General features: G+C 42.7%; 2 protein-coding genes across 4 annotated transcripts; one reads left to right on the top strand and one right to left on the bottom strand.

Moving 5' to 3' along the window:
- Positions 1-17,955: 17,955 nt before the first annotated feature.
- On the top strand, positions 17,956-48,338 carry ASH2L (ASH2 like, histone lysine methyltransferase complex subunit; the record flags this gene model as incomplete). 3 transcript variants are annotated; one of them, XM_084232844.1, is made up of 16 exons in its annotated part: positions 17,956-18,182; positions 18,806-18,872; positions 18,994-19,139; positions 20,006-20,094; positions 20,379-20,473; positions 25,217-25,312; positions 25,912-26,007; positions 27,706-27,785; positions 29,867-29,992; positions 33,400-33,617; positions 40,110-40,277; positions 40,837-41,030; positions 45,641-45,733; positions 47,219-47,317; positions 48,072-48,131; positions 48,231-48,338. In XM_084232844.1, the coding sequence occupies 16 exons, from the start codon at positions 17,977-17,979 to the stop codon at positions 48,336-48,338; spliced, it is 1,941 nt and encodes a 646-aa protein (XP_084088970.1). The 3 variants fall into 3 exon arrangements, with proteins under 3 accessions (XP_084088970.1, XP_084088968.1, XP_084088969.1); XM_084232842.1 differs by having other exon boundaries at positions 17,977-18,182; positions 27,706-27,781; positions 29,899-29,992; XM_084232843.1 differs by lacking the exons at positions 17,956-18,182; positions 18,806-18,872; positions 47,219-47,317 and having other exon boundaries at positions 19,021-19,139; positions 27,706-27,781; positions 29,899-29,992.
- A 3,562-nt stretch (positions 48,339-51,900) lies between these two features.
- STAR (steroidogenic acute regulatory protein) lies at positions 51,901-56,794 on the bottom strand (the record flags this gene model as incomplete). The annotated part of the gene is made up of 7 exons (XM_084232463.1): positions 56,681-56,794; positions 55,512-55,625; positions 55,076-55,203; positions 53,547-53,705; positions 53,218-53,402; positions 52,514-52,607; positions 51,901-52,014 (listed from the first exon to the last, which is right to left on the bottom strand). The coding sequence occupies exons 1-7, from the start codon at positions 56,742-56,744 to the stop codon at positions 51,901-51,903; spliced, it is 858 nt and encodes a 285-aa protein (XP_084088589.1). The 5' UTR covers positions 56,745-56,794.
- Positions 56,795-59,770: the final 2,976 nt, after the last annotated feature.

The following is a 59,770-nucleotide window of genomic DNA, read 5'->3' as shown; positions in this document are numbered from 1 at the left end:
TGGGGAGCATCAGGCCTTAGTGGCCAAGTGCCCTGCCTGACCATTTCTGTAAATAAGTTAAACGTTTCTTTTTTTTTTTTAATAGAGGCATGCTTTATTTATTTATTTATTTGTTTGTTTGTTTTGTTTATACATGCACTGGGTACAGTCAGAAGCGTGGGAGGGTGAGAGAATTCACCAGAGCCAGAGCGGGGAGCAGAGCAGGCAGAAGGACCGAAGTACACTGCTGAGGGGAGCAGCTGGCGGCAGGAGAGGTCTGCGCGCCATGTGGGACCCTCCTCAGGTGGCCGGGGAGCAGCCGGGGATCGAACCAGCGCCGCAGAGGCTGCGGGCAGCTTCGCAACCCAGCGCTCAACCGCTGCGCCACCGGGGAAGCCCTCAAGTCTGCAGTTTAAAAGACAGTAAATAATTGGCTTCTCTGGTAGTTCAGGGTCCACAAAAAGAAAATTTTTCACAAGTCATACATTTTTACCTCCAAGCAAAAGCATACTCCAGAAAACCCAGATATTGAGCCTCTCTGGTGGTGCAAGGGGTTAATTCGCAGCGCTATGAAGCTATCCGCAGCCATTGCAGTACAGCAGTTTAATCCCAGCTGGCCAGGAAGCTGACCCACATGGCACAGCCTGCTGCTCCCCTCAGCTGTGTATCTCAGTAGATCCTCCTGTTCCCCACTCTGTCTCTGTTGAATCCTCTCACCACCTGCACCTCTGGCCTATACCCCAGTTCTTGTATGCATAAATAAATCTTAAAAAAAAAAACCAGGTATTTTTTGAGCATCAGTTGATGGTTGCTGTGGAGTGGCAATGCTCAGTGACACTGTGTAAGTCTCATTGGCTCCAGCCCCACATCTGAAAGCTTTTGCAGAGATACTCTAGGAAATCATCATATTTTGTCCTGTCCACCCTTTGATATCACCAAAGCACTGTTTTTATAATTGGGGACCCAATGATAACAGACAGGTGCCACGTGCTGTGAACCAGGAAATAAGTGTCACAGGGTATGGTGTGTGCCTCCAAGTGGCTTACAGTCTGATCTGGAGATGCAAGACACTAGGAATAGTGAAAGGGTACCCAGGAATGTCATAAAGCAATGCGAGATTGTGCAGTGTGTCAGGCAGTGTTAAGGGAATCAGGTCTGAGAAGACCTCACAGGGGAGGAGGGACCTGATGGGACTGGTGACATTTTAATTCGGGGAGGGTGTTCCAGGGTCATGAATGTTTAGGTACAGGGGTTAGGACAGCAGTGTGGCTGGAGGAGTATCAAAGCTGTTGGGTTTTCCATACTTAACATGAAGTCCAAACAGGTCAGTCAGGATGGCAATAGGCTCTACTGAGGAAGGAGGCTTGATGAGGTGAAAGGAGGAGAGACGTGTCATGGAGGTTTTATATCTGGATGACCCAAAAGAGAGATCAGAAAGGAAATGCAGGATAGGAGTTGTGCAGAGTAAACAGAGAAGGCCAAAAACGGAACCCTGGGGAATGTTCCCAGTGAGTGCAGGGACCTAGCTTCCAGTGATTTTCCAACCTCCACATTGCTGTTGGCACAGCTGCGGGCATCCTTCCAACTCCCAGGTAGCCGGACAGGTAAGGATTAGGCCATCTTTCTTTCTCTTGGCACCTTTGAGTGTGACATTCATCTCTGACATGACTCAAGGAAAGGCCCAAGGACGTGGCCAACCTAGATGTCCCATGAAAACCAGTATTTCAGGAAGGGCAGAGTTCATCAACAGACCCAGCCAGTGATCTTTTCCAACTAAAACCAACCTCATTCTGATTTAAAGAGCATTTGCTAGACCTTGAGGCATTTTAAGGCAAACATCTGAGAAAAAAATCAAATAATCCAAGAAGACATGATTAGGTGCAAATAAAAGGAGTGATAGAACAGTAGCAGCTAAAGATTGTGAATGATACGTAAACTGTAGGGAGAGCTGCAGGAGCCAAGGCACGGTGTCTGGATGTTATGTTAGGCTGAAGTGCTCTGGGTAACACAAGTTAAATTTAGACAGTGAAGGATTACATTATTGAAAAAACAGAAAAAGGATTGACTGAATGCCTTCTGTATGTCTGGAGCTTTAGTTCAATCTTATTTTCAGTCCCCCCAAAACAAAAGTATGTGTTTTTATTCCCATCTTACACATGTCTGGAGCTAGTGCATGTCAGAATTAGCTTCCAACTTCTGTCAGTACAGTTCTGAAATCAATTATTTTTTTAAAATTTTATTTATTCATGCATACAAGAGCTGGGGTGTAAGACAGTGGTGCAGGGGGTGGGGTGGTGGTGAGAGGATTCACCAGAGACAGAGTAGGGAGCAGAACAGGCAGGTTGACTGAAATACACTCCTGAGAGGAGTAGCCAGTGAGACAGGAGAGATCTGCTGTGCCATGTGGCTCCCTGGCCAGGGATTGAATTTGTGCTGCAGTGGCTGTGGACAGCTTCATAGTGCTGAGACTTAACCCCTTGTGCCACCAGGGAGGTCCCTCAGAATCCATTCTTTACAATACCACATTGGTTATAACTCGGGTTTGAGCTATTTCAATAATGAGATAGGCAAATATAATAGCAATTTGATTGAAGCATTAGAACAGGGCAGTGACAGATTGATGTTAAGGTAAATCAGGTAAGGGAACTAGAGCCAGGAAGTCATTCAGATGTTCTGTGGATGGGTTAGAAATAGTGGAGTTGTGGGGGTGAAAGCAAAGGAGTAAAAGAAGATTGATTGCAGTCTCAGTTATTCTAGGATTATTTACTGAGTGTCTGCTGTGTGCCTAAGTGCAGGGAGTGTTCTAGCAAACAGAGATAGAGCAATGGACTAAATAAAGCCCTGCCTCCCAGGGAACTGACCTGGAGAGGTAACATACCTTCTGGGATTCAGACCAGGTGTGATTCTTGCTTTGTGCATTCAGCTTTCATTGCTGAAATAATTCTGGTGCAGAAGTTACCATGGCCAACCCTCCTTGCTTCCTAGGTGGAGGACATGTGACCCTAACTGTGGAATAATTAAATCTGTAATTAAACCTGGGGGTGGATCTCTCCTACCTCTAAATTCTGTTCAGAGGCCATGGCCTACCTAGGAGGCCAGTTTTTATTTCTTTTTTAAAATCATCTTTTTTTTTAAAAAAAGATTGATTTATTTATGCATACAAGAACTGGGGTGTAGGCCAGAGGTGCAGGGTGAGGGTGTGTGTGAGAGGATTCCCCAGAGACAGAGTGGGGAGCAGAACCGGTGAATTGACTGAAATACACTGCTGAGGGAAGCAACGGGTGAGACAGGAGAGGTCTGCTGCACCATATGTGGGTCAGCTCCCTGGGCAGAGATGAACTCAAGCTGCAATGGCTGGTGATAGCCTGACAGCAGTATGTCTTTAACCCCTGCGCCATCTCAGAGAGGCCCAGGAAGTCAGTCTCCCCACCCCCACCCTACCGCACCCCCCCCCCCCCGGCCTATCCCACCCTCCGCCTACCCCCCCACCCCCACCCTACCCCACCCCCCCCCCGCCTACCCCACCCCCACCCCACCCCCCGCCCCGCAACCTGCCCCCACTCCGCCCTCACTGGTAACAACACATTTATTTATGTACTCTGTTGTGTGACCGAGAGGTGCTTTTTCACTTTCAAAAAATTTAATTATAACAATTAAAATTCCAGAGGGTAAGCTAGTTATTTATTGCTGCTCAGTTTTTAAAGGAAGTCTGAACCTTCATTTATTCCTTACTGGGCTTCTCAAGAGGATAGAGCCAAGTTTAGTTTCTACTTGCAACTTAATGCTGCCCCCTCCTGGAAGAATTTGCTAAAACAAAGAAGGAGGCATGCTTGCAAGAGTTAGTCATTCCATGCCCTTAGGCGAAGAACAGTGAGAGGCTACCTATATTCTAGGTCCAAGCCCACTTCTCCACCGTATCTTTTCCAAACTGATGCAACTGAACCCTTCTCAGAGGAATACTGAGGGAGAAGCTTCCAGGGCAAGGAGAGGGCAGAAGCAGAAAAACATTCCTGCACTGCTTGGAGATAATTATAACCCTGTCTCCTTCCTCCAGCCAAACCACCATGCATGTGGTCATACTGCCCTCTGACCTCTCACCAGCAGTGCCCAGGTGGCTCTACCTAGGAACACAGTTTACTCCTGTAGCTCTTCTCAACTAAAACTTCCATTAAGCTCCACTTAAACTTTTTTTTTTAAGATTTATTTTATTTATTTATACAAGCACTGGGTACAGTCAGAAGCGCTGGAGGGTGAGAGAATTCACCAGAGCCAGAGCGGGGAACAGAACAGGCAGACTGACGAAATACACTGCTGAGGGGAGCAGCAGGTGAGGCAGAAGAGGTCTGTTGCACCATGTGGGACCCTCGCCTGGCGGCCGCGGATCAAACCAACACTGCAGAGGCTGCGGGCAGCTTCGCAGCCTAGTGCTCAACTGCTGCTCCACCAGAGGAGGCCCTCCACTTAAACTTTTTGTAAGTCACTGCATTCTAATGCAATACACCTTCCTAAAGGACATCCAGGACTCTGAACCATTACAAACTCCTTAGCCTCCATAGGAAATTCAGATTTGTGTTGTAATCGTGGATATAAGTTTAGTTGCCACTCAAGCAATCCCTCCACTACTGGGACAGTTTCAGCTTCTGAACCGTTCAAGAACCAGCCAAGAAGCCCATCCATAGCTGTTCCTACCTTTGGGAACTGAGCCTCAAATCCAAGAAGGAACATTTATAACGTACTAGAAGGGTCTGATGCCCTACATAATGGCTTTGACCCCTAAATGATGCTTAAGCTGCTGAACTTTGCCATGCTCTACTCAACTCACCAACAAACTCTACTATTAGTAGTACTGGTCTGATTTGAGAAAAAAGCACGACTTTCTCTTTTATTGCTTAGATGGCTTCTAAACTAGCTCAGCATTTTGTGGTGCTAGGGGCCATCCCACTGCCTAGGGACATAAAATATTTGGGGGTGGAGGGAGGCTTGTAGTGCATGTGCCCTTTGTTTCACTACCTTTACCTATTCAGCCCTAGGGTTGGGAGATTTCAAACCACAGAGGAACAGGTGGCACCACCATTCTTTGCTGTAGTCAAGATATAATTGGAGATGCTGCCTGGTGGTAGGTAGATAATCCCACTGACAGCAGGAAGTTCTATTTAGCACTGTCACCTTTAACCACTGCTTCCAACTTCCCAGAGAGTACAGCCTTTTCTTCCTTACCTTGCTCTTGATGGCTTCCTTCATGTTCCTCCAGGGTGGAGGATGAGCATCCCAAACAGGAGGACTTCATCTGCCCACAGGAGAACCTCTGGTACCGACCTGTCCAACAGCTGGTCTCTATGGGTGGCCCTACACAGGCTGATATGTGACCAGATGGGTATCTGGATCCCGGGTGGGTGCCAAGGGTTTCCTCTGTTAGGCCTGTATCACCAAAATAATTAATTCAATCCCTGAGTAAATAATTGCATTAAAGTTTATAATTCAGGGCCTCCCCGGTGGCGCAGCGGTTGAGCGCTGGGTTGCGAAGCTGCCTGCGGCCTCTGCAGCGCCGGTTCGATCCCCGGCTGCTCCCCGGCCACCGGAGGAGGGTCCCACATGGCGCGCAGACCTCTCCTGCCGCCCGCTGCTCCCCTCAGCAGTGTACTTCAGTCCTTCTGCCTGCTCTGCTCCCCGCTCTGGCTCTGGTGAATTCTCTCACCCTCCCGCGCTTCTGACTGTACCCAGTACATGTATAAACAAAACAAACAAACAAATAAAGAAAGAAAAACATGCCTCTATAAAAAAAAAAATAAAGTTTATAATTCAGTTAGACCCTTTCTTTGTCAAGGAAGGGACAGAAAGGAGGTCATGACGTTGTTTCTTCACAGGAGTCCATCTACCCCCAATGAGGTGAGCTCAGTGCTCAGATACCCCCTAATAATAGTCTCCTCTGATAACTGCTGTCCTTGGCCTTTCTCAAATATCTGCATTACTTTCATGATACAGCTTCATTCATGCTCTGAACTCCATCACTATGTCTTATGTCCTGCAATTCGAACACAACAACCATCTACCACATCCTGGTCAGAACAAGGGATGACTGGAATAATGAAAAAAATTATTTATTAATGAATACAACAACTGGGGTACAGGCCAGAGGTGTGGGGGGTGAGAGGATTCACCACAGACAGAGTGGGGAACAGAACAGGCAGATTGACTAAAATACACTGCTGAGGGGAGCAATGGGCGAGTCAGGAGAGGTCTGCTCCTCCGTGTAGGTCACCTCCCTGGCTGGGAATTGAACTCACGCTGCAGTGGCTGTGGATAGCTTCATAGTGCTGCATCTTAACCTCTTGTGCCACCAGGGAGGCCCCTTGACCTCATGATTTGAAGGACAAGTTATTTTAAGGGTAGGTTTTTATTTTTTATTTCACTAGATTAAAATCTTCGTGTGGGAAAGTCTGTCTGGCCGTTCGAGGTGAAGAGCGAGTTGAGTCTATACCCTGTATCAAGCCCAAGTTCCATGTCTACTGCATCCTTTTGCAGGCCACCAGCCAACTATGGGCTGCAGGCATCAAGCAGTAGCAAGAAAAACATATTTTTGGTACCAATACAGTACATCTGAAGGGCTAACATTTTAATTTTTGCCAGTATAATGGGTCTCAAGTTGGCAGTATAATCTTAACCCAAGTTGGCAAGGAATCTATCTTTTTTTTTTTAAAGATTTATTTATTTTTATACAAGAGCTGGGGTACAGGCCAGAGGCGCGGGAGGGTGAGAGGATTCACCAGAGTGGGGAACAGAACAGTCATGATGCCGGTGTGTGTAACAACTGCCGCCTCTTTACCAGGAGTTCTTGTCTCCGCTTTACCACAAGTTCTTGTCTTGAGAAACAGTAGAAAGGAATTCACAGACCTTTTGAAGTAAGTAAGCAGAGAGAGACAAATCTTGTCTTTGAAAGAAGAGTTTATTTAGGAAGAAAAGAGACAAAGAAGAAAGACTCCCAGGTATAAGGTACCTGGGAGGGGCCAAGATGAGCCGGTAGGGGATATTACGTTGGCAATATATACTTTTTCTCCCTCTTTATGTTTAAATTTCACTCTCTCTCTCCCTGATTGGTTAACTCCCAGAGGGTCTCACACTTACTAAGTGGGGGAATTTCACATTCCTTATCTAACAGCTTTCCCTTTCCCCATTTGTCATGCTTGTCACTTTATCTTTATGGCCTAGTCCTCCGGGTGAGCATCTCTACATTGAAGTTAAACAGCTGCCCTTCTAAGTTGTCCATAAATTAAACCACTCTCCATTTCTCTAGTCTCCACCTCCCTTTCTCACCTGAAGAAAACCAGGACCATCGGTAACAGTATTAATATTGTCAGTGGTCCTGGGATGTTTGTTTTTCCTAATGGAGTTGGTTACATTCCCTTGGTTGTCCTTATCTCTGAAGCCTCCCTAAATTCTTCAGAGGTCCCCTCCTGCACTGTCCCTGAAACTGCCTAATAACCCTAGCTTGCCCTGTGTCTCAGTCAGATGACAGAAATACACTGCTGAGGGGAGCAGGGGATGCGACAGGAGAGGTCTGCAGCACCACCATGTGGGATTCCTGCAGGCCGGCCAGGATCGAACTGCACAGTTGAGGCTGCAGACAGCTTCACAGCACGGTGCTTAACCCACTGCGCCACCAGGGAGGCCCCTATCTATCTTTTTTATAATCCAATATAAAATTCTCTTGAATGTTCTTATGTTGTCAGTGGTACGGCTTAATTATGAAGTGCCTCTCTCTCCCAGAGAGTTTGCATTTAAGTCTTTGGGGATGGGGATTCAGGTGTCAGGGTATAGGCAGTGGGTCCTTGGTGCTATCTATCCACTTAGGCATCAACAGAGCGTCCTATTCTCCTTTCCCTCCTTTCTCCTTTCCCATTAATATTCAATAATGGGCTCACCAAATCATTCAATTTGTGACCCTTCAGCTCCAACAATTCCTTCTGGCTAGGTTAGGAGACACAGGAGTCACTCTGCTTCACGAGGGAAGGAAATTTCTGCCAGGATAAATCCCAGTCTATCCATATTTACCACAATCATGGCCTCTTTCTCATCTCTTAAATTCTTTGTTTGAGAGTAAAACCATTTATCCCAAATATTTTTAGTTGTGTCCTGTCTGTTTCTCTAAGGAACATCATAGAATACACAATTTCTCTTTCACCCAGCCCTAGGCTCCTAGAGTTAATAAAGTATATTAGAACCATTGGGAAGCTTTTTATATTCTATCAGTATCTGGGCCCCTCCTTACCAAGCCTGATAGTTTTGGCCCAGGGGCATTGTCTTCTTTTCTTTTAAGTTCTCCAAGTGATTCTAATGTATATCCAAGGTGAAGCACTTTGTGGGAGGGGACAGGCAGACTAAAGGGGGAAAAGGAAAGACAGTAATCCCCTATTGTTATAGGACAGGGAGAGGGGCAGCCCAAACCCCCGCAAACCTGCCTATTGTAAATGGGTTCTGCCATCCGCCGCATCAACACAAAACATAGGAGACTTTAATGGGAAGGAACTTTAATAAAACTAGGAAACAATACAGGTAAGGCAAAGAGTCTAGTTTCTAAATGAAGCACCCAAAGTTACCCATCCCCTCGTGGGTAAAAGTCCATCCATATGGGATCGGCCCAGAGCAAAGCCCCAAAGCCTGCTACAAGTCTAAAGCATCTTCCAGTGGGGACCCACAGCAAAGGGTCACAAACAACCGGACAAGCCCGGAAGGAAAAGAGCAAAATCAACATCAAGATAAAAGCTGCCATGGTCACCTCTCCATGGGTCTCACCCACATCTGTGTCACCCAGTCCACGACCAAAAGACAAGCGCAGCTTCTTCACGTGTCTCTAGGCTCCATGCGCCTCCTCCAGGTCTCCTGGCTCCATCCTGCTTCCTTCCTCAGTCTCTTCTTCAGCTTCTCCTCTTCCTGCTCAGCTCCACCCTCCCTTGGGTGGGGCAGGGAACCTCCCCCTTTCCTGGGGACCACCCTGTTACACTATTATTTCAGAATCATTAATTATTCTGCTATATTAGGTAAAAGCTAAGTAGGGTTCTTCCTGGAAACTACACACAAAGTAACATTATTGAAAGGGGAGGTTTTAGAAGCTAGTGGGATGATGATTTTGAATTAGAAGTGCTCTACTATCTGCTACTCAAAGTTTGATCCTTAGCTTAGCAACCTAGGAATCATCTGGAAGTTTGTTAGAAATGCAAAAATCTCAGACCCCACCTCCAGCTAAAAGGCATCTGGAAAGGTGTGCTCTGTGGCACTATTTTGCTAAAGAAGGAGGGGGAAGGTGTGGCTTTTTAAGTTGCAGGGCTTTCTGGAAAGTTCATCTCTCAGGGGACAGCAAAAAAATATTCATGCAAGAAGAGAGCAGCTGCTGACAGAGAGGCAACATAGACATGACTTTAGGTAAGTTTCTGGTGTGAGAAATAATTGAGCAACAATTAGAATCCAGTTGACATCTGTCTCTGTTTTCTTTTTAAATAAGGAATTATTTGGCTTATTCAGGGTCTGGAACATTTTTTTCCTGCCCAAAGATTATAGAAGTAGGTTTGTTTACTTCAACCACTGGTCTGGGGAACTTGGTGTGACTTAGCCCATTTATGTGTAAAGCTTTTTAAAATGTGTTTAATATTTCCTCATTGATTTTTTTTTTTTAATAGAGGCATGTTTTTATTTATTTATTTATTTATTTGTTTGTTTGTTTTGTTTTTATACATGCACTGGGTACAGTCAGAAGCGCGGGAGGGTGAGAGAATTCACCAGAGCCAGAGCGGGGAGCAGAGCAGGCAGAAGGACTGAAGTACACTGCTGAGAGGGGCAGCGGGCGGCAGGAGAGTTCTACGCGCCATGTGGGACCCTCACCCAGCGGTCGGGGAGCAGCCGGGGATTGAACCGGCGCCGCAGAGGCCGCAGGCAGCTTTGCAACCCAGCGCTCAACCGCTGCGCCGCAGGGGAGGCACTCCTCATTGATTTTAATTCTGATTAAATCTGATTTACCACGTGCACTGAAAGGAGGAGGTGTGGTGAATTAGGGGTAATGTTATGGGGAAAAGGATGTCCTAAAGCTAATTCCATACAGGCTTTGTGGACTCCACCCCCACCCTAGGCCAAAGCCAAAGACACTGGGAACTCCAAATCCCATCACCACCAAAGAGAAGGTGGCTGGGACCTGAGGGTGGGGTTAAGCAGTCAGGTTGGTATAAAGCCAGACACGTGGGCTTTGCAGGGATCCCCCATTTTGGCTCTTCGTCAGCTCGCAGCGTCTGGCCAGCTCAGAGAGTGCCATTGGGTTTCCAGGTCGGCGGATCGGGTAGGACGCATTAAAGACTTTATTTCCCTATTTTCTCCCTGAGTTGTACATTTTCCTTATTTCCTTTTCCCTTGTAAATAAACCTTTTATTAACCTTTTGTGTGTGCCTGTAGTGGAGTATTAATAAGTCCCTTTTAAGCGCGCGGGTGAGGAACTGTTGTAGAGCAACCCCGATACAAAACGGGGTGCCTGACTGTGGGTCCTCACCCGCGCGCTTAAAAGGACTTATCAATGCTTTACTGCAGGCACACGCGAAAGGTTAATAAAGGTTTATTTACAAGGGAAGGGGAAATGAGGAAATGTACAACTCAGGGAGAAAAGTGGGAGACAAAGTTTTAAATGAGTCCTACCCGATCCGCTGATCAGGAATCCCAAATGGCGCTCTGAGAGCTGGCCGCGAGCCAGGAGCTGTATAGCCAGCAGGCAAGCGATAGCGAGCCCCTAAGGCCCACGTGTTTTGTTTTTATATCCAACCTGGCTGCCCAACTCCACCCTCAGGTCCCAGCCACCCTCCCTTTGGTGGTGACGGGATTTGTCTTTCCCAATGTCCTGATGGCTTTAGTTTGGAGTGGGGTCCACAAAGCCTGTATGGGATTAGCTCAGGACATCCTTTCCCCCTAACAGACCCACAGCCAGGCAACCCGCTCAATATCAGGGCTGCCCTATAACAGTAAGAGTAAGAAGCAGTCATTACAGTCACTTCACTCAGGAATACCAATTGTGAGCATTCTAAATACTATGTTTTAAGAATAAGAGAGGGCCTCCCCGGTGGCGCAGCGGTTGAGCACTGGGTTGCAAAGCTGCCCGCGGCCGCTGCGGCGCCGGTTCAATCCCCGGCTGCTCCCCGACCGCTGGGTGAGGGTCCCACATGGCGCGCAGACCTCTCCTGCCGCCCGCTGCTCCCCTCAGCAGTGTGCTACGGTCCTTCTGCCTGCTCTGCTCCCCGCTCTGGCTCTGGTGAGTTCTCTCACCCTCCCGCGCTTCTGACTGTACCAGTGAATGTATAAATAAATAAATAAATCTTTAAAAAAAAAAAAAAAAGAATAAGCCTGCGCCTTGAACTGTAACAGGGTGGTCCCCAGGAAAGGGGGGGGTTCCCTGCCCCACCCAAGAGAGGGTGGAGCTGAGAAGGGATAGGAGAAGCGGCAGAAGAGACTGAGGAAGGAAGCAGGATGGAGCCAGGAGACCTGGAGGAGGCGCATGGAGCCTAGAGACACGTGAAGAAACTGCGCTTGTCTTTTGGTCGTGGACTGGGTGACACGGATGTGGGTGAGACCCATGGGGAGGTGACAATGGCAGCTTTTATCTTGATGTTGATTTTGCTCTTTTCCTTCCGGGCTTGTCTGGTAGTTTCTGACCCTTTTCTGTGGGTCCCCACTGGAAGATGCTTTAGACTTGTGGCAGGCTTTGGGGACTTGCTCTGGGCCAATCCCATTTGGATGGACTTTTACCCACGAGGGGACGGGTAACTTTGGGTGCTTCATTTAGAAACTAGACTCTTTGCCTTTCCTGTATTGTTTCCTAGTTTTATTAAAGTTCCTTCCCATTAAAGTCTCCTATGTTTTGTGTTGATGCGGCGGATGGCAGAACCCATTTAGAATAGGCAGGTTTGCGGGGTTTGGGCTGCCCCTCTCCCTGTCCTATAACAAAACCAGTCAGCTTTCTGGCCAGGTGGGGGAGTTCTCTGCTGGGGACAGAAAAAGGAATTTCTAAAAATGAGTTTTCTCTGACTATCCTTGCTCAAAACCTCCAAATCTGGTGCGCTCAATGATTTTAATCCATCTTACTTTTGAGAAGGTGCTGTTTGGTGTATACTTTGCTTTACAATCCCAGAAATTGGGTCTGGTTCTGTAACAGGGTGGTCCCCAGGAAAGGGGGGGGTTCCAGGTTCCCTGCCCCCCCCCAAAAGGAGGGTGGAGCTGAGAGAGAGAAGAGGTTGCAGAGGAGACTGAGGAAGGAAGAAAGCAGGATGGAGAGCAAGGAGACCTAAAGGAGGCGCATGGATCCTGGAGACACTTGAAGGAACTGCGCTTGCCTTTTGGTTGTGGACTGGGTGACACAGATGTGGGTGAGACCCATGGGGAGGTGACAATAGCAGCTTTTATCTTGATGTTGATTTTGCTCTTTTCCTTCCGGGCTTGTCTGGTTGTTTCTGACCCTTTTCTGTGGGTCCCCACTGGAAGATGCCTTAGACTTGTGGCAGGCTTTGGGGACTTGCTCTGGGCCAATCCCACTTGGATGGAGTTTTACCCATGAGGGGACGGGTAACTTTGGGTGCTTCATTTAGAAACTAGATTCTTTGCCTTTTCTGTCTTGTTTCCTAATTGTGTTAAAGTTCCTTCCCATTAAAGTGTCATATGTTTTGTGTTGATGCGGTGGATGGCAGAACCCATTTAGAATAGGCAGTTTTGCAGGGTGTGGGCTGCCCCTCTCCCTGCCCTGTAACAGTTCCACTTTGGCCTTGCCCACTTATGCCCACAAGTTAGCTGGCTGTGAGAATGAGAGAGGAAATAACTTAGAATACGGAATCTTAGAATACTGAATCTCAAAAATTCTCTAACTTCAACCTTTCATCATCTCAGTTCTCACTTTCTTGTCTGAACTTCTGGAAGCTGAGTTTCCTCCATTTTTTTCTTCTCTCATGCTCTTTTTATCTGACTGCTTCCTCACTATCGCCTGTGATTGCTTTTTTCCTAGTCTTTAGTCTACCTATCTGGCAAAACTGAAAACTCAGACAAATATTTCCATTCAGCTTTGGTATTTTACTTATGTAGCTCAGTGCTGTTGGAAGAAAGCATGAAAGATGTAAATTAGAGCCACAACAGATGGTGCAATCTTAGCTCAGCCAAGCCCCCACTGGCTACCAGCATTTTCCCTGTTCCCCTTAATATACCTAGAAAAAATATTCTGATTCCATCCTTCTTCCTTCTGATGCCGGAATTGTGAGGCCTAGTCTCCCAGCCAGGAACAGATCCCAGGCTGCAGGGGCAGCGCTGAGTCCCAGCCACTAGACCCCCACAGGTTGGTGTCTCAGGAAGCCGTAGCAGGAACTTCGCAGACTCTCAGGCAAGCAAGCGAGAAGAGGCAGGTTTGTTTAGAGAAAAGTTTATTGAGGAGAAAAGGAACAGAAATAAAGTGGGACTCCCAGGCCATGAAACCAGGCCAGGGAGGGGCAAGGAAGCCAAAGTGGAGTCGTGTCCCAGGGAATATAGACCTTCTTTCCCTAAAGCTCCACCAGTCTCTCTGTGATTGGTTAGTTCTCCGCCGTTTCACTTAATTTGCTACTGAGCAGGGGATCTTCACATTCCTTATCTAACAGCTTTCTCTTTCCCCATTTGTTACTTCTTTATCTTTATGGCCCAGTCCTCGGATGAGCATCTCTGCATTGAAGTTAAACAGCTGCCCTTATAGGTTGTCCATAAATTAAACCATTCTCTATTTCTCCAATCTCTGCCTCCCTTTACCACCTGAAGGAAACCAAGGCCAGCGTTAACAATGTTGACGTTGGTCCTGGGATGTTTGTTTTTCCAGGTGGAATTAGTTACACTTCTCTTGCTGCCCTTATCTCTGAAGCCTTCCTCAATTCTCCGAGGTCCCCTCCTGTAGTGTCCCTAAAACTGCCTAATTCCTGGCTTGCCCTGTGTCTCACTTCTGGTCTCAGGAAATGAATAGGTTCCCTCCCTGCCATCAAGTCTAACTTCTCCATCTTTGCCAGGGGACTCAGACCTTCCATCCACTTTCAATCACCATCTCTAATATTTTTAACCTCTGGCTCCCTAGTGATGAATGAAATTGTTTAATCAGCCTAGTCCCCAACCCCGATGAATCCCTTCCATTTCTTATACACTTATTCTGTCCTTCAGAGCCAAACGTTTGTTTAGGTACTATTTCACATAAAAACAAGGATTTGACAAATGTGGACATCTTGTCATAGTGAATCAGATTTTTCCTTTGTAGAAATAAAATACCTTAGGAAAGAACTGGAAAGATTTGACCACACAGCTATGTCTACTGTCATTCCTCCAATTCCCAATCCATTGCAATGTGGATTCTGCCACTATTCTACTGAAATCACTCATGACTTTCATTTATTTATTTATTTTTTAAAGATTTATTTATTTATGCATATAAGAACTGGGGTACAGGCAGAGGTACGGGGGATGAGAAGATTCAAGAGAGACAGTGGAGAACAGAATGGGAAGACTGATTGAAATACACTGCTGAGGGGAGCAGTGGGCAAGACAGGAGAGGTCTGCTATGCCATGTGGGTAGCTTGCTGGCCGTCCCTACGTTGAACTCGTGCTATAGAGACTGCAGTGAGCTTCACAGTGCTGTGTGTAACCCCTTACACCACCAAGGAGGCCTTGACTTTCATTTAAAATGTAGGTGTTGCTCAGGATTCAGTTTCCAGACTACATGGCCTTTTGAAAACAATTCTACACTAGAGTTTTTCAAATCACTAAGCAGTTCAATTTAGTGCATCACTACTGGCAATAAAAAAAACAACTACATATAGGCCTCCCTGGTGGCGCAGCGGTTGAGCGCTGGGTTGAGAAGCTGCCCGCAGCCTCTGCTGCGCTGGTTCGATCCCCGGCTGTTCCCCTGCCACCGGAGGAGGGTCCCACATGACGCGCAGACATCTCCTGCCGCCCGCTGCTCCCCTCAGCAGTGTACTTCGGTCCTTCTGCCTGCTCTGCTCCCTGCTCTGGCTCTGGTGAATTCTCTCACCCTCCCACGCTTCTGACTGTACCCAGTGCATGTATTAAAAACAAACAAACAAACAAACAAAAAAAACAACTACATATATACACACACACACACGTATGTATATTTATACGTAATTCAAAGTGTTGATTGTTTAAGAAACTTACTTCAATTGAAAACCATGCTGCAGTGTGCCTACCAGGTCACATTGCAAAATGTATTATGTGAGGTATGGTCATGAAATTTGAAACACATTGTTCTAAGTTAGTGATCTTCAAAATACTCTATTATTGTAAGTTTAATAAGTTGCAGAGGATTTCAGGTGGATTGTAAATATTTGCATTGTGACATAAAATTTTTAAAAAATTTCCACGGCAGTGATTTGATGCCTGCCGCATACTCAAAAAAATTGTGAACAAGTTTTCTTTAATAGTTGAAAATTTTATACCATCCCATTTTCTTTTTAAATCCAGAACTCTATTGTACTTCTTACAAAATAAAATATGTTTATGTATGTTTTTATATTAAAAAGTCTGTAATACTTCTCTAAGATGCATAAAGGTTGAAATTAGCTTTAAAATATTTCTGTGACCATAAGCCTCCAATATAAAAATTTTCTTCTTGAGAGCACTATCAATACAGTTATTAGTATACAGTTGATGAAGTAAATACATTTTTATAGTAAATATAAAAATTAAAGTTTTTATTGATGATGTAACTCTTAATGAGGATGAGAATTATTTCAATTAATTCATATCTCCATGACCATCATTATTGTTAGGATAAAACAGGTTTAGCATCAAATCTGTTACTATTTTTCATTTTTATAAATGCAAGAGATGACAATCTTTTTTCATATAGAGAAGCAGATTCCTATCTAGGATTCATTGAATTAGTGGAATTCAATTCTTTGAATGCCTTCAAGTTCCATGCCAAATTACATAGTGGTCTACCACCAATTAGTTTTTTTAAACTTTAAGTTTTCAATTTTTAGTTTTACAAAAGAATCGCAAAGAATTCTTATGTGCCCCTAATTCAGCTTCCCCTATGTTAACATCTCACATAAGCATAGTACATTGACTAAAACTAAGACATTGCTATGATGCTATTAAATTTAACTATACTATTTAGATTTCACTAGTTTTTCCACTTGCTGTCCCAGGATCCAAGGTAGCACATTGCCTTTAGTTGTCATGGATCATTGGTCTCCTGCTCCCTGACAATTTCTCAGTCTTTCCTTGTCTTTCATGATGATAGTTTTGAAGAGTACTTGGTCAGGTATTTACTAAAATGCTTCTCATTTTGTATTTGGCGGATGTCATCTCTTGCTTACACTGAAATTATGGATTTGGGAGAACATTACATGAGACGAAGTAGCCCTCATGATGCATCGTATCAGGGAGTTCATGATAAAAACATTACTGGTAGTGGTAATTTTAGTCACTGGGTTAAAGTGATGCCTGCTACTCTCTCCACTGTAAAAATCACTTTTTTTTTTAAAATCACTTTTTCCTTTTCCACATTTTATTGTTTACAATATGCAGGTCACTAACTCCATCTTACACACTCCATGGTTGGGAGGATTTTTTTCTCTACCTCCTGAAGGAAGGAATATCCCATCTGTTTTTAAAGTTTCACCCCTATTTTCAGCACGTATCACCAACAATTTTCAATAATCTACCAACTGGTAATTCAATTAAATCTTAAATTTTGTTGAAAACAAGTTGGGAACGAACTGAGAAATCAAAATATCTATATATTCCCAACTTTTCTGATGTGCAGATTTGGACATCTTCAGGCAAATACATCACTGATTAGATTCGGGATTGGAGAGAGGTATGCCTTTCTTTCCTTAGGCAATTTATTACAAATTGGGATGTAAACCGATTTTCTGGAAACTATCCTGGCCTGAATATTTCTAGGGGTTTGTATTCTCGTTTGAAGACCATGGTTCTAAAATAATGTACATATTCCAGTACTACCGATGCTGTTGTTGATTCCTCACGTTCTTACCTTTACTCCATACCTGTTGCCTTCACCGAGCACTAAACTTCTCTTAGGGTCTCCCAACTCCCTACCTTTTGGCCTTCATCTCCCTCCTTTCACAATATTAAGGCGCCTGCAGCTTCTAGAATACATGTTGCTTCTTACCTCTTCTGTCGGATGCTTCATTCTCATCTCCTCCTGGCCCTCACTGTCCTAGCTGGGGCTCTGGATTCAGACATTCTAAGCTCCCATCTTTTTTTTTTTTATTTAAAATTTATTTATGCATACAAGAGCTGGGGTACAGGCCAGAGATGGGGGGATGGGGTGAGAGGATTCACCAGAGACAGAATGGGGAACAGAACAGAGAGACTGCGATACACTGCTGAGGGGAGCTGCGTGCAAGGCAGGAGAGGTCTGCCACGCCATGTGGGTAGCTCCCTGGCTAGCCGGGGATAGAACTCGTGCTGCAGAGGCTGCGGATTGCTTCATAGTGCGGTGCTTAACCCCTTGCACCACCAGGGGGGCCCTCTAAGCTCCCATCTTTAGAGGCCGTCATCACAGACCATCAAACTACTTGGGAAGTAGTTTGGGGGAAGCTTTTAATGGTGAGGACTGTGTTTGCAAAGCACACCGGGTCCACACTCAGAGCCCGTTAGGCAACCTTTCAAGGGCCTTTATCTGTGCGGTGATTTCCAGTCTCGGCCAAGGAAACGCACACTATCTTTGAAACGAAGTGGGTCCTAAACAAAATCCAACTTGCAGCCGCGCCTCCTCGTCTACACCAAGTTCTGCCTGTGGCATTTGAACCCGGAGCCCCAACCCACTTCCGCCCGCCCCCCTATCCTTAAAGTGGTCCTGGAGCACAGCCTCATCGCGCCAGCGATGTGGGCCCACAAAAGGCCTTTACTGTTTGAAGATTACCCTCCGCTCGGCAACTCTCGCGAGGGGCGAGACTATTGTCGCGAGAAGTCTGGGAGGCTGCAGCGATGGCGGCGGCGGGAACCGGGCCGGGACCGGGACCGGGACCGGGACAGGGGGTGGGTGCAGGATCTGCCCCAGCAGCAGCCGCAAATGCAGCGTCTGGGGAAGAAGGGGAGACAAAGCCGGTGGTAGCCGTAGCAGCCGCTCCGGCTGGAGAGGGCACGGCTGCTGCTCCAGCAGCTGAGCCCAATTCCGGAGAGGCCGAAGGCGGGTAAGACGTCCTGCTGCCCGAGGAGGACTTGGGGAGGGAGGCCCGCCCCTCTCAGAATCCTGCGGCTTCCCAGCACCCCCTCGCCTGCCCTTCCGAATCTAGACCCCCGTAGCAACGGCTCCTCTTGCTGGTTCCGGACCTGCCTGCTCCGGACGGTTGTCCCGCCTGACGTCCCCTCTGAGCTGTAACCCAGATTGCGCCCCTTTCCTCACCTGTCCAGTCTGTGAGAGCCAAGGTGGTTATCTCTGGCCCTTGTACCTCAGCGGAGGACTGGTAGCTCCCTCTTCTAGCAGGAATCTTTCAGATACCTCAGAAGAGTCTTGTCCCACTTTGCATTGCCAGATTGGAAGAAGTGACAGCCCCTATGAAAGTAGGGTAGGAGAGTTGCCTCTCTCCGAACCTCCCCAAGACCAAGTGCGTCCGTGTAGACTTGTCTGTAAACCTGTCTGTCATGGCCCACTCTTCCTAGCCCTGAGCATCCAGACTGAGAACAGGCTTAACTGAAAAAGCGCTAGGTGTGTCAGGTTCCCCTGTACAGTACTTTGATATTCATCTTTGGAAATAGGTGTTTTGAATTTCGTCTCAAAAATTTTCATTAAAGGAGTGCTTTCTTTATCTTATAGGGAGGCCAACTTGGTTGATGTAAGTGGTGGTTTGGAGACAGAATCTGCTAATGGAAAAGATACACTAGTACGTATTTGTTTTTGAATGTTTGCAAGTCACACTATTTTGTTTTGTTTTAAGTTTTTAAGCAAATCAGAAATACAGCGGAGTCAACTAACTTGATTCTCCGGTTGCTCTGTGGACACAGGAAGGTGCTGGGGATACTTCAGAGGTGATGGATACCCAAGCGGGCTCTGTGGATGAAGAGAATGGCCGGCAGTTGGGAGAGGTAGAGCTGCAGTGTGGGATATGTACAAAATGGTTCACTGCAGATACCTTTGGCATAGATACCTCGTGAGTATTTTGTGTAGTCTTTGTAAGAGTCAATATGTAAAATAGATCTCAACATGATCAGCAGGTGAGAAGTTAGTTTGAGGCAAGTATAAATGCCTCATATTTTCTGTCTCTGTCTCCTGTTACTTGTTCAGCAAGCAGTAGGAATTGGAATCATTTAATTAATTTATTTTAAAGATTTATTTTATTTATTTATGCATAAAAGAGCTGGGCTACAGACCAGAGGTGCAGGGGGTGAGGGGAGTCACCAGAGACAGAGTGGGGAGCAGAACATATGCTGAACATATGCTGAGGGGAGCATATTTGGGTGAGACAGAATAGGTCTGCTGTGCCATGTGGGTTGGCTCGCTTGAGCTACCAAGGAGGCTCCTGGAATCATTTTAATCGGAAATTGTTTTAGTGCTCTGAGCCTGTTATCTACCGCCAGAAGGCACAGATAGGTATTACCCATTATTTTAAGCTTACAAATAGTGGGGAGACATAACCTTGCAATTATAAGGCATTATTAAACATATTTGAAAATATATGAAGCTTGTATTGGGTGTCACGGATTTTGGGGGAGTGCTTGGTGTATGTGGTAGAAAAGTCTATTGTCAAAAATTTGACAGAAACTTTTAATAAACTATCCTGGTTAAGGCACCAGTGAGAACCTACCAGATGCTGAATTAACCACTGTGATGTATAAATTATTTTTATGACAGACAAATCCAGGTATTTGTGAAAATATAAGGTTGGTTTAGTGATAAGTTTTAAGAATATATTAATATTTTAATCTAACTAATTGAGGGGGAAGGATCCCTGTTGATTTACTTCTCATAAAGAAGTATGTGTTCAGAACATTAAATTGCAGATTGTCTGTTCTACAGGTCCTGTCTACCTTTCATGACCAACTACAGTTTTCACTGCAATGTATGCCACCATAGTGGAAATACCTATTTCCTGCGGAAGCAAGCAAGTAAGAACAAATTAGACTATTGCAAAAAATGGTTGTCTTCCACTTAGCTGGAAAGGAAAGGGGAATCAGGCTTCCCAGAATCAGATTTTTGCCTGGTAGCTGATAAAGTCACATTGGGGTTTAGCTCTGACTAATTGCTACTATTGTCCAGTTTAGATCAAATGATGACTCTACTTTTTGTGCTATAGTTGTTCGTTTGTGGGTCATCTAATTAAGTATTTTTTTGGTATTAGGCATATAGGACTATAGGTAGGTAACCTGTTCTTCCCTTTTGTTTTTGATAGACTTGAAAGAAATGTGCCTTAGTGCTTTGGCCAACCTAACATGGCAGTCCCGAACACAGGATGAACATCCAAAAACCATGTTCTCCAAAGATAAGGTAGAGATGGAATTAATGTAATTGTGATTGTATTCTTTTATTTCTTTTATTTTTTTTAAGATTTATTTATTTATACAAGAACCAGGGTACAGGCCAGATGTGCAGGAGGTTGAGAGAATTCACCAGAGACAGAGTGGGGAGCAGAACAGGCAGACTGACTGAAATATGCTGCTGAGGGGAGCAACAGGTGAGACAGGAGAGGTCTGCCACGCCATGTGAGTATCTCACCAGCTGGCTGGGATCAAAATTGCACTGCAGGGCCTCCCTGGTGGTGCAGGTGGTTGAACGCTGCACTGTAAAGCTGTCTGCAGGCTCTGTAGCACGGGTTCGATCCCGACCATCCAGTGAGAACCCCACATGGTGAACCATACCTCTCCTGTTTTGCCCGCTGCTCCCCTCAGCAGTGTATTTCGTCAGTCTACCTTTCTGTTCCCCGCTCTGTCTCTGGTGAATCCTTTCACCCTCCCGCGCATATGGCCTGTACCCCGTTCTTGTATAAATAAATAAATCTTTAAAAAAAAAAAACTGCACTGCAGAGGCTGTGGACAACTTCATGTGCAGCACTCAACACCTGCACCACCAGGGAGGCCCTCTTTTTTTTTTCATTTTAAAAGATTTATTTATTTATGCATGCAATAATTGGGGTATAGACCAGAGGTGTCCCCAGGGAGTGAGAAGATTCACCAGAGAGAGTGGGGAGCAGAACAGGCAGATCAACTGAAATACACTGCTGAGGGAAGCAGCAGGTGAGCCAGGAGAGGTCTGCTGCGCCATGTGGATCAGCTCCCTGGCTGGCTGGGGATCAAACTCGTGCTGTAGTGCATGGCGATAGTTTGATAGTGCTGTTTCTTTTAACCCCTGTACTACCAGGGAGGCCCTGTGATTGCATTCTTCAAGTGCTTTCCCCCCAGTTTTGATGGATATGTGACTATAGAGTCAGTGCTTATTTTGATCTTATCTCATGTGATATATACTGATTTCTTACTCTGTATACATTATGTCACTTGAGTTAGCTATCATTAGAATTAATCCTTAAATAGTTTTGGTGGAGAAAGCCAACAGTTGTGTGCCCTATAATGAATAGGCAGATCTGGAGTTGAACCTTGCCACGTTAGTTTAACTATTTTGATCTGCCTGTGTTAGATTTTGTCAGAAGGGAAGGAGGTCTGTTTATACATGTCTTTCATTATCAAGAATTATCATTATTAAACTGGAAAACCACAGGACTAAAAGTATGGACTGAAAATTAGATAACTTGCTCTCCAATGAGTCTTTTCTGTGGTTCATGGTAAGAAATATAAAAATTAAGTAAATTTTAAAACAGTGATGTCTCCATTGTGACCTAGTGTACATTCCTATCTATCTGCTTTCATTTAAAGATGAAGCAAATATTTCACCAAGTAGTGTTTACTCTCAGGTCTTTTCCCTTTACTTAGTGATACCTTATACTGTAGTCAATGCTAGTTTTGCCCCACAGAATTGATTTTATAACCTACTAAGTGATTGTGACCTATAATTTGAAATAGGCTATACAATGAGACAGATAATTCAGGGTCAACCCTTTCTACTAAACAAAGCCTGGACTTAATCTTGTAAACTGGAGGAGTTAGCAAAGGGTCCCCCTTCCCTTTTTTTTCTTATACTTTAAAAGTACTTCAAATAAAAGCATGCTGTGACTAATTTTTTAATTTTTTAAATTATTTTAATATTAGAAGCCATCTTTTTTTTTTTTTTTTTTAAGTTTATTTTTTAGCATAGAAGAATGACGTGTAGGCCAGAGGTATGTGGGAGTAAGAGGGTTCGCCAGAGACAGAATGGGGAGCAGAACAGACAGATTTACTGAAATACATATATAAGGGGAGCAGCAGGCAGGATGGGAGAGGTCTGCTGCACCATATGCACGTTAACTCCCTGGTGGGGGATCATTCTCAGGCCATGGCATGATAGTGCTGAGACTTAACCCCTAGTCCACCAGGGAGGCCCTGTGACTACATTTTTAAAAGTTTTTTTCCCGTAAATTACTGTTTTCATTTTTTCAAACATATGGAAAATTAAAATAGTATGATGAACATTTGTTTACTTTTTACTTAGATTGCAAGCTGTTAAAATTTTGCTACTTTTGCTTTATCCCCTATATTTATATTTCCCCCAAAATTGTCTGAGGCTAAACTGCATATGTTATGCTTTACCCAATATTTTCTCATTACCACAATATGTTGATCACACTGAAAAAATTTAATGTTGAAGCAATACAACTATTTGGGATTTTTTTGGGTATACAGTATATATTTATATTTTCTCAATATTATTGTTGCCTAAATATCTTCACAGCTTTTCCTCCATCCAGCCATAATCAAGGATCACACATTACATTTAGTTGAATTGTCTGTTTTGCCTGTAATTTAGAATTGTTCCTTTATTTTATGTTGTTTTTTTGGTCTGCTATACGTTTAAAAATTTGAAGAGCCTTGATAATTGTTTAGCATGATGCTTCTTAATTTGCCTTCATCTGATTGGTTCCTTATAAATAGGTTCAGGTTAAACATTTCTGGTAAGAGTATCTTGTAGTTAATGCATGGGGTTTTTTGATAGCATCTTGAAAAGAATAATAAGGCATCAAGAGGTATAAACTACTGGTTTGCTTTATTGTTGATCCTAAATTTGACTACTTGGTTAGAGAGGAATTAGCTTCCAGATTTTTCCATTGTAGAGACCTTTTTCCTTTATAATTATTAAGTAAATCATGGGGTGAAACTGTGAATATCTTGTCTTCCTGAACCTTTTCAAATAGTGATTTTAGCAACCATTTATTATACCTGAATCATTTGATAGAGTGGTTATTGTAAAACAGAATACATTTATTGGGTGCAATTCTTATGTAAAATGTTTTCCCTTCCCACCATCCTTTTCTTTTTAAATTATCACTGTGAATTTATGGATTTTTAGTGTCCATTATTGGATTTCTGAGTTTCTGAAACTCAGATTGTTCCAGATCAACCCAGTATAGCCCTGTCAGGCTAACTCTTGAAACCTTTTGGTATATCCCTATTAGTTTTTTTGCTTACTTTCTGGGACAAGAAATTATTCCAGGCTTTTTTTTTTTTTTAAAGATTTATTTATTTATTTATACAAGCACTGGGCATAGTCAGAAGCACGGGAGGGTGAGAGAATTCACTAGAGCCAGAGCGGGGAGCAGAAAAGGCAGAAGGACCAAGGTACACTGCTGAGGGGAGCAGTGGGTGGCTGGAGAGGTCTGTGCGCCATGTGGGACCCTCGCCTGGCGGTTGGGGATTGAACTGGTGCTGCAGAGACTGCGGACAGCTTCACAGTGCTGTGCTCAACCCGCTGTGCCACCAGGGAGGCCCAAGATTTGGTTTTCATGGAACTAACTCTGGTGGAAGATGTTAGTTGTAGGGCTGTAGAAGATGTCTGGAGTGGGGAAAAGTTGATGCCAGAAGATCAAACTCAGACATTGTTTTAGTCATTTAAGGCAGAAATGATGAGGACCACAGTCAAAAAAGTGGAATAGAACGAAAGCTGATTGGTGAGAAATTTCTGAAAATTTAGAATTCATTTGGTAGCCATTCAAATGTGAAGGTTGTGGGAGGATAATCAAGGATGACTCTGTAGTGTGTCTGCCTTATGATTCTGGATGATAGGTAATTTTAAGTATTAAGAACAAGAATAGAGGGCCTCCCCGGTGGCGCAGCGGTTGAGTGCTGGGTTGCGAAGCTGCCCGCGGCCTCTGTGGCGCCGGTTCGATCCCCGGCTGCTCCCCGGCCACCACAGGAGGGTCCCACGTGGCGCGCAGACCTCTCCTGCCGCCCGCTGCTCCCCTCAGCAGTGTACTTCGGTCCTTCTGCCTGCTCTGCTCCCCGCTCTGGCTCTGGTGGATTCTCTCACCCTCCCGCGCTTCTGACTGTACCCAGTGCTTGTATAAAGAAATGTTAAAAAAAAAAAAAAAAAAAAAAGAACAAGAATAGAATTCTGCAGAGCAGATTTGTAAGATACAGAATTCAGTTTTAGTCTCAGGAAGTTTGAGGGCCTTTGGGTTGTCCAAATGGAGACATCTCAAGTAGGTAGAAACAGGAGCTTAGGAGAGAGAATAACTTGAGAACCATCTTTCACATGGCAACCAAAAGAATGGGGTGGGTCTTTTCCCTTCAACTGTATTGTAAGCCCTGTGTATCTAAGATTTTATGTACATGTTTGAAATTCCCCACAATCTACTTGTTGTTTGCGTGCATTTATAAGCATGCCTAGGAGATACTGCAGCTTCAGTCCCAGACCAGTGGAACATTGCAAAAAGCAAATATTACAATAAAGAATCATGTAAATTTTTTTGGTTTCCTGGTGCATATAAAAATTATGCTTAACTAGACTGCAGTCTATTACGGGTGCAATAGCATTGTGTCTAGAAAATAGCACAAATATCTTAATTAGAAAAATAGCAAATGCTAAAAAATACTAAATATCTGAGGTGTTAGAAAAATGGACTGGTAGACTTGCTTGATGCAGAGTTGCCACAGCCTTCGTTTGTAAAATGTGCAGTATCTGCAAAATACAATGAAACAATACACAATAAAATGAGGTACAATTATATATTTGTTCAGTAATTAGAAGACAATAGATTTTTCTCTTGATTCTGACAAAGTTCTCTGAAAATGCTGCAGTTTCCTTTCCTGTGAGCATAGCTTTGAAAGCAACTATAAAATTCTTAATATATTTTGTTTTAAAAATTAGGATATCATACCATTTATTGATAAATATTGGGAGTGCATGACGACCAGACAGAGACCTGGAAAAATGACTTGGCCAAATAACATTGTTAAAACAATGGTAAGTAGACAAAAATCGAATACAAGTGACATTAGAAGACCAGTTTTCTTTGTAAGAATTAATTTCTGTGTAGTCTCTCTGAAAATAATGTAATGACGAAGAAAATGAGAACAACTTAGTATTAAATCTTGGAGCGTGTATAGTATCACTAATTGTACATTTTAATAATTTTCACACACAAAATCAGTATGGTGCACCTTGGTCTTAATGAACATCATCCAGGGTCGTATATATATGACACTGAAAACTTTGCAAGTATAATTTTATATTGAAATCAGAGACAGTTTTTGTCTGATTCTAAAGAAAAAGCAAACACTTATTCTGAACACTATTGTCATTAACATTAAAGGAAACACCTGGGGAGAAATCATTGGCAAGCTGTTAATAGTGCTCATCTCTGAGGTGAAGGTGAAGGATTTTGGTTCTCTTCTTTTTTAAGTTTTTCTGTTTGAATTTTTTGATGTTTATGTATTTTTTAATCAGAAGAAAAAACAATATTATCTTTTTGGAGATTATACCTAGGATTTGATTGTGGAGTTGGTGATTGATCATTTAAATATAAAATTTTCAGTAATACTAAAATCACTGTTTTCTTCTAGAGTAAAGAAAGAGATGTTTTCTTGGTAAAGGAACACCCTGATCCTGGGAGTAAGGACCCAGAAGAAGATTACCCCAAATTTGGACTTTTGGATCAAGTACGTTAATGAATTTTATGTTCCCCTTTTGGTTTTAAGTCACTTTGGAGACTCATGTTTTGTTTACATTTGTATATTTGCCACATGTAACACTGCCGTTACATGTCCATGACTTGATGGGTTCCAAATAAACAATTACTGTCGGGTGTGGAAAGAAAGAACCACTTTAACCCAGGAGACTAATGTTTTAAGTTCTGGCCCTTTCCCAGGATATTAGGACTTCACGATTTTTAACTTCAACCATTTTGCTGACCTGTCACTATCACTCCTCTTATTCACAGCTAGTCATGTCTGCTTGGATTATTTCTTTTTTAACTTTTGTCTCTTTACTTGTTAACACATATGTATTGTTTCATATTATTTGTAATTTTCCTTTCATTTTAAATTTTGCTTTTGATAATACTCATTGTTGTGAAGGATTCTTGTTGTATATCTAGGAAAAAGAAATTTTTCATTCTTAATTCATTGGCAGCACTCACATTTAACATGTCAGGATTTCAGATCTTTTATTTTAAAGATTTATTTTTGTTTATGCATACAAGAACTGGGGTTTAGACTAGAGGTGTGGGGTATGAAAGAATTCACCAGAGACAAAGTGGGGAGCAGAACATCGGATCTACTGAAATATACTGCTGAGGGGAGTGGCAGGTGAGACAGGAGAGGTCTGCTGTGCCATGTGGGTTAGCTCCCTGTCTGGGCATCGAACTCAGGCTGTAGTGGCTGGCAGTAGCTTGATAGTGCTAAGATTTGGGAGGCCTGATTTCAGGTCTTTCAATTGTGTCTTAAAATGTTTGATTTCTTACATTGGAAAAAGTCAAGATTTCACAAAGAAATACAGATTCCTATACTTTTTGTAAAATGAAAAGATCTGGGCCTCCTTGGTGGCCTAGGGGTTAAGTCTCAGCGCTATCACTGATATGGCCTGAGTTCGATCCCTAGCCAGGGAGCTAACACACATGGTGCAGCAGACTTCCCTAACTCGCCTGCTGTCTCTGGTGAATACTCTTCCCTCCCCCCTCACACCTCTGGCCTACACCCCAGTTCTACACACACACACAAAAGAAATGAAAGGATCTGATTCCATTAAGCTAAGATTCCCATAGGAAGCTAAGGAAATGGAGTTTAGGCACTCCAGTTTACAGTTGTCCCTGTTAGCCCCCCACTCACTGTGGCTTGCCATTCATGTCATTCCTAAACCACTTTATTTATTTATTTATTTATTTATAAATAAAGATTTATTTATTTTTATATGAGAGCTGGGGTACAGGCCAGAGGCGTGGAAGGGTGAGAGGATTCACCAGAGACAGAGTGGGGAGCAGAACAGGCAGAGGACAGAAATACACTGCTGAGGGGAGCAGCGGGCAAGACAGGAGAGGTCTACCTTGCCACATCAGATTCTCACAGCTGGCTGGGATCGAACCCGCACTGCAGAGGCTGCGGACAGCTTCACAGCGCTGCGCTCAACCTGCTGTGCCACCGGAGAGGACCTCTAAACCACTTTAATCTTACACTTAGCCTACCTCACACATGTTACTTGCTGATCTCTGAAGCATCCAAGTTTGGGACCCCTGCAAGTGCAGGCGCTTTAGGATTGTAAGTTTCAGTTCCCACTCTATTAGAATTTTTCCTGATTTTGAGCATTGCCCAATTGACTTGATATTATATCTTCCCTTTTTAATTGGATATTTTTCTCTCCAGGATCTTAGTAACATTGGTCCTGCTTATGATAACCAAAAACAAAGCAGTGCTGTTTCTACCAGTGGGAATCTAAATGGTGAGTGTTTTAATTTCTTATTAATGGAATAGTTATAAGCTATTGAATCTAAATAAATATTCCTATTCTTAACTGGATATTTACAAAGATGCTTTAAAGTAGGAAACAAAATTTTCAGGAGCTAGCCAAGAATTTGACAGATGATAGTGGACATGAACTTTTTTCACTTTAAACCACAGTGTTCGGTCTTAAGTGAAACAAATTTAGCATAAAACAAGGCATAATTTAAAGGTCAGATTTAATGTTTGTATTAGAATCCCCAGCTGTGTCCTCACACTTAATTTAGATTAAGTTGCTTTCCACTTTCTTAATTCAGCTTCATTATTTAACAAAACTTCTTAGGTCCAACTTCTAATTTTTCGTGCCCTGAACTTTCAGCTTCACATAGTAGCATCTCTGCATGTTCTTCTATTGGTAACTATCTAATAGCAGGCATGCCCCTCATTACTAATGGTAATCTAATGAAGAGTTGAAGTCTGTGGATGGTAGCTAACTATTCATCTGATACATGACATTATTAACTTGTCTTTTGGAGAGGTAGCTTCCTAAATAATCATTTCCACTGTTATTTATATTCTAAGATGGGGTGGAAATAACTAAGTGTATTGTTTTATCTTTTTACACCACTTTTCCCTTTTATTGTTAAAATTTGACCAATACATGGTGCCACTTCTGTTCTTACAGGTGGAGCCTCTTTTGGAGGTGAATTCCTCCTGTCTCCTTTCAGCCTCTCAGACTTAAGTATTTTGTGGTTTGGAAAATGCTTTTTGCTGAGTTGTGGTAGAAGCTAAAACTAAATTAAAATTTTAAAGCATTGTGAAAATGGTGGCAATAGCACTTAATATGAAACAGTAGTTTCAGTTTAATGGTAGTAATTAAAAGCTTGTATGTTGTCATATTCTGCCTAACATGACCAGCAGTTCACTTGGTATTGCTCGTTTTGTTCAAGAAAACCTAAAAGTTCTCTTGAAATGATTAAAATGAAAACAACAATAAAAGATATTTTGTGGTATTTTGAGTAAGGTAACTCAAACTAGAGATATTAATGTTGCAATGATAAACTTTTATGAGACTAATACCTGGTGTGTTCATACAAGGAAGTTCTGCGTAAATCTGGTCCTGTATATGCAGAATATGACCTGCCTTCCATGTCTTGATCCTTTTTATTGCAGCAGAACTGCTGGTAATTTCCAAGCTTGCCCCAATAAAAGACAGTACTCTCTGGAGTTGTTTACATAAAGGTGTTTTCCTGCAGTTCAGGGACATTTTCTTCTGGAAGAGAGAAATACATACTAATTGAGAATAATGACAGAACTGGACAAAAATTGCAAAGTACCTGTCTCAGAAATACACAAGGTAGTGTTCCTTGTGGCCTTGTATATAGTTAATTTTTTTTTTTTTTGGTATTAAATGTGTAAATTATCTATTGGTATTTACTCATACAAACCAGGTTTGTCTAACCTGAATTTTATGCATTGGTTCAACCTTAATTCATTGTGAAATTGTTCACCCCAAGTCTTTTTTACTTGTGTCTTAAATAACCATGGTGACTACCTAGCAGCACTGGAGAGAAACACCTTTTTGGTACTCCTGTTTTTGTTTTCTATGTTTGATGTACTTTTGTCTTGTTGGATAGTCAAGTTAAGTGCTTTAGCAGATATGTGCCTTTATCATGTTTATGGACTATGTTGTATAGTTTAAGCAAAGTGAGCATTCACTTATAGCAAGGATATTCTCTATGGATGTGTGTATTGATTTGGATGGAAAAATACTTATCCATGCAATCATTTTTAGCCATGGGTATTTGGAATCTGAATGAGTGAAAAATGCATTTGTGTCACATCCTCAAAAAGTACACTAGTACTTGCAGCTCACTGAGGAAGGAAGTTGAAAATGCAACACAGGTATCATTGGTACTAGGTTCATGAGCTTACTGCCAGAACCCAGCATTCTGGGCGGTGAGACACTCAACATATTCATTCAGAACCAGGATGAAATACAATATGCTTTTGAGCAGGAAATCCTCCTGTGGTGTTACACAAATGCACGTTGGGAGTGTTAGTCCCGCTGGTGTTTCTGTCACAGCTCATCTAAAGTGATCTGCCTTTTTTTCAAAGGGGGAATTGCAGCAGGAAGCAGTGGAAAGGGAAGAGGAGCTAAGCGCAAACAGCAGGATGGAGGGACCACAGGGACCACCAAGAAGGCCCGGAGGTGGGCACAACACCCACCCCACTCACCACTGTTTGAGCATTCTTTGGTGCTGAAAAGGCCCATTAGAGGAAAAAGAGCTGTACAGTCGTATCACTTTATCCGTGATTTCATTTACTGTGGGTTTTGTTTGGGGTTCTTGGGTCCCTCTGAGAAGGAATTCAGTGGAGTCTCCATTCAGCAGCACATGGCAAGACACCTGCAGTCTTAAAAGACAAGAGCAAGTTTTTTTTTTTTTTTTTAAGATTTATTTATTTATACAAGCACTGGGGTACAGGCCAGAGGCGAGGGAGGTTAGAGAATTCACCAGAGACAGAGCAGGGAGCAGAACAGGCAGAAGGACCGAAGTACACTGCTGAGGGGAGCAGTGGGTGACAGGAGAGGTCTGCCTTGCCATGTGGGAATCTCCCTGGCTGGCTGGGAATCCGAACCTGCGCTGCAGAAGCTGTGGACAGCTTCACAGCGCTGCGCTCAACCCGCCGCGCCAACAGGGAGGCCCAAGACAATAGCAAGTTTTGCCAGAGCATAGTGTGTCCTTTATATATCGTTCTTTCATGGGATTTATCCCTTGTGAATTTTTGTTTTGTCTTGTAGAATTTATGGCTTCAGGGAGTCAGGTTGGGCTTGTTTTCTATAAGAGTGGTAATCCTGGGCCTCCCTGGGGGCACAGCGGTTGAGCACTGGGTTGCGAAGCTGCCCGCAGCCTCTGCAGTGCTGGTTTGATCCCCAGCTGCTCCCCGGCCACTGGAGGAGGGTCCCACATGGCACGCAGACCTCTCCTGCTGCCCGCTGCTCCCTTCAGCAGTGTGCTTCGGTCCTTCTGCCTGCTCTCTGCTCCCGGCTCTGGCTCTGGTGAATTCTCTCACCCTCCCGCACTTCTGACTGTACCCAGTGCTTGTATAAATAAACAAATAAATAAATAAAGCAAGAGCAAGCTTAGTGTTTTTAAAAAAAAAAAAAAAAGTGGTAATCTTGCCACGCCTGGTTTTTGACCTTATGAAAACTTCCATGCTAAATTTTCTGTTCTAAGTTTGCATTAATTTCAGTTACTTGAGGTCAGCAAGGGTCTGAAAATATGTACACTATTTCTTGCAGTAAGATATTACAGTTCATTGTTATAATTGTTCTGTTTTATTGTTGTTACTTTCTTACTGTATCTAATTTAGAGATTAAACTTTAGGTATATAGGTAGATTAAAACAGCTTATGTAGTGTTCAGTATTGTCTATGGTTTCAGGTATCCAGTGGGGGTCTTGGAATGTATCCCCTGCAGATAAGGGGAACACTATATTTCCCAGTGACTTGGATATCTAACGTTAAAAAGCCTGTCCAGGGCCTCCCCTGGTGGTACAGCGGTTGAGTGCTGGGCTGCGAGGCTGCCCGCAACCTCTGCAGCACTTGTTTTGTTCCCCGGCCACCAGCGAGGGTCCCACAAAAAAAAAAAAAAAAAAAGCCTGTCCAAGAGTGATCAAAGGGCAAAAGGAGACGGGGTGAACAGGAATGGGAGGTCCACATCACATCGGACTTTGTGTCCAAGAAAAAAGGCAGTTTTTTCTAGTGTGATAAGAAGCCTTTAATACATTTTGAGGGGACTAGTCATATGATTTGACCTATGTTGTAAAAGGACCATGCTGTTGAAAATAGGCAAGAGAGGGCAAGATAAGCAGAAAGTGCAGTGGGAGACCACTGAGGTAAGGCAGAGATGACCAGGGCATTGGCAGAGGTGGTGGGAAGAAGTGGTCTGATTCCCACCCACTTAGATAGGAGCCAACAGGATTTGCTGCTTGATTTGGGTGTGATCTAGTAAAGAGTGTCAAGGATGACTCAAATACAGTCATAAGCAACTGAAGGACAGATTTGCCATTAACTCAGATAGGAAAGACAGAGGGAGGAAGAGAGACTGGGAGGACAGAAGGCATCCAGACATTCAAGAAGAGATGCTGAGTATGTAGCTGCATGTTTAAGCCTGGAATTTAGAAGGGAGGTCTAGACTGAACTAGAGAAGCTTGGGAGTCAGAAATTAAAACTCATGAGGCCAGATGAAAGAGATCACCAAGATACTGAGGGACTGGTCTACACTCCATGATTCAAAATTCACCGGGGCCAAGAGAGACTCGCAATTCTAGATATTTCAGATTTAGGGATGTATAATGTGACATAGTATAAACATCCCCACTGAGGCTTTGGGAAGAAATACTTTTGTGGCAAAAAAAACCCAAATAGTACTTTTAAGGTGAGATAAAAACTACAGAACAGCCTTGTGTTATTTCAAGTCAGGTTTTGCCGCCTGAGTTGAGGTGAAGTCTAGGTCTCACTGTCAAATGAGTTATGGAAAAACTTTATTTTCTCAAATGTTTGGATTTGGGCGTTAATAGATAAATGAATTTTGGACTGGTAAATAAGAAGACAGAGATGAGGAAGAACCAAGATGGGGGATGGGGAGAGCTTGTCTACTTTTGCTCCAATCTTTAACACTTTCAGGGGTAAAATTACCCGAGGCCAGGTCTCCTATTTTGCAAACTTGTTACTACAAAAACAACCCAGAGCATTGTCCTTTGGCCAAGGTTCTTTAAGGCATCTTGAGAAAGGAGGGGAGGAAATCAGAGTGAGGCCTATATTGAGTGTTAGCTTTTCTACTTAACCTTTCTGCCTTCCCCTCTCGTACTTCTTTTTTTTTTTTTTTTTTTTTAAAGAGGCATGTATATTTATTTATTTATTTTTTTGTTTGTTTGTACATGCACTGGGTACAGTCAGAAGCGCGGGAGGGTGAGAGAATTCACCAGAGCCAGAGCGGGGAGCAGAGCAGGCAGAAGGACCGAAGTGCACTGCTGAGGGGAGCAGCGGGCGGCAGGAGAGGTCTGCGCGCCATGTGGGACCCTCCTGTGGTGGCCGGGGAGCAGCCGGGGATCGAACCGGCGCTACAGAGGCTGCGGGCAGCTTCGCAACCCAGCGCTCAACCGCTGCGCCACTGGGGAGGCCCCCCTCTCGTACTTCTTCCCTTCTTTGTTCAATACTGAGGTGTTGAAATTCAGGCTATGTCTTGTTTAGACTGACAACAGTAGTTAAGTGATCATAACTCTGAGTTTCTGCTCATTAATTTATAATAATAAAAATACTAATGGAAATCCTCCCTGTTCCTCTTCTCTCTTTCTCCCCTGTGATGTGCTGACTCAGATTCATACAGACTAGAGTGATTTAAATAAAACCTTTACAAATAAGGCTAATTCTCTGCATTTTCCTGTTTTCCGTACAGAGTACATAGTGATCTATTTGTATAATGAATACTGTTTGTGAAGTTGCCTGTGTTCTAACTGAAATCTAATAAATCAGAACCCTTTTTTTAATAACAGAATTGAAGAATTGAACTAGAGAGTGCTTTAATTTCTTAATTTTTTTTTTTCCTTTCTGCAGTGACCCTTTGTTTTCTGCTCAGCGCCTTCCCCCTCATGGCTACCCTTTGGAACACCCATTTAACAAAGATGGCTATCGATATATTCTAGCTGAGCCTGACCCCCATGCCCCTGACCCTGAGAAGCTTGAACTTGACTGCTGGGCAGGAAAACCAATTCCTGGAGACCTATACAGAGCCTGCTTGTATGAACGGGTTTTGTTAGCCCTACATGATCGAGGTATGTAAGCTATTAGTGTTCATATTCGACTCAGTTTTTGAATTACTGTCATCGTTTTTGTTCCTGGTAGAATTAGATATACATGTCAGTCTGCTATAATCATTATCATTTATGTATGTGTGTTTTATAAAACTTTCTATTTTGAATTATTTTTGAACTTATTAAAGTGGCAAAAATAATACATATATTTAAATAATCCATATATCCCTTGTCAGGCTTCTCCTAATGTTAACAATTTATTATACAATTATCAAGACCAGGAAATTAAGATTGGTAAATATTGTTGGTAAGACTGAAAACCTTATTTAAATTTCACCAAATTTTCCACGAATGTCTTTTTTCTAGGCTCTCATGTTGCATTTAGTTATTTCTCCTAGTCTCTTGCAGTCTTTAGTAGTTCTTTACTCATTACCTGTCATGCACAATGATGGTGTTCTTTTGGATACTCTGTCATCATTATTGTGTGTGTGTGTGTGTTTTGGGAGAATTTGTGAAGGGTATGTGAAACATACCAATTCTGGGATGTGATTCCTAGAATTAAAGTTGCACGGGAAGGTTTACTCAGTGTCATCCTCTTTATTCCCTCTACCCCATTCTCATCCCCTTCTCTTCCCCACGAATATCATACAAGGGACCATTCTCTTTAGTTTCTAGTTTATTCTTTGTGTGTTTCTTCAGCACAATGAACAGATACATGCGTATTTTTTCCTTATCTTTGCTCTTTGCACATGAAGGGCAGCATGCTGTAGATAGGCTTTTTGCATTTTGCGTCATACAGTCACTCCATACCAGCTCAGAGAGATCATCCTTATTGTATTCCTTTTGTTAGTTATTGCCAAATTTCCCTCCAGAAAGCTTGTACTGACTTGCATTTCTACCAGCAGTCTAGAGTATTTGTTTCCCCATAGCATTACAAACTGAATTTGTTGGACATTATTTTAATTTTTGCCAGTCTTATAGGTGAGAAATGAGATATCTCAGTATTGTGTTTGAGTTTGAACAGTTTTTCATGTTAAAGAGTCATATCTCTTCTGAATGATCTGCTTGTGGTTTTTTTCTCCCATTTTTTCCAACAGGATTTTAGCCCTTTGTTCCTTTATCTGTTAGAAATACTAGCATTTTGTCTTTGGCATATGTTGTGGCTACTTCTCCCAATTTGTCAGTTTGACTGTGTTCGACTTTCTTTGGTCATGCACAATTATAACATGAAAAATTTATTCAATTACTAACAAAATATCATTCCTTACCCTTTAGAACATGAAAGTGAATTTAAATAAGGTTACCACTTTTAGATATCTATACCTCATAAATTTTTGTTTTTTCTGTAATAGTAATGCAAATCCCAGAAAGCTTATTATTTCAGCTATAAATACTGAAGTATTTACCTCTAATAAGGATTTTTAAAGCATAACTACCATGCCATTGTCACACCTTACTAAAGTGAGTAGTAATTCTCTAATTAATACCTGGTCCATATCCATATTAATTTATCCAGTCTTAGACTTACAAAAAAGTAGTTAAGAAAAGTACAAAACTGGGGCCTCCCTGATGGTGCAAGGGGTTAAGTCACACTGTAAAGCTATCTGCAGCCACTGCATCATGAGTTCGATCCACAGCCAGGGAGGTGACCCACGTGGCACAGCAGACCTCTCTTGTCTCACGCATTGCTCCCCTCAGCAGTGTATTTCAGTAGATGTGCCTGTTCTGCTCCCCGCTGTGTCTCTTGTGACTCATCTCACACACACACCCCCTCACCCCCCCCCCCCCCCCCGTACCTTTGGCCTGCACCCCGGCTCTTGATGCATAAATAAATAAATCTTTTTTTTAAAAAAAGTGCAAAACATTTTCTAGGCCATTTGAGAATAAGTTGCTGTGATGCATTTTCACCTTTTGAACTTTTATTATGTGTATTTTTAAAAAGATTTATTTACTTATGCATATAAGAGCTGGAGTGCAGGCCATAGGTATTGAGGGGCGGGTGAGAGGATTCACCAGAGACAGAGTGGGGAGCAGAACAGGCAGATCAACTGAAATACACGGCTGAGGGGAGCAGTGGGCAGAGACAGGAGAGAAAGGTCTGTTGCACCATGTGGGTCACCTCCCTGGCTGGGGATCAACTCGTGCTGCAGTGGCTGCAGATAGCTTCATAGTGCTGATGCTTAACCCCTTGCGCCACCAGGGAGGCCTCATTAAGTGTATTTTTTAAAAACAAGGAGATTCTTGTGTTAGCTGTCTAGTGCTACCTACCATATCACCATAAAACTGATTCTAAAACTATAAATGGTTATTATTATCTGCAGTTTCTGAGGCTGGGAATCTGGGAGCAACTTCATTCAGGAAAACTCATGAGCTCTTAGCTAGGGCTGTGGACACTGAATCTTGACAGGGACTGGAGGATGTTTTCAAGATGACTCACCCCTGTGACTTAGTCAGGATGATTCAGACTCTTACCAGGCCAATGGTAATGTTACAGACTAACATTTCCTCATCCATGGCAGGTAACTTCTTCCAGAGGAAGTAATCCAAGAGAATAAGAAGAGCTTATAGTACTTTTCATGACCTGTTCTTTGAAGTTAAAATATCACTTCATTTGTTAGATGTGAGTCATCTGTATTCAAGTGGAATGAAATTAGGCTCCAGCTCTTGAAAGGAAGAGATAAAGAATTAGTGGATATTTTTTCAACATGCTCATCCTTATAGAACCGGTTTATAATCATTAAAATCAGGACATTAGCATCTAATTATTACCATCTAATCATCAGATCCTATTCAGGAATCTCATTTGATCCACTAATGTCCTTTAGCAAAAAGTCCTAGTGAGGATCATTCATTATCTTTTGTCTCAGTCTTCAATCTGGAGTGGTTTCTCCATCTCATACACTTTCATGACCTTAACACTTTCGAAAACCAGAGGTCATTTACTGTGTAAAATAGAATTAATCTTCAGTTTGGGTTTTCTGGTTCCTCATGATTTGATTCATACTGTGCATCTTTGCAGGAATATTGCAAAAATGGTACTGTATTCTTCATATTGCACCCTGGCAGATAGTATGTGATTTTGTCTCATCACTGTTGATGTTCACTTGATCATTTGACTTAAGTGTGGATAATCCTACTGGGTTTATCTACTGTAAAGTTACTCATTACCCCTTTGTAATTAATAAGTAGTTTGTGAGATGGATAATACCTGTTTTATCACAAATATTTGCCAAAGGTAAAGAAATATTTAAGAAGATAGAATTTGCCACATACCTAAGAAAGTTCTGTTCTGTTAAACACGTGTTTAATTAGGAGGTTATCATTGTATCTGCCCAATACAAGAGCCATTGCGGTGCATAGGTGCTTACGGCCACCTGTGGGAGGTATTCTTGAACAGCCATATAATCAGCTTTTTCATGTGCACAAAGGAGATGGTCGATGTGAGGGTTAACTGAGACTGTCTCCTCTGCTTACTATCTACTTATCTATAAAAGGACTTTGTAGGGCCTCCCCGATGGCGCAGCGGTTGAGCGCTGGGTTGTGAAGCTGCCTGCGGCCTCTGCGGTGCCGCTTCTATCCCCGGCTGCTCCCTGGCCACCGGAGGAGGGTCCCACATGGCGCGCAGACCTCTCCTGCCGCCCGCTGCTCCCCTCAGCAGTGTATTTCGGTCCTTCTGCCTGCTCTGCTCCCTGCTCTGGCTCTGGTGAATTCTCTCACCCTCCCGCACTTCTGACTGTACCCAGTGCATGTATAAACAAATAAATAAATAAATAAAACATGCCTCTATTAAAAAAAAAAAAAAAAGGACTTTGTAAATCTCAAGGGCCTTTATAAAAACTAATCTGGGGGCCTCCCTGGTGGCACAAGGGGTTGGGACGCAACCTGTGAGGCTGTTCGCGGCCACTGCAGCAGGAGTTTGATCCCCGGCCTGGGAGCTGCCCACATGGTGCAGCAGACCTCTCGGGGCTTGCCCACTGCTCCACTCAGCAGTATGTTTCGTTTGGTCTGCCTGTTCTGTTCCCTGCTGTTTCTGGTGAAAACACACACACACACCACCCCCTACCACCACCCCCACCTACGCCCTGTGCCTCCGGCCTGTGCCCCAGTTCTTATATGCATAAAATAGATAAATCTTAAAAAAAAAAAAACTAATTTAAATTTAGTGCTTCTTCCAGTAGATTCAAACACCTCCAGACTGTTAGAAATACTGTTTAAAATGCACGGTCTGGGGCCTTCCCGGTGGCGCAGCAGTTGAACGCTGGGTTGCGAAGCTGCCCATAGCCTCTGCAGTGCTGGTTCAATCCCTGGCCACCAGGCGAGGGTCCCACATGGCATGCAGACCTCTCCTGCTGCCTGTTGCTCTCCTCAGTAGTGTGCTTCGTCAGTCTGCCTGTTCTCCTCTCCGCTCTGGCTCTGGTGAATTCTCTCACCCTCCTGCACTTCTGACTGTACCCAGTGCTTGCATGTATGTATGTATGTATGTATGTATGTATAAATAAATACATAAATAAATATTTTTTTTTTTAAAAAAAGAAAAGAGGAAACATACTTAAAAATAAATAAATAAATAAAATAAAATGCACAGTCCGGAAATACATTCCCATTTTTTGTCATTTTTTTCCTTCATTTCCAAGTCAGTGTCCCCTTCAATTGGGTTTGATTGACCCCTTATCTTCCACAAGGGACTGTAGTAAAGTAAGATTCAAGCTATACACACAGGTGGAGAGATCAGTACAGTGACTCTCCATATAATTTTACCCATATTTAACAATTATCAAGACTTTGCTATGTATTTGTTTTATATATCCTTTTATTTCTTTATCTTTTCTGAAATTTTTAAAAGTAAATCTCAATCTATACTCTTTACAAAAAACATACATCTGTTAAAAAAAATATGGATATTGGGCCTCCCTATTGGCACAAGGGGTTAAGCTGCAGCACTATGAAGCTATCCGCAGTTGCACTGCAGCAGAGTTAGATTCCCGGCCGGCCGGCCAGGGAGGTGGCCCACATGGTGTTGCAGACCTTTCCTGTTTCCCCTACTGCTCCCCTCAGCAGTGCATTTCAGTCAGTCTGCCTGTTCTGCTCCCCACTCTGTCTCTGATGAATCCTATCACCCCCATACCTCTGGCCTATACTCCAGTTCTTGTATGCATAAATAAATAAATCTGTTTAATATCATCATTTTGAATGTGCTTCCTGCGATGCTGCACTGAGACATAGCATTACTTCACTGGTATCCTGACAAAAAAGTATAACCTGGACTTAAACAGGAGGAAACATCAGAAAACCTCATTAAGGGATAGTCTATAAACTAAAGTGGCCTGAGGGATATTCTACAAAATTAAAGTGGCCAGTGCTTTTCAAAATGTCAAGGTCATGAAAGACAGTGGAACTTTCCCAAGTTAGAAGATACTGAGGAGACATCATAAGTAAGTGAAATGTGGGGTATTAGAATAGATCCTGGTGCAGACAAGGAATTTATTTGGATAATTCACTTATCTTGAAGGTTATCTACAGAATAGTTCATGGTATTATATCATTGGTCATTTTCTGGTTTAAATTATTATGGATAGTGTTAACATGTAATAAAGCTGAGTGAAGAGCATATGAAATTTTGCATTATTTTTGAAAATCTGAAATTGTTTCAAAATAGAAGTTAAATACTTAGAGGATGATTTTTTAAAAATCAGGATCCAAACAGATTACAATTGATTTGTTTTATTTTAGAGGATAGATAGTGTAATTTTAATGTGTCATCGGGAATATTTAGTAAAAACTAGATTACCTCGAACCTTTCTTGTTTTCTTCCTCTTTTCTTTGTTTCTCATGTTGAGATTTTTAGACTTCTGAATTAATATTTCATATTCCTACCCTGATATTTCTGATTTATATTTTGTTTTCCTGGAGTATAAGGGACTCATGTTTTGTGTTTTTTTTTTTTTTTTTTGGTTTAATAAATATTTTATTGATTGTATTTTTTGTTTAACTTTTTAAAAAATTATTTAAATTTTATTTTTATATTCCCCATACAATTACAGCCCCCTTATTTTGACCCCAATCCCTCCTTTCCCCGCCCCCCACCCCCCATAGAGTGTCTCTCGTTCATAGTTGTTTGTTGATTTTGATATTTTCTTTCTTATAGTTATTCTTTTTCCTTTGTTCCTTATTTAAGTTTTCTAGATTCCTGCTATGAGTGAGACCATCTGGTATTTTTCTTTTTCTTTCTGGCTTATTTCGCTGAGCATGATCCCTTCCAGCTCCATCCATGTTGCTGCAAATTGCATTTGTTTATCTTTTTTGAATGCTGAGTAATATTCCATGGTATATATGTACCACATCTTCTAGATCCAGTCATCTATTTTTGGGCATTTGGGTTGTTTCCAAAGCTTAGCTATTGTAAAATAGTGCTGCTATAAACATAGGGGTGCAGGGAACTCATGTTTTTGTGGCAGCTTCCTCTAGGTATCTCCAGTGACCTTTATGTCTTCATTTTCATCTCCATCCCTGAAGCTCCTCAGTTGAAGATCTCTGATGACCGGCTCACTGTGGTTGGAGAGAAGGGCTACTCGATGGTTCGGGCTTCTCATGGGGTACGGAAAGGTGCCTGGTATTTTGAAATCACTGTGGATGAGATGCCACCAGACACTGCTGCCAGATTGGGTTGGTCCCAGCCATTAGGTAAGTTGGCGCTGGACTGTGGATGTCGCAGCAGGGAGAGAAGGAGAGACCATCTAGCTAAACTTCAGGACTTTGGGGCTTATTGGACTATGAACTTAAAATTCGGTTCCTGAAGATTTAGTTGGTTTGTAACTTGTAGTAATATTTCTATAATTGCTTGTGAGTTAGCAGTTTTTGTTTTTTAAAGATTTTATTTAGTTATTTTTGTATAGAAGAACTGTGGTGCAGGCCAGAGGTTGGTGGGAGGGAGGGTGAGAGGATTCACCAGAGACAGAGTTGGGGAGCAGAACGGGCAGATTTACTGAAATACACTGCTAAGGGGAGGAAGGGGCAAGACAGGTCTGCTGCACCATATGTGGGTCACCTCCCTGGCTGGGGGGTCAAACTCAGGCCATTCTCAGGCCATCATGGTGATAGCACTGATAGGACTGAGACTTAACCTCTAAGCCATCAGAGAGGCCTCAAGTTAGCAGTTTTACAAAATTGATGAGAAAATAAAAGGAATAGACTCTTTCTTAGCAGTCCTATGATTGCCTCTATATCTTTTTCATTTGGACAGGTAACCTTCAGGCTCCCTTAGGTTATGATAAATTTAGCTATTCTTGGCGGAGCAAAAAGGGAACTAAATTCCACCAGTCTATTGGCAAACACTACTCTTCTGGCTATGGACAAGGAGATGTCCTGGGATTTTATATCAATCTTCCTGAAGACACAGAGACGGCCAAGTCACTGCCTGATACTTATAAAGATAAGGTGAGTGTGCTCTTTTGAGAGATTCCTGGGTTTGAAGGCCTATGGCAGCCATCGCCAGCAACTGTGACCTGTGTATTCATATTTTGTTTTTTTTTAAGATTTTATTTATTTATTTATTTATTTATTTATTTATGTATTTATGTATTTATTTATTTATTTTTAAGAGATTCATTTTTATATATGCATACAAGAGCTGGGATACAGGCCAGAGGCGTGGGGTGTGGGGTGAGAGGATTCACCAGAGACAGAGTGGGGAACAGAGCAGGCAGATTGACCGAAGTACACTGCTGAGGGGAGCAGCGGGCGAGTCAGGAGAGGTCTGATGCGCCATATGGGCAGCTCCCCAGCTGGCCAGGGATTGAACTCATGCTGCAGAGGCTGTGGATTGCCTCACAGTGTGTTGCTTAACCCCTTGCGCCACCAGGGAGGCCCCCACAGATTTTATTTTTATTTTTATTTTTATGTAGAAGAATTGGGGTACAGGCCAGAGGTGTGGGGGGTGAGAGGATTCACCAGAGACAGTGGGGAACAGAACAGGCAGACTGACTGAAATATACTGCTGAGGGGAGCAGCAGGCAAGACAGGAAAGGTCTACGCCATGTGGGTCAGCTCCCTGGATGGGAATTGAACTCATGCTGCAGTGGCTACCTGTGGCTTCATAGTGCTGAGACTTAGTAACCCATTGTGCCACCACGGAGACCATGTGACCTGCTGACCCACCAGTCATGTTTTTTCCAACATTTCCTTATGAAAATTTTCATACATAACAGAGTTGAAAGAATTTAAGTCTGTCCAAATACCCATCACCTAGATTTTACCATTGACATGTAATCCATTCATTCTTCCACCTGTGCCTCCATCCATTGAGCCATCTTTCCTTAATGCACTTCAAAGAATATTGCAGACATCACACTGTCCTCTTAAATACTTCAGGATGCTTGTCTTTAGCTATGGTTTGTTCAATATTTGTTTAGGTTTTATTTGGTATAAAATTTTTTATAAAGGTATAAATTTAAGTGTATATTCACTGAGTTTTGCATTTACCCAAACCCCTGCCAAGACATAGAATCTTACCCACCCCAGGAAGTTCCCTCATGCTCTTTCTTGTCAAGCCACAGTGCTACCCTATAGAGGCAACCACTGTATTCCACCTGTTTTTTCCATCATAATTCTATTCTGTTAGTCGGTTTTTTTTCTTTTCCTCTCACTTTTTCCCTAATATATTTACTGCACTTTATATTTACTGCACTTTTTCATAGACCACCATATGGTGGTGGCATATTGTTTTCTGGTTTCATTTGTATGTTGCTCATGCAGAAAATGTGACTGATTGACCGAGTCAGCATCTGCAGCTTAAGCTGATGGAATCAGTATGCACTCTTCTTGATTCTCTTTCTGTTCCATCTGCTCCATTGGCTTAGCTTGGTCTTGATTTACTTAAGGAGCCATGCAATATGTAGCCCTTGTTATCTGGCTTCTATCATTTGGTTTAATATTGTTGAGATTAACTCATGCTGTTTTGTGTACTTACAGTTTTTCTTTCTACTGCAGACTAGTGTCACATTGTATAAATAATACCACAGTGTATCCATTTTCTTTTTTTTTCTCTCTAGCTTTATTGAGGTATAATTGACATGTAGCTATTATTTTCCTTTTGATAGACACTTGACTGTTAAAAGTTTGGGGCAGCAAACAGTTTTTGTTCAAATCTTTTCGTGAATATGTTTTCTTTTGGGAGTTCAGGACCTAGAAATGAAATTACTGGGTCACAGGGTGTTACATATTTCGTTTTGTCAGAAATTAACTGACTCTTGGGCCTCCCTGGTGGCGTAAGGGATTAAGCACCGCACTATGAAGCAATCCGCAACCTCTGCAGCACAAGTTCGATCCTCGGCCGGCCAGGGAGCAACCCACATGGGAAAGCAGACCTCTCCTGATTCGCCTGCTGCTCCCCTCAGCAGTGTACTTCGGTCAATCTGCCTGTTCTGTTCCCTGATATGTCTCTGGTGAATCCTCTCACCCCCAACATCTATGGCCTATACCCCCCCACAGCTCTTGTATGCATAAATAAATAAATCTTTGGGAAAAATAAAAGAAATTAGCTGACTCTTTACCTACCCACCAATAATGTATGTGAAATTTAGTTGTTCTGCATCCTTACCAGCATTCCTTGTCTGTCAGTTTTGGCCACTTGGGTGGATGTGTTGTGGTATATCATTGTGGTTTAAATGAGCACTTCTTTAACCACTGTTGTGGAAAAGGTTTTCATATGCTTATTGGCCATCTATTTTTGTGAAGTTTCTGTTCAAATATTTTGCCTTTAAAAAAACTGGATAGTTTTATCTTTTTTGTATTGATTGTAGGAATTCTTTGTATATACTGGATTACAGTTCTTTATTAGAAATGGCTTTAAAATATTTTTTTTCCTCTGACTTTATGACTTACCTATTCATTAATGATATAATGAACTAGTTTTAAATTTTTATGGAATTTATCAAAATTTTTCTCACTATTATTATATTGCTTTCTGTGAGTTAAAAAATCTTTGCCTACCCCAAGTCATGAAGATATTCTATTTTCCCTTTAAAAAGATTAAGGTTTGCGTTTATATTTAGGTCTCTGCTCCACTTTTAATTAATTCTCAATTCTGGTGTAGGGAGTGATGTATAGGAATCAATGTTAAATTTTTTTTCCGCATGGACATTCTGTTATTCTAGCACTGTTTTTGAAAACTCTTTGTTGATCCTTATGCCAGGACCACACTGTCTTTTTTTTTTTTTTAAGATTTATTTATTTATTTATTTATACATACATACATGCATACATACATACAAGCAGTGGGCACTGTCAGAAGCACGGGAGGGTGAGAGAATTTACCAGAGTCAGAACGGAGAGCACAGCAGGCAGACTGATGAAGCACACTGCTGAGGGGAGCAGCGGGCGGGAGAGGGCTGCACGCCATGTGGGACCCTTACCTGGCGGCTGGGGATCGAACTGGCACTGTGGAGGCTGCGGGCAGCCTCGCAACCCAGTGCCCAACCGCTGTGCCACCAGGGAGGCCCAGGACCACACTGTCTTGATTGAAATTGGGTCATAGAGATCCTCCAAGTTTGTTCTCCTAACAAGCAATCTAAGCACCCATTTTATTGATTACATCACACTGTGCTGCCTGCCATCTAGAACCCTTAAATGAAAACTCCATTAATGCCTAGTTTTGGGTGTACATAGGTCTACAGTTACCTCAGGATATTAGGGAAATTTTAAAAATTATTTACTTATTTATAAAATTTTGCTTTTAATTTAGATAATTTGTTAAGAATATGTCCATACAGTAGAATATTATGAATGTGCTCAGAAGCACCATGGTCTGATATAGAAGGATCTCCAGTATACATTGAGTGAAAAACTTAAGATACAACACAGAATTGTATAGTACACTACCATTTGTATGCCCTTTTTTGTTTGTTTCTCATTTTTGTGGCATGGGCTTGTGTCTATGTGTGTACTCTTTAATTTCAAGCTATTAATATATACCTGGGCTTTTTTAAGGACAGAGGATACTGGAACAGTGATTGTTTTTAGCAAAGGGAAATTGAGAATTGAGGGACATGGTGTGAGGGAATTATAGTAGTCATTTTATGGTCTTTTGTATCTTGGGAAAGTTTTGGGTTTTTTTTTTTTTTTTTGGTGGGACCCTCGCCTGCGGCCAGGGAACGAACCGGCGCTGCAGAGGCTGCAGGTTGCCTCGCAGCCCAGCGCTCAACCGCTGCGCCACCAGGGGAGGCCCTGGGTCTTATTTTAAGATTTCTTTTATTTATGCATTCAAGAACTGGGGTGTAGGCCAGAGGTACGGGGGTAAGAGGGTTCACTGGAGACAGAGTGGGGATGACAGGCATTCTGCTGAAATACCCTGCTAAGGGGAGCAGAGGATTAGATAGGTGAAGTCTGCTGTATCACGCGGGTCAGCTCTCTGGCCTGGGATCGAACTCATGCCATAATGACTGGTGATAGTTTAATAGCCCTGAGACTTTAACCCCTGCACTATCAGGTTTTCTGTTTTAACCATGGTTAAGATAGATAAATAGATAATGGATGTGCTTAGAAATTGAGATTCAGAAAATGTAATGTCATATTCTTATCTGGGAGTGAGTAGTTAAAGAGATTCTTCAGAACCAACAAGAAAGAGGTGACCCAGAGATCATAGGAGAAACAGGCAGGGAACTAAAAAGGAATGGAACTCAAAATATTTTGAGTACTAGATTTTAGGTAAACTCAGTTTAAACTCAGTAAACTCAGTTAGCTTGTCATTTTTCTCAGAGTTTATTAAGGGATGAAATTTATGAATTGTAGCCATTTTTATGGGCGTTGTAAGACTATATGTTTATATGTATGTGTTTCTGCATAAATCAAGTCTTTTTTTTTTTAAATGTTCAGCAAACTTATCTTTTTTTTTTTAAGCACATTGTTGCTCAAAATCTAGGATCACTAATCTGCAAAGATTTTTCCTGTCTGATTCAGAACACAACAACTCACTGCTTTTTTATTGTGTCATGATGATGTAACTGATGCTTTAATATTCTTACTCTTCCCCTTTCTCTCTTTTTTTCAAGGCTTTGATAAAGTTCAAGAGTTATTTGTATTTTGAGGAAAAGGACTTTGTGGATAAAGCAGAGAAGAGCCTAAAGCCGACTCCCCATAGTGAGGTGAGTCATGATCATAAAAACATCAGAATTAGAAGACTTTGAAGATCCAGACCAATCTCCCAATTATAAAAATGAGGGAAATAGGCCTAACACAGCTATTCGTAGTAGAGTAAGCTCACTCTCTGCCTCCTATGTTTGTACTCTTTCTTTTTTTTTTAAGATTTATTTATGCATATAAAAGTGGGGGTACAGGCCAGAGATGTGGGGGATGAGAGGATTCACCAGAAACAGAGTGGGGAACAGAACAGGCGGATCAACTGAAATACACTGCTGAGGGGAGCAGCGGGCGAGTCAGGAGAGGTCTGCTTCACCATGTGGCTAGCTCCCTGGCTGGTGGGGATTGAACTCCTGCTGCAGTAGCTGCGGATAGCTTCACAGTGCTACGCCTTAACCCCCTGCACCACCAGGGAGGCCCTGTTTGTACTTTTTCTTTGGCAGAATGGTGCTGCCATTGAGGAATGACGAGTTTTTTTCAGGAACACTAGGAAAAATGGTTAAAATCAGTGGCCTAATTAGAAAGTCTATAGGTGATTGAGGAAGCAAGTGAGCAATACCTTTATCAGAGCAGGTATCAAGTACAAAGGGGGAAGAACACTGGGAGATGAGAACAGAGGAGCTTGCTGTGCGTCTCAGGGGCAGCAGATATAAGTGGTCCATTCAGTGTTCTTTACAACTTCCCTGACCTGTTCCCAGTGTTCTTGGGAATGTGCCCAAGGTCTTAGCACAGTCAAAAAAGGACTTGGGACATCTGGATCAGCCATAAAGGAGGGAGGAAGTTCCTTCCAAGTTGGAAACATTTTTCTATAAAAATGCAGTGATGCCACTGGGACAGGAATATAGAAGCAGGTGTAGGAGAAGTAAACTTGGATTCCAGTTGTTTTTAGGAAAAAAATAGGAAAAGGAAACAGTTAATAGTTCTGAGGGTCATGCACCCAGGAAATATAGCCAAGGAAAAGATAACGATAAGAAGAGTCAGAGAAAGTTACTCCAGAAAAGAAATGTTTTTTGAAGTCTGTATATAGTGGTTAAGAGAGAATACTCAGGATCATTGAGAGAGAGTAAAGAAAATGAGGATTCAGAAACTTTTTTTGATTCAGAAGATCAAGAGATTTTCAAAGTGGAACTGCAGAAGTGAGAACCTGATGGAAAGGAAGAGGAAAAGTATATAAACAGGTAGTGTTCCAAGAAATCAGTAGAAGACCAAATTACTCTAATAAATACATAGAAAAAAGAATTGCGTGTGGTATAAGTAGCATGGAATTCAGATAGCAAACCTGATGACTAATTAGAATAGTGCATGTAAAAATTCTCTGAAAATTTTAAAAGTATTACATAAATTTAAGATTATTGTTAATACACAAGCTATATGTTATTACCAATATGGTGGCAGTACCTCGATAGGGTTCTCCAAGTGAGCTTTTCTAATAAGTTTGTTCTGTTTTTAAATTCTAAAGTAAAACCATGTTTGTTTTTTTTCAATTTTAGATAATATTTTATAAAAATGGGGTCAATCAAGGTGTGGCTTACAAAGATATTTTTGAAGGAGTTTACTTTCCAGCCATCTCCTTGTACAAGAGCTGCACGGTAAATATCTTATCTATTTGACCTGTGAACAGAATTTGAGGGAATAGATGAATGGTTATGATAAAAGAATCATTGATTGTGTTCTAGAAAGAAATCTGAATAACCTAGGAGTGAGGTGGGAATGTTACTGTTTGTTCCAAAAACAGTTGAGCATTTCAGTATTTGCTTAGATAGATAAAAATCATGCATTTAGTGTGTCCCGTACATTTCTTTTGAATGTACTGTGTGATAAATGTTATTGTTCATTGTAAAGGATATATATATATATGTGCATGCATAAATCAGTGTGGTATTGTAGGTCATAATGACCTACCATAACCAGTTAGTAGTTGTTGCTTTTATATATTTTTTTCTAAAAAAAAATATATATTTTTTAATATGACCCAGCATGAAGGGGACTACCATTAGTCTTTTTGAAAAAGTGATTTGAAAAGTTAATGCTAAAGCAACAAAAATAACAAAAACGAACTATAGAAGTAATAATAAAACTAAAAAAAATAGTTAATGCCTAGATATTTCCATATGTTTCTATCACTAGTATAGCCATCATTGAAAATAAGAAAATCTTTAGGTTATAAACAAAAAATGCACACAAGTCTATTTTATTAATTCTTGATGAATGGACATTAGGACGTTGAGCTACTTTTAGCAATATTAATATCCATTCCTGTTATATCCCGAATGTCATGGCTATATTTAAAATTGGCCATGTCAAATTAACCTTTCACTTCTGTTTGAATTGAATTTATCCCAGGTTTCCATTAACTTTGGACCATGCTTCAAGTATCCTCCAAAGGATCTCACTTACCGCCCTGTGAGTAACATTAAAAAAATATGCATTTTTTGTATCTTTGTTATTTCTTGCTATAGTTATTCTAATCACTTCATTTGCTGTTTCTTATTCCTCCCCCAGATGAGTGACATGGGCTGGGGCGCTGTGGTAGAACACACTCTGGCTGATGTCTTGTATCATGTGGAAACAGAAGTGGATGGGAGGCGGAGTCCCCCATGGGAACCCTGACCAGGCCCCTCTTGTAGATACGGACTTTCTGGGGAATGATACTGGGGGAGGCAGGGTTCTGTTTAACTGTTGTAAATATTCTCCAGAAGATGCTGTAAAACACAGCCTCTGCTTTTAGTCAGTTAAAGGCTGGGTGGGCTGGGAAAAGGCCTGCCCTTTAATACTCTCCCCTCTTCTGGTGACGGCTCTTATTTTGTGTGCCATATGCTAATAACTGCTGACCCTAGAATCCCATGAGCTCCCTGTGAAACTGGTGCTGTGCCACAAACCCCACCAACTGGGACTTACTATCTTACTGTATTTTCTAAGGAGTGAATAATCTTGTCCAAGTAACTTATTTAAAGACATTCCCTTCTGTGGGCATTGACTCCATCCCACCTGATTTCCAAGGAAGTGGTGGGTCTGTTTGTGAGAGCAGCTGAAATCAATAGCCGTACATTAAAAACCAGTCCAAAAGCTCTTTCCTTTTGATGTGGGCTTGTTTTTGTCATTAATTTTGAAATCTACTTTCAACACTGGGATCTCTGAAATGCTTAGGACTCTAGAACTGTAATTGTGAAAAGGAATTTGCTTGCAATTTAACAATTGGAAACTTCCCAAATAAAACTTGTCTTCAAGTTTGTGTGGCACTTTTCTTCCCTTTCAGGTTGGGTTTCTCTGTGACATTGTCAAAAGCCTGGGCATTCTGAGGAAGGGGAGCCAACATTGGAGGAGGAGACAGTTTCTGGCTTGTATATCTACCTACTCCCGTTACATATTCTTACAATCCAACTCATCATCCCCTTTTTCCTATGAAAATCAGTCTCAAGGAAATGGGCTAGAGTTTAAAAGGACTAATATCTTCCCTTTAGCTCTTCACTTTGAAAATGTGTGCTGATATATGCAGGTTGTTTTCCTGTCTTGCTTATCTTCCTTTGTAGTAGTTGGATTAAGGGTAGTTCTCAGAATACTAAAACTTGGACTATAAGAATGAGCCTTTCTTTGGGATCCTCTTATGGCTTCCTTAGCTTCCTTTAATGACATATCTGTAGCAATGCAGGCTCCTCAGGATTGCCCAAAGACTATAGCATGTAACTTTCTACCTAGATTAAAGGTAGAGTGGTTCACCATAAGGTAGGTAGATATGTTACCAAGAATCACCATATGTTATGCCTGCTGAAGAAGTTGTATAAGTTTAAAGTGACTATTGGTGTCTTAACACATTGGCTTTTTTTTTTAAAGATTTATTTATTCATGCATACAAGAACTGGGATGTAGTCCAAAGGTGTGGGGTGGGGTGAGTGAAAGGATTCACCAGAGACAGAGTGGGGAGCAGAACAGGTGGATTGACTGGAATACATTGCTGAGGGGAGCAGCAGGTGAGACAAGAGGGGTCTGCTGTGCCATGTTGGTTAGCTTTGGCCAGGGATCGAACTCACGTTTCAGTGGCTGGTGATAGCTTGATAGTGCTGATACTTAATCCTTGTGCCACCAGGAAGGGCCCTTAACACAGTGGCTTTGAAGATATATCTGTCTCCTGACAAATGACACAGGCTCTTTGTTTTGGTATTCCATTCCCCTTAACAGAAAAGCTAACAACAAATCAATGTGATAGTAAGCTGGAGTCTCAGCCTATTCCCCTTGCCAACTATTCATTCATGGCTGGTCTTGAAAGACAAACTTGATTATAAAACTTCTGGATCATCAGAGTTCGTAGGTCTTTAATAAAGTGAGGGTGGTGTTACTTAGAGGAGTTTGGAGGTATAATTTTTGTAACATAATTGTCATATATATGTTGTACCCTTGCTCTCTAGCTAAATTATAAAATTAGATTTTTGTGTATTTGACTTTCATAAATCAGAAGTTACAGAAGTAATGACTTTGCCTGTTAATATTAAAAAGTGTATGTGAATTTCCATAAGGTTCATTTGAAGGGCTCAATGTATACTCAGTCTTCATATAGTCCTATATGAAATGGTTTCTGTACACAGATCATCACCAACAACTTACTTTATTGCAGTGCAAAATTAAACAATTGATAAAATAACTCCCCAGTCATCTCAAAGATACAGTTGCATAGTTTTAAGACAGTAAATTATAATTCAGCTAAATTCAGTAAATTATAATTTTTTGGCATTTGTTGTGAGCCCATTTCTAATTAGTCTGTTCTCTTGAAACAAGAATATATATCACTTTACACATCTTTAAACATATAGCCACCTTCTCTTAAGTGGGAGTGGATGATAATTTTGTACTTCAATTACTTCAACTACAATTACCTCTGACTCTTGAAACTCCTGGATGGATAAATAATAATTTCATCTATGCCAAAAATAAACTAAAGCAATCAGAATAAATAATAATAAATACCTCTATCAATAAAACATCAATACTTCAATAAATAATCAGCATTCCCACTAATGCTCATTGGTTTAATTAAAAAACTAGAGCGCTCTTCAAATCATGTCAATAAATCATCTTGCTATTAGGATTAGAAGGGAAAAGGTTCAAGTGGCCATTGTTGGCTTTTCATCCTTCTGACACATTTTAGCAAAATAAACCCCTCCTAATTTTATTTTTAAAGTATAAGTTTTCTAAATCTTGGAAAGAGAATTTGCTATCACCAGAATAGTCCTTTTAGCCGCCACCTCTCAAAATAGTAAAACATTGACTCATTAAGGCAGAGAATTGACAGTTTAAGCCATGCTGAGAGCTGATATACTCTGAACTAAAGATTCAGTTCCCATTTTAGGTCTAAATAGTCGATTATGGGAGAATATAATTTACTTTTGTTTATCTTAGTAATGCTGTTCTCATACATGGTGCTTATCCTCCCTTTTTATTAGGTTAAAATAAAAAATCCTCAGTTACAATCATCTTACAGTACTCATTAGTCAGCTGCCAGTTACAGAATTCTTTTAAGAACTTTCAGCTTGTGCATATCACAGAATTACATTTTTATGATTCTAGGTGACATTCTAAATAATTGAATGACATGGTCTCCAGTAGTGTTTCCTTTTAATAAGCTAGAGGAGTTAGTCTAACTAGTCAAAATCTACACAAAACTAGTTTAATGTGAAGGTGTAATTTACAGGAAGAAAAAATTTTAGTAGAATTTTAAAACAGGTACAGACAGAAGTTTTTGTGTCAGAGTCTTTATTCTGATTGCTCAAGGAAGAAGTGGGAGGTGCAGTTTAATAATTAGTTTTGTATTTTTTCATCAAGAAAAGTTGGGCAAGATTACTAGAAGACACCTAGTAACATTTTAAAGATATTTTTGGGTGTCAAGGGCCCAGAAAAAAAGTTTTAGAAATATTTTGGGATCCTTAACCTATATTTCACAGTTAGTGAAATGGAAGGCTCTTCCTCTTTAAGAGCTTCATTCCTGTTTTCTTAGTACTAACATTTTACCAATCTGAGTCCTCATGTCATACTCTAAATATACTGCTACTCCCCCTACCCCCCCCCCAGATTTCATCCCCAGATGAAATTCTCAAGCAGACTTGCAGGCGTCTAGCAGCGATTTTCCTCACGTGTATGTAAGCCCATGTAGCTAGAACACTTGGGAAAAGCAGTCTGGTCTTTAACATCTGGCTTCAGCAATAGGGCTGGACTCTAGGCGCTTTCGCAGGTGGTTGGCAAAATCCACCTGGGTCTGTGAGAGAACCTGGTTGATGATAGTCTTTGGCAGCCATCCCTAGAGTGGAAGATAGGAGAATTTGGTCACGCTGTGCGTGATGTTCATTCTAGACACCTCTGCCCTTCACAAACATTGTGGGTTGTCTGGGGCTTTGTGTTCCAACTCTGTTTATAAACTGTGCAGTTGGCCAGGGTCAAAGGCTAGAAGACTATATTGGTGCCCTTGCTATCGCTGACAGTCAGAAGCACAATTTTATCAAGACAAATTTCAGCCCTGTTTTCTAGCTATGTGACTCTGAGGAAGTTACCATGCTCTTCTGGGCCTAAGTTTCCTTTATAAAATGCTAACTACAGAGTTGAAATTTGATAAAAGAAGGGGCAACTTACAGACTTTTAAAATAGTTGAATAGCATTATTCAAGTCTCTTCCCACTACAACAATTTGATTCTCTCAAATTGAAAGAGGTACCTTAATGTTTCATATGGGATAGTTTGGGAGAGGGAAGAACATGTTTTCTTGACACTACCATCCACTGAGCCACCTCCCATGCCCCTCACCTTGAGGTCAATGCTGAGCAGCCAAGTAAGCTTGGTCTTTGAGGGACTTCCAGGCAGGGGATGGAGCACCATGCAAGTGGGGCCATGCTCAGCTCTGCAAATGAAGCGACGTTGACTCAGGAGGACTATTCAGAGTTCTCTCTTATGCTGGCCAGTAACATTTGCTACATTTCTTAAGGTACCTTTTCCAGATCACATCAGAAAAGTACTGTTTGCCAAGGGTGATAAGTTAATGTTGTCAAATTTACCAGCTCATTGGAACGAAAGTTTGTAGCTAGAGCAGAATTGGGAGGCTTCCTGTGGTGCCTTTTTAGTTCTGGGTCAGAGGGAGGTCAGGGATGGGGTCTATGGTGGTAACTGGGGCTCTAGGAAACTTAGGTAACAGTGTTCTAAGTGCTATGGGGTATATTTTAATCACCAGTACAGTTGTACCCCACCATACCAGCTAAACCTTATCCATCACTCTTGCCTTAGAAAATTATTGTTGTAAACTTTCTGGGAGGGTCAGGATATACTGCTATAGAAGTAAGGATCAATCTTATCTTCCTTCCCTGCTAGGGAAAATGAGAATCTTCCCTTGGAAAAGGCAACTGTGGGTTGTGATCAAGGACCTGTTTCTTGGAGCCAGGGTTCATCACACTAGGTGGGTGCATACCCAGGCCTGTTAGGAAAAAGGGAACTCTTGAGCCCGCTGCCAGTATTACCTGATGACACCTTTCTGCTCAGGCATCTCCCCGAAGTGTGTGGCCATGCCAGCCAACACACAGGTGGAGCCTCGGCGCTTGGCACAGCGCACACTCACAAAGTCGCGGGGCCCCACGAGGTTTCCTGCTGATTCTGCAGCCAACTCATGGGTGATGACTGTATCTTTTCCAATCTTCTGCAGGACCTACCAAGCCACAGGGAACCAGAATCAGCATTCAGCCGTACATGGGCTAAGGTACCACCCACAGCTGCAGCCCCTTCCTTCTTTTTTCCACCTTCAGATCAGGCTCTCATGGGTCCTTCCCACCCACACCTGGACTCTCCTCACCTTGATCTCCTTGACATTTGGGTTCCACTCGCCCATGGCTTCCATGCGTTCCACAAGTTCTTCATAGAGCCTTTCCATGGGCTGGTCCACCACCACCTCCAACCGGAATACCTTGCCCACATCTGGGACCACTTTACTCAGCACTCTGTCCCCATTCATCTGTCATGATGGAAAGAAAGCCCAGAATAAAGGTTAGAAAAAAACTTTCTATCCAAGGGCACAATGACCATGCCAGGCAAGGTAGGAAGGGGAAGAACAAAGAGAACTTTCAAGCATGAGGTAGTCTGGAATTACTTCTGATTAAGTCAGTCTAGGTAATCTTTCTTGCCACAGCCTCATAATCTGCTAAAGACCTGGCAAGTGAACTACTCCCTGGATATTTTCTTGGTGACAAATGTTGTTAGTGTAGGTAAATCCAACTGAAAAGGCCCTTCAGAAGCACAAGCATCCTGAAAGATACAAAGCTGAGAATGGAAAAAGTCTGGTCTAAACCAGCTATGACATAGAATGTTGGACAGGATCTTGAAGATTATTTTAGTCCAATACCTCATTTTATACAGAGAAATATTGGACTAGAGAAAGTCAGTGAGTTGCCTGGGGACCCTTGGCTAAGAGCAGTGCTGGGGCTAGATCCCCTACTCCTTGACTCCCAAATTAGTGTCTTAACTCTGAGAACTTGGAGGAGAAGTTTTTCTTTTCTTTTTTTTTTTTTGAAGATTATTTATTTATTTATACAAGCACTGGGTACAGTCAGAAGTGTGGGAGGGTGAGAGATCACCAGAGCCAGAGTGGGGAGCAGAACAGGCAGACAGACGAAGTATACTGCTGAGGGGAGCAGCGGGTGGAAGGAGAGGTCTGCACGCCATGTGGACCCTCACCTGGCAGCTGGGGATTGAACTGGTGCTGCAGAGGCTGCAGGCAGCTTCGCAACCCAGCACTCAACCACTGTACCACCAGGGAGGCCTGAGGAGGTTTTTCCTGAACTTTGGGCAATGGGCAGCACATAAATTTTTAGTGAAGATACAGCCAGCAAAGTGTCAATAGAACCACTAACTTTAAAACATGTACCTTGGTGCTGGCCCCCAGTGAAGTTGCCTTACTCAGGAGCAGAGAACCCAAGAAGCCTTGGGCCACCTGTGTTCCAGTTCAGTCCTGCTGCAAGTGAGCTTGGGTCACCCAGTCAAGGTGAGCAGCACAGACTCAGACAGCATGTTGTGCTGGAACTTGTGACCCAGAGTGAAAAGGTCTCTAAAGCACATGACTCCCCATTGCATAGTCTGTTAAATGGGTACACAGTGTATTTGGAGGTGGCTAAAGATAAGGAAACTGTTTCTTAAACTCTCGTCTCCAGAATGTCTGATGGGGGAAGGGGATATCTGAGGATATATTCTTGGGAAAGGAGAGTTCAAGTTAAAACTTCTTGCTACCCAGTGACTACTGCATGTGACAGGAGTATGAGAAGAGCAGTGACCCTTGAAGATGGCAATGGAATAGCGAGGAACTAGGGATTCCCCCAGGACCACCCTTACCTGCTGGTTCTCATTCTTCCAGCCGTCCTGGTTGCTGAGGATGCCCAGGGCCTTCTTCATGGCCTCCTCTCCCTGCTGGATATAGGCCAGCTCTTGGTCGCTGTAGAGAGTCTCTTCCAGCCGAGACCCTGGACATAGAGCTGAGGGTCAACCAAGCTTCCTTCCGGTCCCCTGGCCTCCCACCAGCTTGCGTCCCTTTGATCTCTCGACCTCTCTTTTCTCTGAAGAGCCAAGACTAAAGTCACAGGGTCCAGCCTGCAGGTCAAGTTAGACACAGCAGCTACAAGTGACAGAGAGGGGATCTGGTATTGAGAAACATTATTACAAAATGAATGAGGTGGGGAATGGGGTGGGGAGAGGACACAGGACCGTCTGCAGTGTTTGCACCCCGGGAGCCTCCTACCACTGGCAGAAGCTCAGAAACCTCAGCACTTACCAAGCAGAGAGCTCCGACGTCTAACCTGGTTAATCCATGCACTGGGCGTTGGACCCCCCAGTGCCCTTCTGTTCAGCTCCTGGCCAATGGCTAGCACAGCTTGGTGCCTCAGCCCTGCAGGGAGGGAAGGAAACTTGCTCAGGAGCCAGAGAACCCCTCAGAGATGGACCTTTCCACCCCATCTTGCCACAGATGAGAAACGGACTTGGAGAGATCTGAACAGATTTCTAACATGGACCTGAACTAGAGCCAGGTCCTCAACTCCCGGTTCAGTGCTCCTTATAGTATACGAGACAACCGCCAAGGCCCAGAAGTAAGTCTACTGCCTTCCATCTTGATTGGCCAGGCCTGGCCCTACTGAGGGTGGGGCTGCACAAGAGCCTGCTGAAGTTGCCTTCATGCAAGGAGCTTTGGTCAAACAACCAGGAACATGCTACTTCAGAAGGAAAATAAAGACACCCACCCCCTGAGGTCTGTGTGCTGCTAGAATCTGACCCAGGTAAGTCTTGTTGATGGAGTGAGAACAACCTCACTGCTGGGTGCCGGTCTTCCAAGCCTGGCTTCAATTTAAGGTAGAAGCTATTTTAACCCAGTGTAATTGGAAAGGGTTTGTTTAGGTTTCATTATGTGCCCTGCAGCAGCAGCAGGGGGGGTCACTCATGACCTTAGGTCCTGGCTTTAGTGGCCTTTAGTAACAGTTTTCTGCCTGCTATTGCTTATGTGGTAATAACAAGACGGCCCTCCCCCACCCACTTTCTCTCTGCCTTGCTCTTGCTGTTTTACTCACCTTCCTTTTTCTTCCTCTCTCCTCCCTGCTCACCTCAGGCTTTTGAGCACTGTTGAAGTCAAGGCTTATATCTACTACTCTGTCTGAGACTTTCCTGGTACCCTTGATACCCCTCCTAGAGGAAGGCAAAGCCAGGAAGGTTGGCACCTGGAGGGCCACCAGAGTACAGAATCTGGGAGGGATGTGGGCATTTTAGTATCCAACCTGTCTTCAGGTAGGAAAATGGGGGCCCTGAATGGAAGCTACTTGGACAGGCTTACCAGCACAGAGGTATCACTGGGGTCAGAACTGAGTGGCCTGACCCCCATTCCAGCCCTTCTGCACTAAAGCACCGGGCCTGAGAGTGCCTATTCCCCCTAAAGACCTCCTCGGGGGAACTCACCCTTCATGTTGCGCACATGTCTGTAGGAGCTTCCGGCACACAGCTTAAATGTTGCTAGGAGCATTGCAGCAGTGGGACAGAGATGGGAACTGTGCTGCTGCCGCCTCTGCTCTTGTGGTGGCTTCTTCTGTCCTTCCTGGGGCTATCAAGATCTACCTCTGGGTCCTGCAGCTGTGGCTGAGACCTAATGTGGTCTGTATCTTAAATGCCCCCAGCTGAAGGCTGTGCTTCATCTCTGGGAGATAAAAAAGCCATCATTCACCGTGCAAAGGAAGGGGTCAAGGATAGAGAGATTGCTTCAGAGCTGCGTTGGCCATTTGTGGGGAGCGGGGTTGCAGATGGTGAGGCATGTGTAGAAAGGAGTAGGGAGGTTGGTGCCTGACATGTGTGGGTGGAGGGGAGAGAAAGAGCAGCAGCTGTGATGCAGGAAGAAAACCTACATCATAGCACAGTATTTCTCAAATGGCACCAGGGTTCTGCTAAAAGGTAGATTTCTAGCCCGTGTCCTCAGAGACTCCAGAATTAACAGGGCTCTGTGCTTTTAACCAGGGACTCGATAACAGCTGAGTCTCCTCCAACATCCCAACAGTACTCCCCAGACCCCACCGTGACCCCTTCTCTGTCAAGTCTTCCTTGGCCATCCAGATGTTCTGGAATGCCTTATCCCTCTGACTCAGATCCTTACCATCACTATAGAGGCACATCTCTCTGGTGCTGATTTCTTAGCTGTGTGTTTGCTGGTCTTTTTTGTGGGACTATTTCTCCCCTGAGCAAGTGCCATGTCCACTTCCCTTCTCACCCCCTCTCCCCTGCCCCCAGCACTCAGCTCCAGACTGGTCACAGAGCAGGCTACTCTCCTGCTCTATTGGGTGACCAATGGGGAAGCAGCTAGGGGGGTGCAGGGACATTTTTTGACTTGCCTGACTTGCTATAGGCTGTTTCCAGTCCTTGCAGAGTCCCAGGGAAGCCAGCTCTGGAGGGAGAGTTGGTCTCTATAGTTCGTCCCCAGCCTGTGGCTTTTGCCTTTTGTACACAAGGGTGGGCATTCTGAGAAGACTAGATGCCAGCTAAGACTAGATGCCAGCTACTCCAGGACTCTCCTCCCTATAGGCCACACGTGCACCTGAATCACGTGTGCCTCAGTAGAGGTGGTGGTGGGGGGAGGAGGTTATTATGACGCAGATCATGCAGATAATGTTCAAGGCCCTGCTGTTGCCATCCTGTGGAGAATTATGGCTGCTGTGAGAGAGGAGGAGGTGATATGGGGAGACTAGAGGACTTGAGGCACATGACTGTTGCTGATGTCAGAGGCTGCCACTGACTCAGAGGGGTTGCTGGTGACCTCCCTCAAGGCCAAGGCCCTCTTCTTCATCCTGCCAGGCTCGATGACTAGTTAACTCTCACTATCCCTCTAAGCAGTAAGGTGGGGGAGGAGGCCTGGGAATTTCTTCTCGTTCTAGATGTCACCTGTATCTGATTTTGCTTTTGGATAATGACCACAACCTTAAGGGAGGAGACCATATGGACACAAAAGGTCAGGAAGATGATAACTAGAAATCTGGCTCAGGAGTGCAGAGTCCTGGAGGAGAAGGCCCCAGGGTGAGTAGAGGGAAGCAGGACTTTGGAGCAGAAAAGAGGACGCCAGTGATTTATTCATTCATCAATCCTGTATTGAGTGTCCTCTGAATTGAACTCAAAAATTATAAGGAAAAATGAACCACATAGGCAGCTCTCTTGCCCACCTGTGACTATGCAGGTGTTTTCACAAACCTTTTCCCTTTGTAAAGCAGCAGCAGCAGCAGCTCTTTCTGACTGATTGTATCTGTGCAACATCTTTTCCTTTTCCTAATAAAACTGTCCTTTTAAAATGTAATATATAGGCCCTCTGTAATCCAGAGGGGCTGTTGTGAGAAGGCAGCAGAAAGTTAATGTCCAGTTTGACTTACTGGGGTTAAGGTTTTATGGATTACTCCCATTAGAGTACATTTTCTGTAATCCAGCACTTAATTCCTCAATCTAGTGGGTCATCTTTATTGCACAGGTGTCATTATCATCAAAGGCAACTGTAAGTATAAGTTTGTTGGGGGAATGGAGTTGATCTTGAGTCTCACAAAGGGTGGGGATTCTACAGATTAAAGTGGGGGGCAGTGATGGCCCCTTCTCTGCCAGGCACTAGTCTAAGCTCTGCACATATTCATTCACTTCTTTCTTACAATAAGCACCCAAGGAGTTGGCACTATTGTTGTCCCTATTTTATAGATGGGAACTTAGTCCCTGAGAGTGAATGCTGCTCAACCCGATTCAGAGAGCAGGATACAAAGTCAGCAAGCAGCTAGTCTGTGCTCTTGGTTATACATCTGAACCTTTTATTATTGTTTCTCCTTCAAATCTTTATCAGAACATAATTATTGCTCTGCCTTCACAATCGCACCAGTGCCACCAAACTTCCTCTCTCCCCATGTCTTGGCTATATCACGTGGTACCATGGAGCAGGGATGCCTTTTTTTTAAAGAGATGTCAGGGAAGGTGGATTTGAGCAGAGATCTGGAAATTGTGAGGGAAAAATTCACACAGCTATCTGGAGCAATTGTTTTAAGCACATAGAAGAGCAAATTTTAGTCCCATTTGGGGCACAGGTGATTTTTATGGGTTGATATAAAAGATGGGAAATGGACATTTACTTTTCTGGTTGTAGTAAATTTATAAAAAATTATTACAAACTAAGGCAGTGCTTTTCAATGTTTCTGACAGCCACTCACCCTAACAAATATTTAATATGGCCAATATATGCATACAGCAAATTTCACACATAACCTAATTGCATTACACGTAATGTACTCTTATTTCCTAGCCTGTTTCAATTTAAAAAGTGCTGGTTATAATCCACTAAATTCATTTCAAGACTGAGCTGATTACAATCTGGGTTTAAACTAGGTTTATATTTAGTGTTTTTGGCTAAAATCGTACCTCTTTCAGATTTAGCACAATTTTAGCAGGTACGGTATCTTTGGGAGTCAGTTGCAATGGTATGGCACATATGCATGCGCTTTTATCACATTCATCCATGCTCAGCTCACTCCAAGGTGACAG

This window comes from Talpa europaea, assembly GCF_964194135.1.
Source record: "Talpa europaea genome assembly, chromosome: 4".
NCBI lineage: Eukaryota > Metazoa > Chordata > Mammalia > Eulipotyphla > Talpidae > Talpa > Talpa europaea.
This window is presented reverse-complemented; position numbering and strand designations above follow the sequence as displayed.